At 41.3% G+C, this 68,380-nt stretch overlaps 4 protein-coding genes across 7 annotated transcripts in view; 2 read left to right on the top strand and 2 right to left on the bottom strand.

Moving 5' to 3' along the window:
• uroc1.L (urocanate hydratase 1 L homeolog) overlaps positions 1–10,530 on the bottom strand; it is a 35,902-nt gene extending 25,372 nt beyond the window's left edge. The window contains 8 exon segments of the mRNA NM_001096185.1: positions 1,003–1,146; positions 1,262–1,328; positions 2,586–2,647; positions 2,779–2,907; positions 4,159–4,218; positions 5,112–5,205; positions 7,646–7,776; positions 10,403–10,530. Coding sequence (NP_001089654.1) covers positions 1,003–1,146; positions 1,262–1,328; positions 2,586–2,647; positions 2,779–2,907; positions 4,159–4,218; positions 5,112–5,205; positions 7,646–7,776; positions 10,403–10,528 — 813 coding nt within the window. The 5' untranslated portion in view covers positions 10,529–10,530.
• A 4,523-nt stretch (positions 10,531–15,053) lies between these two features.
• LOC108714653 (netrin-4) lies at positions 15,054–37,835 on the top strand. Of its 3 annotated transcripts, XM_018259065.2 has the most exons (11): positions 15,054–15,537; positions 21,695–22,236; positions 23,818–24,084; positions 28,875–29,001; positions 29,084–29,272; positions 31,615–31,828; positions 32,353–32,480; positions 32,596–32,664; positions 34,411–34,581; positions 35,666–35,724; positions 37,458–37,835. In XM_018259065.2, exons 1-11 carry the CDS (start codon positions 15,471–15,473, stop codon positions 37,548–37,550), a joined length of 1,926 nt encoding a protein of 641 aa, XP_018114554.1. In that variant the 5' UTR covers positions 15,054–15,470; the 3' UTR covers positions 37,551–37,835. The 3 variants fall into 3 exon arrangements, with proteins under 3 accessions (XP_018114554.1, XP_018114555.1, XP_018114553.1); XM_018259066.2 differs by lacking the exon at positions 37,458–37,835 and having other exon boundaries at positions 15,054–15,192; positions 35,666–36,122; XM_018259064.2 differs by lacking the exon at positions 37,458–37,835 and having other exon boundaries at positions 35,666–36,122.
• A 651-nt stretch (positions 37,836–38,486) lies between these two features.
• On the bottom strand, positions 38,487–46,835 carry chchd4.L (coiled-coil-helix-coiled-coil-helix domain containing 4 L homeolog). The gene is given in 3 exon segments (NM_001091201.1): positions 38,487–39,421; positions 45,081–45,179; positions 46,731–46,835. Coding segments are annotated over 3 exon segments (420 nt in total). The 5' UTR covers positions 46,753–46,835; the 3' UTR covers positions 38,487–39,122.
• A 170-nt stretch (positions 46,836–47,005) lies between these two features.
• LOC108714654 (transmembrane protein 43) lies at positions 47,006–65,855 on the top strand. 2 transcript variants are annotated; one of them, XM_041590830.1, is made up of 13 exons: positions 47,011–47,155; positions 49,166–49,215; positions 51,417–51,560; positions 52,896–53,030; positions 54,085–54,179; positions 55,522–55,571; positions 55,816–55,885; positions 56,730–56,800; positions 56,940–57,061; positions 57,938–58,012; positions 62,600–62,701; positions 63,134–63,251; positions 65,447–65,855. In XM_041590830.1, exons 3-13 carry the CDS (start codon positions 51,429–51,431, stop codon positions 65,647–65,649), a joined length of 1,173 nt encoding a protein of 390 aa, XP_041446764.1. In that variant the 5' UTR covers positions 47,011–47,155; positions 49,166–49,215; positions 51,417–51,428; the 3' UTR covers positions 65,650–65,855. The 2 variants fall into 2 exon arrangements, with proteins under 2 accessions (XP_018114556.1, XP_041446764.1); XM_018259067.2 differs by lacking the exon at positions 49,166–49,215 and having other exon boundaries at positions 47,006–47,155.
• The last annotated feature ends 2,525 nt before the right edge of the window (positions 65,856–68,380 follow it).

The raw sequence follows: 68,380 nt of genomic DNA, 5'->3' as shown, positions 1-68,380 counted from the left end.
TACAAATAACTTTAAAAGCACTGAAATTTTCAATTAAAGGAGAAGGAAAGCTACGGAGGCATTTTATTGCCAATAGATTAGCTGCAATAGTACAAGTTAGAATGCTATATTTATTCTGTAGAATGTTTTACCATACCTGAGTAAAAAGCTCTAGAAACTCTCTGTTTGTTTAGAATAGGAGCTGCAGTATTAACGTGGGGTGACATCACTTCCTGCCTGAGTCTCTCCCTGCTCTGGGCTCAGATTACAGTAGAGAAGGGAGGGGGGAAGCAAACTGAGCATGCTCTTGCCCAGGGCAATGAGGTTTAAGCTGAAGGCAGGAAGTCTGATACAGAAGCCCATGTATACACAATAGAAGGAAATAAATGCAGTGTTTCTTTTGACAGGGGACTCAGAGCAGCACTACTTTGGGGGTTTACTGGTATATTTAGATGGATCATTCTGATAAGGCTTACTTAGTTTTAACCTTTCCTTCTCCTTTAAGTGTATATTGGAAAGTTGCTTAGAATTAGGGTTTCTTTTATTAGGCAAATTTTTATTTTTTAAAAGAGCACGTAATGGAATGCCTCTAAAACTTAAGAGAATTGTTCGTCAGGAGTTGGGCATTTGCACTGTTCACTCCCGTACTGGTGTAAGTGGGGCAATGAAGGCATTTTGTCTGGATGCTTAGTATCAGAGGACCCTCATGATCATTAAATGAGGCAGTGAAAGTCAAAGAAAAAAATTCTTTATTTAAAATCTAGATGATGTTCAACCTGCAGCCCTTCAGCTGTGTCTGGTGGGATTTGAAGCTGATTAAGAGTAAAAGGGATTCTTGGCACTTCTAAATTGGCAAGGGCCCAGTTCACCTCTAATTCTAGACTTGAGTGTATGTGTAGATTTCCTACACTGTAAAGAAGTAGATAACAGAAGTATAAGGAGTGGGATATTATGTGCCTTTATACCATTTATATGTGCTAAACCCTTTCTTTTCAATGACTAAGTCCCTTTCAGGAAACTTACTTCAGCAATGACCCCCACACAGCCAACTATTGCAGCTGCTTTTGCTTGTGCTCCACTCATGCCTCCAAGACCTGATGTCACAAACACCTTTCCAGAGAGGTCGTCCAACCCCAGGTATCGCCGTCCGGCATTCAGCACTGTCAACTGAAGAGCAAGAAAGAAGGGCATGATTAACTCATATTCCATAAAAATAAAAGACCAGTTGCACATTGCCTTGCAATGCAAATATCTACATCAAACTAAACATTATAGAACTCACCACTGTGCCATGCACTATGCCCTGGGGTCCAATATAACAGTAGCTCCCTGCGGTCATCTGTCCATACCTGTCAAAGAGAAAGACGTCTCACAACCAGAAAATGGGAAGCTTACTCACCATGCTCATAGGATCATTTAGGGTGTATTTGAAACACAGACTGTGGGTGAACATTACTGTCCCGCATGGACAACTCCTATTATCCACACTGTAGAGTAGCACAAGAGTTTACCCAGCCTAGGAAGATATATTGCTGCTACAAGAGCCTTGTCAGTAGAATAGGCAGGATTTTATATGGAAAATGTGAGCAATGTGAAGTGCAATATCAGAGGAACTTCCATGCTAGTCTCGTAACTCCCAAGGATTGGGTAACTGAGAAATTCTAGTCCCAAAACAAATTCTCTGTTCATTTAAAAAACCTGGGGATAACTAGGTAGTATTGTGGATGCTGGGGCAATAGCAAGAAATACGTATAGGACTAAAAGAAATTGGTTTTGAGCAACCAAATCCTAATGCTTATTGCAAAAAAGGTGTGAATCAAGCATGCATATTTGTTCTGACCAGTGGTTTAACTACAGAGGATGCAGACCCTGTGGCTGCAGGGGGCCCATTGATCTGCTTCTTCTTCCCCATGGGTGATGCACACAACTTTTTTGCGAGTTGCAGGTTACCCATAATTGTTTGCAGGCCTCGGTCACCTGTATTTTCTGCTGGAGGGCTGTGACCCGTTAGTTAGGCCACTGGTTCTGACCCATAGATTCACTGCTTCTGACGGGCGAATTCATAACCATAGCATTTGCAAAGGGACAAATTGCATCCTAGGCCTATAGATATTGCTTAGTCTTTACACTGATGTTGTCCAGCTCCAATATATATATATATATATATATATATATATATATATATATATATATATATATATATATATATATATATATATATATATATATATATATATATATATATATATATATATATATATATTTATTAGGGATTCGTCAAATCCAGTATTTGGTTTGATATCCAGCCTTCTTCAGCAGGATTCGGCCGAATCCAAGAGAGAGAGAGACACTATAGTGGTGCACTCGCAATACGAGCAACTGCCTGGGTGCTGGTTATAGCATAGTATAATAATCCAAAAAATATAAAACCGCACTCCAAGGTCTTGAAATCGTGAAAACAGTGGAAAGTTTATCTGAACGTTTCGGCACACTGACCTGAGTCACTGTGCCGAAACGTTGAAATAAACTTTCCACTGTTTTCACGATTTCAAGACCTTGGAGTGCGGTTTTATTTATTAGATATAGATATATATACTTAGTCTTACATTGTGACTCCAAGGGCAAACATCTTCTCATAATCTTTCCTCGATGAATAGTTGGGAATAACCTGAAAATGGAAAATGAGATAGTATGATACTAAATTATAACATAATAAAGAAAAAAAATCAGTATGAAAGGACATAAACAACATTTTTGAGATGAAAAAGCAAAAGAGGACCAGAATCAACCAATACCTACCATGCCATTGGTGATTACAACTCGAGGGGCACCAGAATGACTTGGGAAGAGACCAAGCGGGTGTCCACTGTACATCACTAGGGTTTGTTCTTCTGTCATCTCAGACAGATAGTTCATCACCAGCCAGAACTGTGGGTACACAAAAACTTTTTATATCGGGACTCATAACAATATATGACCCACCCCTAACGGTAAAAAGTAACACAGTGGGCTGTTTGAAATTTGTACACTTTCTAGATCAGTAGAGAAATGAGAAGTCACTCTATTGATGGAATGGAACCACTAATATTTGGGACAGGATTAAGGACATTAATGCAGCCCATAAGGGATTCCTGAACTCTTCAGTCCAACAAAGCTTCAGTAATTGGTTACTTTAATAACTGCACACTCATCCTCCCACCGAGCTATGCCAGGAATCTGAAGGCAACACATTTTACTTTATAAATGTAGAGAACAGCTGATCTGACCCAACAGCTCTTTAGATGCAGGGAGTGAAGGGAGAAGGAACAACCCTTTAGAGAAACACTGACCAAAGTTCTTAGCTGGTATTTTTCTATTAAATTCCTGACCCAGGAGAGTTCATAGAGCAGTATATATTGGCACTCCATTCAATATGGAATGAAACTAAACAAATGTTTTGCTAAACCAGAAGTCTCTCTAGCAAACTAATTTTGAGGTTGGCATCTGCATGAGAAGTCCAAGAAAGTATTTGGGAAATATTAAACAATTTATTGTCTTAGTCTATGCCAACATTTATATGTCAGCACTATATCTGGGAAGATTTTCAGCTGAAAAGGATAATCATCTGGGATGGCAACTCATTTTCTATAATCTTTATAGCATCTAGGCCCACCTAATAATGTCCTCTAGTGATGAGCAAATCTGTCCCGTTTGGCTGGATAATTCTTGAAACCGAGAAAAAAAAATTCATAGAAAGTTTTTTCTTGTGGCAACTTTTTTGTCTCTGCAACTTTTTCATCCTTTTGCATTAAAGTCAAAGGGTGTTTTTACCTATGAAGACTTTTTTTTGTCTCTGCAACATTTTTGTAGCCAAATTTTTGCCTCAGTTTCACAAGAAAAGTCGCAGATTGCAAAATGCAGAATTTCGCAACAAATCCATGACTGACGGAAAAAAAACCCCAAAAGCGCTCATCTCTAATGCCTTCAATCTACTGTCACTCTCCCACTCTTGATGTCTGTTTGTATACCACCCCAGTTATGGACAATGGGCAACAAGTCCTGCGTTCAACTCAATGGAACTAACAGGTCACAACACTGTCACATGACTATGAGATTGCTTGAAGAAGTCCAATTCAAAGAAAGGATGAATGTGGTTTCTTCTGAAATGCAGCCCATAAGAGGAGGACATACCCAACGTACCTGAGCCCAGTTACTGAACACTTGTCCATTTCCTCCGTAGGTCACCAGTTCTTGGGGAAACTGAGGAGTAATGGTTATATAGACAAAAGGTTAATATGGGGGTAATTCACATAAAGCACAGGGATGATTGTTTATGATTTCCACTCTAATAACTCTAGGTTTGGACAAGGGCACACAAAGCTACTGGGGGAGATTAGTCACGCTGCGACAAATTGCTTTTTCTTCAGGTGACTAATCTCCCCAAACTGCCTCCCCGCCAGCTCATTCTGAAACCATGTAACAGGCTGCTGGTTTTGCTGGCTTCTGCTACATTGTTTCAAGTGCAGAGAATTTAAGCAGCCACACAGATAAATGCTTTCAGTAACAATTTATGTAAATGTAACAGAAGACACGAAGGGCAGGGGCACACAAAGCTACTGGGAGATTAGTTGCCCAGCGACAAATTGCTTCTTCTTCAGGCAACTAATTTCCCCAAACTGCCTCCCTGCCGGCGTGATGGCACTCAGAGCACTTAATTTTCCGAAGTCGCCTGAAGTGCCATCCCGCTGGAGATTTAGATTGTAGCCGGCGGGATGGTACTTCAGACGACTTCGGAAAATTAAGCACTCTGAGTGCCATCACGCCGGCGATTTAGAAAAAGAAGAAGCAATTTGTCGCTGGGTGACTGATCTTCTCCACCAGTAGCTTTGTGTGCACCCTAACAACCAGCAAACTGTAAATTGGAGAGCTGCTGAATAAAAAGCCAAGTAACTGAAAAACCTCAAATAATAAAAAATGAAAACCTGCTGCAAATGGTCTCATTATATCACTTTCTACATCATACTATAATTTAAAGGTGAACAACCGCTTTAAATATACAAATACATGAAAAACTACTGAAAACGTGTAATGCATATTGGAATTGTTTAGGAGAATATGGTTCCGATATGGAAATCTTTTGTCCAGTACATTACCTGAGCTACAGCTGGGTCCAGATTGTTCATGATCATATGCATGATGGCAGCAGCTTGCTGTGTTTTGCAGGGATACTGAGTAATGGGGTATGCCCTGAAACAACATCCAGATATCGTCAATGTATACAGTAGGATAGACAATGGGATAAAATATAAGTACAGTAGAAACACTATTTTACATTTTTCAGGGGGCCAGGAAAAAATTGAGTAAAATCAAACATCAGGGAAATGTGTTAAATCAACTTATTCTTCAAGTACTTAAAGGATATAAGTTTTACTCTGAAATATTTGAAAAGGGTTAAAAGGAGAACTAAAGCAATAGCTAGAAATGTTGTGCATTATGTTTTGGGATTCTGTACCAGCCCAAGGAAACCACAGCCTTTTAGCAGTAAAGATCTGTGTCTCCAAAGATGCCCCAGTAGCTCCCCATCTTCTTTTCTGCTGATTCACTGCACATGCTCTGTGCTGCTGTCACTTACTGAGCTTATCGACCCACTCACACTATACAATACACATAGAATAGAAATGTCACAATATAAGGCTGATTAGTAATTAATACAGATAATTACTACATGGCAGCTCAGAAAGAGCAATTGGCATTCGAATTTAATAATCAGCCCTGTAGCATCAGCTTATATTACAGACCAACCTCATATTCTGCTTGATAATTTGTGACGCCTGAGCATGTGAGTGTCACAGACACTTTCCAAGATGGTGACCCCTTGTGACAAGTTTGAAGTCCTGGATCATTGCTGCTATTGACAAGCTGAAACTTTAGGCTGGTGCAATAAGTTCAGTATTTAAAACATGGCATTTTAAGACATTTTTAGGGTTTAGATGCCTTTTAAGAATTAATATTACACTATTGGTCACAACTTAAAGCAATACGTGATTTGTGCACGATATATGGCAAAATATGCAACCGATTAATATTTTAAACCTCTAAATTTTGTTATCTGTTATTCTGAAACTGGCCAGCGGGACACCAGGAGAAAACCCGGTAGGCCCCGGTCCACATGGCCCCTGCCGACCCAGGTTCGCTGCTGGAAACCTCTGCCTACAGGAGCTGGTCGTGGCACTCCGCTCCCCCCCAATAATCCTATTGGGTTTAATTGATTTTTAAATAATTCTTTAGTATACTTAAGTAATGAAGATCCCTTATGTGGAAAACCCCAGGTCCCAAGCATTCTGAATAACAGGTCCCATACCTCTAATAACATTCACAGAGACAAACAGATGTTTTTGGGAACATCAATGCAATATTTTGGTGTAAAATACAGGAAATGCACCCACTACAATGCATTTAAATTGGTGGGACCACAGAAAACACTGAAATATGTGAAAACAAAATTAGGGGATGTAAAATTTAGGTTTCACTATTCAGAACTGAAGCCAGTCAATTTTACTGATCAGAAATAAAACATGTGCTACCAGACCACTTAATATTCACACTTTGTATTAAATGGGTGGTTCACCTTTAAGTTAACTTTTAGTATGTTATAGAATGACTAATTCTAAGCCACTTTATAATTATTTGCCTTCTTCTGCTGACCCCATCTAAAAAACAAATGTTCTGTAAGGCTACACATTTATTGTTATTGCTACTTTATATTACTCATCTTTCTATTCAGGCCTCTCCCATTCATATTCCAGTCTCTCATTCAAATCAATGCACTGCTGCTAGAGTAATGTGGACCCTAGCAATCACATGGCTGAAACTGCAAACTAGAGAGCTGCTCAATAAAAAGCTAAATAACTAAAAAAAAACACAAATAATAAAAAAAATTAAATATCAATTGCAATTTTTCCTCAAATATCACTCTCTACATCATACTAAAAGTTAGTTTAAAGTTGAATCAACCCTTTAACTATACACTTACAGATCAATAAGAACCAACATGCATTTTTTTTATTACACATTGAATAAATGAATTCAATGCATTTTCACACTGGTGATTTGGTAGCACAAAACAGAATACTAAAAAATGTGTCATTTAAATAATTTGCGGACACAGCTAAAGCAATATTTCTACTTCTAAACACTGGTCGGTTGCTATGGGGTGTAGGTTAGTGGCAAATTTAGCCCATGTTTCTTCATAACTCAAAGCTTCCTTGACAAAGCTTCATCTGCTCTGAGCAGTCCTTTCTATTCTCTAGAGCAGGGATCCCCAACCTTTAGAATCAGTGAGCAACATTCAGAAATAAAAGGAGTTGGGGAGCAACACAAGCATGAAAAATGTTCTTGGGGTGCCAAATAAGGGCTGTGATTGGCCATTTAGTAGACCCTATGTGGATTGTCAACCTTCTACAAACACCGTTTGGCAGTAGACCTGGTTTTTATGCCTGGAATTCAAAAATAAGCATTTGCTTTGAGGTCACTGGGAGCAACATCCAAGGCATTGGAGAGCAACATGTTGCTTGTTGGGGATCACTGCTCCAGAGGTGAACTTGAGATATAGCCAATGGGCTGGTGTGATGGGCTATATATTGGCTCATTCTAATCATACTGCCGTTTCAGATTCCATTGGACTCACTTCATCTGCAGGTTGGGGTAGAACCTGTACATGTAGATATGTCCATAATGTCTCAGCTCATCTGCAAACTCAGGAGCCAATGTCTTGTGCAACTCAGGGGGGAAATAACGCAGAGAGTTTTCCAAAGCAAGCTGTCATGAGAGACACAGAGCACAGATACATTATCATCATATACCATAGATACATTATCATCATATACCATAGATACATTATCATCATATACCATAGATACATTATCATCATATACCATAGATACATTATCATCATATAACATAGATACATTATCATCATATAACATAGATAGGGATGGGCGAATTTTTTTGCCTTGTTTCGCGGCGTAAATGGCGCCCATAGACTTGTATGGCGTTGTGCGTCCAAAAAATGTTTTGACGCTGTTAGATTTTAATGACAAATCGCCGACAGCAAAAAAAAAAAAAACTAAACGGGTCAAATTCGCCCAGCCCTAAACATAGATACATTATCATCATAACCTATAACATACAAGCTAATGGTAAGAAGCACAATAAGTCAAGTTGCAGGACGGAGCAAAGTCCATGAGCCCCTATCCTCAGAGAAGGCATAAAGGAATATATTAAGCATGCAACATATCCATCATCTTTATATTCAGCTAAATACAGAGGAATCAGTGCAAAATCCAATGATACATTTGTGAATGTTTCGTGTTGCAGCCACTGTGCCCCTACTCCCTGTTCCCCTATAATTCATGAGCCCATGTTTACATATTTCTACAAAAACATTGGGTACAACATGTCCCAGAACCGGGTAATTTATTTACAGAACTGGTTGAAAACACCATTAGGGTGCACCAGTTGGGTCAGTGTATCTCTCCCGGGACGACTGGGGGGCTGGGAACCCTCCTGTGCTTGTCTTGAGATTAGTCAACAGGACAACAGGTTGCACAAACCTCCTAATGATTAACCTGTTTGTGAGGATAACCTTGTAGCAATGTCTCTCCTTATCGTAAACATTTGACCACAGCCTGCAATTCCCTATGACTTGTTTAAAAAGTATAGCTTATGTTACATTCATTTTACCTAAAAGAGTAGTTCACCTTTAACTTAATATTCTTAGCAATTTCAGCTAACGGGGGTCACTGACCCCGGCAACAAAAAACACGATTGCTTTGTGAGCTACAATGTAATTTCTTTTTATCTATTATCTTTTTATTAAGCCCATTTATTCATATTCAGTCTTTCATTCACACAGTTGCCTGGTGCTAGGGTAAATTGGACCCTAGCAACCAGATAGCTGCTGAACTCTGGTTTTATATGTGCTCAGTATTAAAGGCAACCTTGACATATTCTAACCTGAAAAACTCAACTTATATGTCACTTATATAACGAAGAGCCCCAGTGATGTAATCAAACCATTGCTGCCATACTGGATGTGTTTTAAAAATTTAAGTGAGGTCTGGATTGCCTACCCTAGAGCCATATTATATCCTACACGGATACTTTCTCTCAGAGCTACAAACCAGCATAGTTAAGGTATATAACAAGTACTCAGCCCATTTTAAGGCAAATACAGACTTCTACAGACGTCACGTCATTTTAGCATTTGTTTTTACCCTTTAATACGTTTTGCCTTATAAAATGTATTTATGTAGGAATGTTCGCCTTTGAGTTAAATTTAAGTATGATGTATAGAGTGATATTCTGAGACAATTTGCGATTGGTTTTCATATTTGTGGTTTTTTAATTATTTATCTTTTTATTCAGCAGCTCTCCAGTTTGCAATTTCAGCAATCTGATTGCTAAGGCCCAAATTACCCTAGCAACCATGTACTGATTTGAATAAGAGACTGAAATATGAATAGAAGAGGACTGAATAGAAAGAGGAGTGATAAATGTAGCAATGACAACTCATCTGTAGCCTTACAGAAAAAATTAAGGCGAATTGAAAAGTTGCTTAGAATTAGCCAGTCTATAACATACTAAGTTAACTAAAGGTGGCTATACACAGGGAGATCCACTCCAAATGAACAGATCTCTCCCCAATATAGCCACATTGAGGTGGGTGATATCAGGCTGATCCGATTGTGGGCCCTAGATCCCAACGATCAGAACAGAATGGTGGGCCTACAGGTGGTTGGATCGTGGGACCGCATCAAAGAAAAGATGCAGCCACGATTCAAGGTTTTTTTTTACCCTGCCAGATCGGCATCTGGCTGACTTTCGGCCAGATATCGATCGGGGACGCCCAGGCCCGGATTTGTGGGAAGGCCACCTAGGCCCGGGCCTAGGGTGGCAGGATTTTAGGGGGGCAGCATGCTGCCCAACTACACCCACATTGGTTCAAAAACACTGGGGATGCGCAGGAGATAAAATCTCCATGAAAATTTGCACAAATAAAGGGGAGGGGACAGGGGCGACAAATGGCAGTGGGCCTAGGGGCGTCCACTATGTAAATCCGGCCCCGGGGACGCCATCGGATGGCCCCACACACTGGCCAATAAACTGCTGACTCGGTCTGTTGGCAGCTTTTATCGGTCCATGTATGGGGGCCTTTAAAGGCGAACCACCCCTTTAAAACATTAACATACATTATAGGCCCCTTGTTTAACACTAAATGAGACAAGTATTTCGCATGGCTAATTAGCATTTGCTTTAATTCACTCTGCAGTCCATACTGCTTTCAGTGTAGCCATGTAGTATGCACGAGGATTAGACATTATTGATATAAAATGCACTATACTTCTAATCCCATTAAAGCAAATGATTTATCAAACAGACTTACCCTCTGCTCCTCTGCAGACAATTGGGGAGTTCGGTTCGGAGCGTGTGGTACCCCATTATTTCTTCCTTTGTTCTGGGGCAGAGGACTGAGAGGAAGCCCAGCACACAACTCCTGCAGGCTGATCATGGTGAGTACTGGGGGCAGACAGGTCAGCAAACCTCACATGCACAATCAGACAGTGAGATTAAAAAAAGACACACCCATTACTTACAAACATTCCTATTGGCCACCATGATTCCACCCTTCCTTTAATGTGTTACCTGGTCCCTAAAGACACACACAGCTAAAATGTGTTTCTATCTACAGGAAAGTGTCGCACAGCCAAAGGCAGCTACGGAGTTAAATAATAATGTTGGTTTCTGGTTTCCTTATGTTCAGGTCATTTCTGGACTGGGAGTTAAAGGAATAGTAATAAGTGAATGTATCAGATTCTGTATAAATAATTACAAATAATTACCGACCTATCTATACATATTGTAAGTGCATGAGTGTGTATAGCAGAATTTGGCATCAGAAATCCATTTGGCCCTCTGGGGCCCAGTGCACATTAGACTTTTAGAGTCCCCTATGACTAAGAGGCAGTGTTGTTTTTAGGACAGTGGCACATAACTGACGTATAATCAAGACAGGCGCAGATATTGTGTATGTTGAAAATAGAGCAGAGACTGTAGTTTTAGATGGTGGGGCCAAGGCAATCATGGGATCACAAGGTACAGGTGGAGTCCAACTTATAAGGAGGGTCCGTTGAAGAAGAATCTGCTGCTGTCATTGCTGAAGAAGTCGCCAGAAGAGGACGAAGATAGCGACTGGAGAAAAACAAAGAAAGCTGTTGCAGGGGTGCCGGAGGAGAGCCAACCAAACTTTAGAGGTTCAAGTTCCACTGAATGTCAATGTTTCTTTTTTCCCCTGGCCACCAATGTCTTCACCTTTCAGTAGGAGCCTATCCACCAATGATATATTTTTTAATTGTAGGAGGTCCTGCTTAACAACCAATGATCCTTACTAACTTGGGGACCCTGGACACCAATGCTTTATTTCTTAGGAATCTGCTTGCCACCAATTGTGCCATTTGATGGAGTGGTAGGCTTAAAGGAGAAGGAAAGTCATTTTCCACTTGGGGTGCCAAATTTTAGGCACCCCCAAGTGATTGTATTGACTTCCCTGACACTGGGCGATGCTCCTATCAGCAGAAAACTGCACCGGCCCGGGGTTATTCCAGTGAGTACCATGGAATGACCCTCTTCTGGCTTCTTCTTTTTTTCTCGTGGCTGCGCATGCACAGTAGAGCGAAAAGCTATACTTTTAACAAATAAGTTGGTTATTTCATTCTACTGCGCATGTGTCTGCTTCGAAGCCGGAAGAGGATCTCTCCATGGTTCTCGATGGAAGGACCCCGGGCTGGTGCTGTTTTCTGCTGATAGGAGCACCGGCCCGGGGTTTCAGGTAATTAAATACAATCACTTGGGTGCGCCTAATATTTGGCACCCCAAGTGGAAAATGATTTTCCTTCTCCTTTAATAATCCTCTGTCCAAAAATGTTTTAATTACTGTTTTAGCGCTCATGTCTGTGTGGCTTTTGTACAATAGGGGACCCAGGGCACAATACTCTTAGTGGACACAAGTATTTATTTAACCCATTTGCAGTTCTCCAGCTGTTATTGGACTACAACTCCCATCTTCATTTCCCTACAGCCACAGGCATGAGTTGCTGGCTGCTTAAAGGGCAGACTTCAGGCATATATGAATTATATGCAAACCATGAAAACAAATTCATGTAAAATTGCTCTTCTAATCATTTTTGCAATTTACATTATTGTTTATATCCCAATTACTGTTACCATTGTTGTTATCTTTCTAGTTTTCAAGATTTTATCAGTTTAAATGACTAATAAAGTGATTATGAAACTATAACAGCGCCACCTGCTGTTTATTTCAGCCAAGTGGTCTGAGTCGGTAGAAAATTGAGTTAGTGAGAAGAGGAAAAATTTGCGATGTTGCTCTGCTTTGAACTGATCAGAGAACCCTAAAATGATTCTGAAACTTAATTTTTGAAGCACAACAACATCACAGGACTTTTTAGGAGTTGCTGATATTTAAAAAAAAAAATAGATGGGCACTGGGAGCAATTTCGAGGGTTTAGATTTTATTTAAAGTAGCTAATAGGAAATGCAGAGCACCTCCATGCTTCACACCATAAATTTTAATGGAACATAAAATTGCTATTGAAAGCACTGTCTGTCCCTATGCACCCCTGTTGTTCTGAGTTTTGAAGCCAGTGCATTAACAGACCTTTGAAAAGTCATGCAGGTCCAGAGTAGGGTTGCCACCTGTTGGCCTGTAAAAATGATGGTTGATCCCAATGTATTTAATAGGGGAAAAAAGATATATATATAGGAAGGCTGGTATTTTTTTCTAGAACAGGTAACAACCCTAGTCCAGAGTCAGACAGGGGACCAGGGGCCCACTGGGGCTGCTGCCTCCAGGCTGCACCCCCCTGGCCCCCCATCTCAAATTCAAAGCCCCCTCCACCCCCCCTGCTGAGCCTACCTTCTTCCTACTTTGGACTCTCTGGGGGCCCGGGATGGAGGTCGGAAGCTGAGGAAAAGGCTTCACACAAGGAGGGGGTCTGGCCTGACTATGAAATATGTTGACAGTCAGATGTAGATGCATGAACAAACCATACCATCCCACTTTATCTGATCTGACTTTACATTCTAGCTCTATGGGGGATCATATTTTGTAGAATCCTACAAATCTTACCCTGTTGCACGGCAAGATCAGATAAAATCTGACCCACAAAATCTGATCAAAATCTCCTGTGTAGTTCTACCCTAAGGGCTAAACTCCACGAGCACTCTTGACAGATGTGTCAACCAAAACACAGATCAACAAAACGCATCCAACAAGTTGGATATTGTCGCATGGGTTAAAATATAATGGGATTGATACAAATATCTGATGAGTAAACTATATGGAAAGTTTTCCATCCAATGCAGCACGAGTCTGTCAGATGGGAATGCTGCATGCTGTGTCTTCATCCAACAAGATAAAAGGCAGAGACACATACTGCTAATTCGGGAGATTAGCCGTCCTGCGACAAATCGCTTCTTCTTCAGGCGACTAATCTTCCCGAACTGCCTTCCTGCTGGCGATGGCACTCGGATCACTTCGGCTTTCCGAAGTTGTCTGAAGTTTCCACGTGAGGCATTTGGGGCGATTTCGGAAAACAAAGCGGTCCGAGTGCCATCCCGTTGCTATTTACTTTCTAGCCGGTGGGGAGGCAGTTTGGGGAGATTAGTTGCCAAAGAAAGAAGTGATTTGTCGATGAACGACTAATCTCCCAAAACAGCAGCGTGTGTCTCTGCCCAAAACAGGTGGTGTTTGATATTGATCATCAGATGTAAAAGCATGAATAAAAGATTCCATCTGACTTTATCCAGGGTCAGACTGGGCAAATGGGACACACACCGGGAAAAAACCAAATGGGCCCCAGTCTTAGTGGGCCCTGCCAGCCCAGACCCGAACCCCACAGCTGGCAGTTCCTATGCTCCATCCTGACCTCCCCCCAGCCGATCATAAAAAGAAATTATTTGCAAAAAGAAGATACAATTTGGCAGGGGGGTAAGGGGGGCAGAGGGAGATTTGCGACTGGGGCAGGACCCCAGGGGCCAGTGTGGGGAGGAGCAGGGGCCCTGATGTGGCAGCCCCAGTGGGCCCTGAGCCCACCCAGTCCAACACTGACTTTATCTAATCTGACTTTACATTACAGCTGTGGGGGATCAGATTTCATAGCATCCTACAAAGTCGTGCTGTTGCATGGTGTCGCCAGTAGGGATGTAGCGAACTGTTCGCCGGCGAACTTGTTCGCGCAAACTTCGACCGTTCGCGTCCGCCGAATGTTCGCGAACGTCGCGCGACGTTCGCATTTTGCGTTCGCGTTCGATACGAATACAAATCGTTCGACCATTCGACCATTCGAATTCCTTCGACCGCTAAAAATCGAATGATTTCCATTCGTTCGAACGATTGTAAGCATTCGATCGAATGAAAAGCATTTGATTGAATGCTTCGATCGTTCGATTCGAATTAAAATCCTTCGATCGTTCGAATCGAACGATTTTAGCAGGTGTTCGAAGTTCGCGAACTGTTCGCGAACGTTCGCATTTTTTGCCGGTGTTCGCGAACGGCGTTCGCGAACACCAAATTGGCAGTTCGCTACATCCCTAGTCGCCAGATCAGATCAGATAAAATCTGACCCACAAAATCTGATCAAAAGTGCTGGCGGGTTTTACCCTTGTACTTCTTTTTTCTTTCTTTAGGCAAAGTTATTTTTTTGGATTTACATCTCCTTTAGCTAACAAAGTGTTTTTACTCCCTGACTGGCTGTCAGTTTATAAATATCCCCAATTCCACCATCACTTGGAAACCCTTTCTGGCCATTTCTCACTCAGCAAATACATAAAAAATATCCCTGCGCTGAAGTAACACAGACCATTTTAGCCAAGCAGTCTTTTTCCCAGCCAGCTCCTTTGGTTGAAAGAATCCCAAGCATCCAGCAGGGGGCGCTGTCCGGTCACATTCCATTGCTACTGGGCTGGTATTTAATTTAAAGGAGATCAGAGAGCAGAGTGAGAACCAATCAGCAGCCGGATTGAGAGGATCAAGCATCCCACAGGGGCAGGAGCATCATTACTGGAGTCCCAGTACACATGGCTGATGCAGTTATTGGGGCTGCTGAGTCGCTCACGACTGTTGCTTGTTGTACAATGTAGAGCTAATGGGAAGATAAGGTAACTATGGACTGGAGCTGTACTGCCCCAAAGTGACTGCTTTCTGTATCTGTGCGATGAAGTGACAGAGGGAAAAAGCTCAGTGACAACTGTAGAAGTTCTGAAGCTCAAACGACTCACACACACACAGTGCGATCCAGGGATGCGATCTTGGCACCTGCACAATGAATGAGAGGCTTCTGACTGACGCCTGCTGCTGAGTGATATAATAAGATCTGCACAAATACCATCACCTTCCCCCCATTCTCCCACTTTTGGGATTTTAACTGCAGAGGGATATGAAGCACCAGGGATTCACCTTCATTGTGTTCCTAAAGTGGCTCATTCATGTACCTACCTGGGCAGGTAAGTCATCCCACTCCAAGGACAGTGGAACCCACCCCAAAACTATACTTGATACAGGGGATATATGAACCCAAACATTTTGCACAATACACATTGACTTCAGTCATTGATTTTGAAGTTGTCAATGTAATTGCAGCTGAGAGCAGTTATTTTTCCCTTTCTCTTGTTCTAACTCTTGAAACAATGTAGCAGAAGTCAGTTCTCCAGGTGTAACAATTAGCTGCCTTCTGCTACATTGAATCAGGAGTCCAAAGCGACAGTGTAGGGAATATAAACAGGCAGGCAGATAATGATTTCTGTAGCATTTACGTTTACAATTAGCTTTACATCCATTGCAAATGTGACTTGGTACAATTTAGATCCACTCGCAATAACCACTTTCAAAACTCTTAATTAAAACCAGGGTCTGATAAGCGTCAGTGCCAATAAAATTTGTATATCAAGGATTGAAAAAAAAAACCCTTATTAACTAATTAGTTAAATTATAAATCCCTTGTTAGGGTTAAAGTGCACATTTATTGATGCTGTACTATTAAAGCTCTCAATTACAAATTGTATCTACGGTATATATTAATTGGTTGCTTGTTGTGGGGACATATCAATATATACAGTAGATACAATTTATAATTGAGAGTTTTAATAATACAGCATCAATAAATGTGCACTTTAACCCTAACTAATGATTTATAATTTAACTAATTGGTTAATAAGGGGTTCTTGTTCTATCCTTGATATACAAATCCATTTCAAATGTATAATTTTTGTATGTTGTGTACGCTTAGAATTAAAATTATTTTCATTATGCAAAAATAGGTTTTGGATACCAGTGGTCTCTCGTGTCTCCTCTTAAATGCCAAGGGTGAAGTGAATGTATCTGTTTGCCACTGTCAGCTGCAGGTAGTAGTAGTCACATAGTACTTATGCTTTTAGGCACTTAAATCAGTACAGGGGACACTAAAAGCTGGGGATACATGCAGTGGGTGAGGGAGATGGGGAAGCAGATTTTAGATTGTGCAGGATTAATGCCAGCAGAGGTCTGTGTTCTGCATTGGTGATGCATAGCGCCAAAACGCAAGCCGCTCCAATTTGCCTCAGAAGGGGGAAAATGCCTTCCTAGCTCCAAAAGATCAATCGGACCAGCTCCTGGATCAGCTTTGTAGTAAGAGTTCATTCCAGTAATCCTGTATTTCTCACCTGCTGAACCTTTGCATGCAACCTCTTCTTGAGTTTATCTAGTATATCTGCTGGTACAACCACTTGGAGAGAATAACCCCATATGTAAATAAAAAAAAACCTGCCAAACCTCCTTCCTTCTAATGTCAGGGGATGCCCTTGCACCCTCTACAAGGATCTACTGCATACCTCCCAACATTCTGGATACGGAAAGTGGAACCGAAAAGTTTGCCACGCAGAGTGCGGCAATTTTTTTAACCACGCCCTTTTCTCCCACACCCCCTAATTACCATGCCCATTTTACAAAATTTGCCCCGTTATGAAAGTTTCAGCACATTTCTGTAGTTTTTATGTTTTATTACAGTTTTACTAATGAAGGTGCGCTTTAAGCTGGGAGTCTAACTACTCCCAAGAGACAAAACTGGTACAAATGTATCTTAAGTTTCTATTCTGGGATCTCTGCCAAGAGCCAATTTAGTTAGAAACATTGTATCTTTTTTGGCTGTTCAATGCAGAGAAATCTGGACTTTCCAGTACAAAAGCAGGACTGCTGGTTGAACTAACTGTTGAGGCATTGTCCCGCTCAAAAGGGAACAGTGGGGAGGTATGCTACTGGTGAATAAAGTATTAGAGAGTTTATTGTATGATCCCACTATACACTGATACATAGTTACCATATCCTTTTGTTGCTCTTCTCTAGACTTTCTTTATTTCAGTTAATTTATTTATTGGGCTGTAGTTTGAAAGTTCATTTGGTGATTGCCCTTGGATTATGAAAAACGAGTCTTCAGATCTCTTTATGCAATGATGATGTCCCTGTGTATTTATAGCTTTATGCACCCACTTGTCAGGGCTCTAAACCTCCGATTCTCTCATCATTGTCAAATATAGTGATGGACAAATTCCAAATTAAAATTTCATAGGAAATTTGCAAATTCGCCCATCACTAGTCAAATATGATAACATTCTAGTATTTGTATGTATATATGTATATTTTTATTTGTAAAGCGCTCCTTGAGGGCAATGCACTGTACAACAAAACAATAAATTAGTAGTAACAAACAAGGGGTCATTGGAATAAAAAGTAACAATAAGTGCATTATTAGAATACAATTCTACAATACAATATATACAATATAATTACAATGCAGATTAAGTGCTCAGTGTCAAGGAAACAAAAGGCTAGAGGACCCTACCCCGTAGGGCTTACAGTCTAAATGGGAGGGTAACATACAGACACAATTCAGAGGGGTATTAAGGTGTTGTTGGTTACAGTTTGTTACACTGTTATATAAGTGCCAGTTCAGGTGTTATCCAGGTGCTCCCAGAGGTAGTCTTTGAGTTTTGTTTTGAAAACATTGAGGGAGGATTCTCTACTGAGAGATTCAGGAATGGCATTCCAAATATAAGGAGTCGCAAGAGAGAAGGGTTTGATACGGGAAACAGCAGTAGTAGTGGGGGGTACAACCAAGCGGTTGCTCTGAGAGGAGCGGAGGTTTCGGGCAGGAACATATAGAGAGACAAGAGATGAGATGTAGTTAGGTGCAGAGGAATGAAGGGCTTTGAAGGTTATGAGGAGGAGTTTATAAGTTATTCTTTGTTTTATGGGAAGCCATGATAAGGACTTCATCAGCGGAGGGGCCTGTACCCTTTTGGATGAGAGGAGGATAATTCTTGCAGCAGTGTTTAATACAGACTGTAGAGGGGAGAGATGGGAGTTAGGGAGGCCAGTTAGTAGAAGGTTACAGTAATCTAGTCTGGATAGGATGAGAGCATGCATGAGCGTCTTGGATGTATCAGGTGAAAGGAAGGGACGGATTTTGGCAATATTGCGTAAGAAGAAGTGACAGGTTTTGATGGTGGTGTTAATATGATCAGAGAAGGAGAGCGAGGAGTCAAAGATTATCCCCAGACAGCGAGCTGAGTTGACAGGATTAATGAGCCATCAATAGAGATAGTAAATAGGGGAGTAGGACCAGGCTTAGGTGGAAAGATGATAAGTTCAGTTTTTGTTAGGTTGAGTTTGAGGTGGCGCTGGTTCATCCAATTTGAGATAGCCAGGAGGCAGTTAGAGATCTGAGCCTCTGTTTCAGCTGTTAATGAAGGGGTGGATAAATATATTTGGGTATCATCAGCATACAGATGATAATTAAAACCAAATGAATGGATGAGATCTCCCAAAGACAGAGTGTACAGGGAGAACAACAGCGGACCAAGTACGGAGCCTTGCGGCACCCCCACATTAAGTGGAACTGGAGATGAGGTTTTGTTATCATAGGAGACAGTGAATGATCGGTTAGAGAGGTAAGAAGAGAGCCAAGAGGCAGCCTGATTACGGATGCCAAGCGAATAGAGAATCTGCATCAGGAGAGAGAGTGATCAACTGTATCAAATGCAGATGATAGGTCAAGGAGGTGAAGGATGGAGAAGTGGGCTTTGGCAACCTGAAGATCATTTGTAACTCTGCACAAAGCAGTCTCAGTAGAGTGACGAGGCCGGAAACCAGATTGCAGAGGGTCCAACAGATCATGGGTTTGTAGAAAGTTAGTAATACGGGAGAACACAATACGCTCTAGGAGTTTAAAGGCAAGTGGTAAAAGGGAGACAGGACAGTAATTTGATAGACAGGATGGGTCAAGGGTGGCCTTTTTAAGAATAGGCTTTACACAGGCCTGTTTGAAAGGAGAAGGGACGGTTCCAGAAGCTAGAGAAGAATTGAAGATGTGAGTAGTGGGGTAAGCTCTGCAACACAGTGTTTGAGCAGAGAAGAAGGCATAGGGTCAAGGGGGCAAGTTGTGAGTGGGGAGGACAAAAGAAGCTTGGAGACTTCAGACATTGTTACCGGAGGAAAGGAATTAAGACATGCAGAAGGGGGCTTAGGAAGGAGGAACTGGTTTACATTAGTAGAGGTAGGGATCTGATTGTAGATGGACTCTACTTTGTCTTTAAAGAAATCAGCAAAGTCCTGAGGAGAGTGTGTCTGGTTGACTGATACTGTGGATGAGGGATGGAGAAGAGTATTGAATAGAGAAAACAGGCGTCGTGGGTTGGATTTGTGATTGTTTATAAGGGTACTGTAGTACTCTTGTTTGGCTTTTGACAATGCAGAATTGAGGCAGGACAATAGAAATTTATAGTGAATAAAGTCTGCTTGCATACGGGATTTTTTCCACATACATTCAGCAGATCTCGTGCAGGATCGTAAGTATCTGGTTTGTGAATTCAGCCAGGGTCATGGGTTCAGAGCACGTGAACGCTTAGCCTGTAAAGGGGCAAATGAGCCAATGGTTGAGGATAGTATGTGATTATACTCATTTACCAGGATATCAGGATCAGACGTTTCGTTAAGGGAAATGAGACTGGACCTGAAAGACTGAGCTATGGCTGGAAGGTCAATGTCACGTGTATCCCGGACTAAGACAGTGGGGGAAGAAGCAGGTGGGCATGGAGAGTGAGAGATGGAAAATGTAACCAAATTGTGATCGGAAAGGGGGAAGGGTTCACTGTTAAAAGCAGAGAGAGAGAGTTTTTTAATAAACACTAGATCCAGAAAGTGGCCATCCTTATGAGTAGGGGTGTTTGTCCACTGCTGGAGCTCAAAGGAGGAGGTTAGGCGGAGAAAACGAGAGGGCCAGGGTTGTGAAGCATCATCAATGTGGAAGTTGAAATCCCCAAGAATGATTGCAGGGCTGTCAGTGCAAAGGAAGAAAGAAAGCCAGGTGTCAAAGTCAGAAAGGAATGCAGCAGAGGAGGATGCTGATGGGGGTCTGAAAATGACAGCTACACGCACAGAGAGAGGGTGGAAGATGTTAATGGCATGCACCTCAAAAGAGTTAAATGAGAAGGCTGGAGGAATAGGAATAGGTTTGGACCGACAGCGAGAGGAGAGGAGAATTCCGACTCCCCCACCATGTCCAATGGTTCGGGGGGTGTGAGAGAAAGATAGAGCGCCATGAGAGAGTGCAGCCTCAATGGCGGTATCATTCTGTGAGAGCCAGGTTTCTGTTAATGCAAGAAGACTAAGTGAATTAGAGCAAAAATGATCATGAATTAATGTGGATTTGTTAGTTAAAGAGCGGGTGTTAAGAAGCGCACAAGAAAAGGGAAGACAGGAAGAAGGAAGAGTCGGAATCTGGATAAGGTTAGAGAAAGTAGAGGAACGAGAAGATTTGTGCAAGTTTGCAGGAAAGCGAGGTCGAATATATGTTGGTATGGAGCAGGGTCCAGGGTTTGGAGAGATATCCCCTGCAGCTAGCAAAAGTAGGTAAAAGAGGGAAAAGATGTGGGAAGAGGATTTGAAGTGACGACATATCCGGGTCTTGTTAGTAACTGGAGGACAAAGGTGTTGCAAGTAGTTGTAAAGTGTATAGGAGCTGGAGTATGTGGAAGGGAGTAGAGAAGACGATATGTAAATAGAATACTGACAGACAATAGGACAGACAATAGACCTTAGGGAGCACCATGCATGCAAACACAGCAAAAATAATTAACTTTGCCATTGCAGTTTCTAGCCGGTAGCAGTGTTATGGCCTTAACATAGCCCTCTGTGTTGTCTCTCCTTGTAGCTTTCCTTGTTGAACTCCTTGTTAAACTCTTCCAGATCACTTGTAAATGAATCACTTCGAAATGAAGCACCCTTGCAAATGCTCACCCCAGCAAATGCTCTCCCCTAAAGAGGTCTTAATAAATAGGGAGAGTAAAAGCTGGGAGCTGCTGCACACAAAACAGTTGTGGTCAGGGCCCCCATACAAGTTTTTACAAAAAACAGGGGCAAGGACCCCTGTATAAGTTAAAAAAAAAAAACATTGGCATCAGGGCCAAGATTTTGTTTTTTTTCAAAAAAAAAAAGTTTTTTTTTTTTTTTAAAACATTGGTGTCCAGGGTGACCATTGGTGGCCAGGGTTTAAAATCTTTTAAAAAGACCATTGGTGTTCAGTGGACTACACTAAAATCAGGTCACTTTACTATATTTTTTTCTTTACAGACTCAGCTAAGTTGTACCCCCTGAGATGTGAGGGTCATTCCTGCAACCCTCCTATTGTAAACCTCGCCTCAGGCAGAACCCCCCTCACACTCAGCACATGTGGGAAGAATATCACAGAACTGTTCTGCTCCTTCCTAGAGCAGCCCCTATTTGAGCAGGTCCCACCCTCCTGCGGGCAGCCCCAGTGCACTAAATGCAGCGTTAACCAGCTGAAGAATTCCCACCCACCTTCTTACATGACAGACGATGTCTTTTTAAAACCAGCAACCTGGTGGCAGTCGGCACAAGGCATCCAGAGAGAGGAAATCAGGCTGGATTTTGGGACAGTGGTTTATTTAACGCACGTTATAATGGTCTTTAAGTCCCCTCGCCCAGCAGCAATGGTTCTGGAGAGGTCTCACAATAACGGGAAGGACTGGAGAACCTATAAATACTTTGCCACCAATTGCACAGCCACATTTGGCCTTCAGGATGATTTAACGGCGGAAGGATCTCTCTGCACTTCTAGGTACTCTAGTGCCTGGCCTTGTACCCGGGGGGAGGTAAGAAGTGGTAAGACTTGACTTGTTTCCAATAAAATCTTTGTTTTAATTTTAAACATTCTGTATTGCACCATCCCATTATTACACCTCACCCTTCATTCACCCACCCTCTTGTGTTCCTATCCATTTGCGATTTTATCTGTGTCCCATTGAGGTGAGTTAGAAATATTATTATTATTATTATTATTATTATTATTATTATTACATACCTCCCAACATTTTGGAAATAAAAAGAGACAAAAAACCCAATTGTTTTGACCACGCCCATTTTTGTGTTCACACCCCCTAATTACCATGTTCATTTCACAAAATTTGTCAGGTTATGAAAGTTTGAACATATTTCTGTGGGTTTTTTTCAGTTATTACAGTTTTGCTAATGAAGGTGAATTGCCCTTTAAGCTGTGAGTCTAACTTCTCCCAAGAGACCTGTTATCTTATATTGTTACAATTACTTATTTGCTTATCTCAAAATTGTTACAAAAGTATCTTATCTGCTGCTGTGGCTGTTCTGGGCTCTCTGCCAAAAGCCAATTAAGTTAGAAACTTTGTTTCTTTTTCTGGCTGTTCAGTGCAATGAAAATCGTGATTTTCCAGTACAAACAAGGGACTGTGGGTTGAGCTGTCCAAAACTCTAACGGGACAGTTGGGAGGTATGTTATAAAGAATGAACACTGTAGGGACACATGCTTGTCTCTTATTACATCGCAACTCAAACCCTTTTAGAGAGTGATAGCTTGAGGCACTTTGTAATTGGTTTTAATTTTTTATTATTTGTGGGGTTTTTTATAGTTATTTAGCTTTTTATTCAGCAGTTCTCCAGTTTGCAAAAATAGCTTCTGTGGGGCCCCATTTATAAGTCAACCTGCAGCTCAGCAAGTGTTATTCAGCAACAACTACCAACAGGCCATTGCAGCCACTCTGAATCCTTCCACATCAAAGCTTAGATGTTGTCTCTCTCCAACTGGGTACAATAACTATAACTCAGCCTTCAGGTGTCACTTAAAAATAGGGATGCACTGAATCCAGGATTCTGCCTTTTTCAGCAGGATTCGGCCGAATCCTTCTGCCCAGCCGAACCGAATCCGCATATGCAAATTAGGGACGGGGAGGGAAATTGCATGTCTTTTTGTCACAAAACAAGGAAGTAAAAAAGGTTCCCACCCCTATTTTGCATATGCAAATCAGGATTTGGATTCGGTACGGTATTCAGCCGAATCTTTTGCGAAGGGTTCGGCCGAATCCAGTGGATTCGTTGCATCCCTACTTAAAAAGCACCCAGGGTCGGACTGGGATGGCGGGACACCGGAGAAAAAAACCTGGTGGGCCTTGATCCATCCAAAAAGCAGTTTTTGGATGGAGTTCTCCCTTAAAATCTTAAAAGTGTAAATCATTGACTATCTGTCTTGTAATAACATATCAAACAAAATCCTTGACTTTTCAAATCACTCCATAAAAATCAGTTTTGGCTGAAAAAGATCCGAGTAAGCAAAATTACACCCCCTTCGACTCATTTTGGTAAAGTTATAGAAATGGAACATGACTCATTAATGAAATCCTACATCTGGACCCTCTTGTTTGTAGGTGATATTTCGGGCACTAAATCCAGCCAATAGGATTGAAGACCCATACAGCCCCCAGGCACAGGACCTCCTGAAAATCACCAACCTTCGGCTACTTCTCTTAAAGAGACAGGAATGTCCCTGCCTGGTAGTGCCTGAAAACCGAGAGAAGCCAAACTGGTTTGCCTACTATGCCATCTATGATTTGATTGTGCGAGGCAGCTGCTTCTGTAATGGGCACGCAGAGTATTGTCAGCAGGTCACACATACTCATGGCACGGAAACTGTGGTGAGTAACATGGCAACAGCAGGTAATTTCCCTTTAAATTAACTCTTTAACAGTGGGAGTGATTAATTAACCCTTTATTCAAATGAGTTTTTTCCTTCTGTTACTCTATGCAACTCCACAATTCATTGGGTTAATGTCCGTGCAGCAATAACTTTGTAGTCTTAAAGGAATCCTGTCATCAGAAAACATGTTTTTTTCAAAACGAATCAGTTAATAGTGCTACTCCAGCAGATTTCTGCACTGAAATCCATTTCTCAAAAGAGCAAACAAATTTTTTTGTATTCAATTTTGAAATCTGACATGGGGCTAGACATTTTGTCAATTTCCCAGCTGCCCCTGGTCATGTGTCTTGTGCCTGCACTTTAGGAGAGAAATGCTTTCTGGCAGGCTGCTGTTTTTCCTTCTCAATGTAACTGAATGTGTCTCAGTGAGACATGGGTTTTTACTATTGAGTGTTGATTTAGATCTACCAGGCAGCTGTTATCTTGTGTTAGAGAGCTGCTATCTGGTTACCTTCCCATTGTTCTGTTGTTTGGCTGCTGGGGGGGGGAGGGAGGGGGGTGATATCACTCTAACTTGCAGTACAGCAGTAAAGAGTGATTGAAGTTTATCAGAGCACAAGTCACATGACTTGGGGCAGCTGGGAAATTGACAATATGTCTAGCCCCATGTCAGATTTCAAAATTGAATATAAAAAAAATCTGTTTGCTCTTTTGAGAAATGGATTTCAGCGCAGAATTCTGCTGGAGCAGCACTATTAACGGATTCATTTTGGAAATTTTTTTTTTTCCCATGACAGTATCCCTTTAAAAAGTATTTATTTTTAGATGGGGCCAGTGAACCCCATGTGAAAGCTGGAAAGAGTCAGAAGAAAAAGGCAAATAATTCAAAAACTATATAAAATACAAAATGAAGACCAACTAAAAAGTTGTTTTTTTAAAAAAAAATTCGTTGGTATAACACATTAAAAAAACACCATGACAAATGAAACTTTAAAATTGCACAGTCTTTATTAAGAAATAACTTGCCAAAACTCTGCTTGCGCTCCTCTTCAGAAAAGGCGATCCATGGTGCGGCGCTCAATTTCTCCTCCCTGGCTTCTTCATAAGAGATAGCCAGGGAGGAGAAAACAAGTGCCGAACGATGGATCGTCACTGTGCTGCCTTTTCTGAAGAGAAGCGCAAGCAGAGTTTGGGTCAGTTATCTCTTAATAAAGGCTGTGCGATTTTAACATTTAATTAGTCTTGGTTTTTTTTTTGTGGTATACTAAAAAAAAAAAATTGATGTTACTGTTCCTTTGACTCTGCCATGGCATAGATATTTCTGGTACTAATTCTGCAGGGAACTTTAGAGCTTAATTGCCCTTTAAAATCACTATAGAGTCTTGTACTTCTCAAGCCTTACAGAGCTGGGCTTTGTTGGATCAGTACTTTGCAGCTGGAGTTGCCTCCTGACTGGCCTGTCTGATACTTGAAGGCAATGTTATTGATATACAGTAGAGCAAAGAGTTGGAGAGCAACACCAGCATGAAAAAGTCCTTTGGGGTGCCAAATAAGTGCTGTGATTGGCTATTTGGTAGCCCCTATGTGGGCTGGAAGCCTGCAAGAGGCTCTACGAGCTACTGTTGGGGATCCCTGATATAGAGGGTGCCTTTATGGCACATTGTGTGATTGGCCCTTGGGCACCTAAGGTAAAGCATATTCTTGATCACATTCCTGCTTTAACCCTCTCCTGTCCAAACAGTGTGTGCCTTTCTCATGCTAATCCCCAGCAGAACGTTCCAGTCCATCTGATGGAAGTCGTGCCAAGCTTGGTGACCGCCAGGCACATTGTTGTTAGGTCGGCAATTCAAAGAGCAGCTGGAGGAAGGGAAAAAATCCTTCTGTGCCGGCAGATGAAAGTTCCCCAGACAGAGGCACATGTGTCTGTAATACCCTGCCCCGAGGGCGGCTGCTCTGACTTCTTTGTGCCTTTCCTACTTTACTTTACAAGCAGCCGCCATAAAACCACAAAGGCAGAATATGTCGAGTACACCAAGAGGGTTCACTGGGCACACGCCGAGAGGTCAGTTTCTGGATTTCCTTTCAATAACCACAGTCCACCTTCTTGGTTTACTATCTTCTAGCTATAACAAATCTGAAATCTGGGTGGCTTTTATTTGATTTTGAAACATATTAAGTTATTATTCTTAGAATTATATAATTTAAACATTTGGGGGGTATGTAATAAATGGCTCTAAGTCTGCCCAGGAGCAGTAACCCATAGCAACCAATCAGCAGGTAGAAATTACTGGTCATCTGTTTAAAGGCAAACATCTTGTTGGTTACTATAGGGTTACTGCTCCTAGGCAAACGTGGTGCCTTTTATTACATATGGGGTAAGATTAATTAGTAATTAATATTTAATGATCTATAATTCTGTGTGAGGGTTCTGAATTGAGGATCAAATTGTTGGGACAATTTAATAATGGGTACACACACACACTATAGTTTGGGGTGGCTTCTACCAGCGATGCAGGCACGCGTGCTCTTGAACGGGCAGGAGGGGAGAGCAAGGAAGCTGTTCCCTGCATTTGGCAGGGGGCTCCTTCAAAGATTTTGTCGCCCACGGGTGGGCGTCCATGAGTTGTTAGCAGGAGGGAGGGGAGAGTCAGGGAAGCTGCTCCCTGCAGTTTGGCCCCCTCAAATATTTTTAGTGGAGGGGGGTTAGTGGTCTGTTGTTGAGGGGAGGGCCGGGGAAGCTGATCCCTGCAGTCAGCACCAGCCCCTTAAAGAATTTTTGCAGGGGTGCACAGCCTGGAGTTGTTACACAGGTATGGTAATCTTAGTGTCGGCCCAAGGCAATCATCCAACCCTGAGCACCTCCTTCCCCTGATTGTCATTGGCAATCCCCACCCGCTTAGCAACCCCTACTCACTACTCTATCTCTCCTCCCTTCACTAATGCACCACCGCTCCTGTCCATCTGAGTTACAGAAAGGCCAGAACCAAGGGTTGAAAGGAAGGTAGAAGAGGTAAATACCTCACCCCCCACCAGTGCGACCTAGGCAGGTGCCAAACCCTAGTCTGGCAGCCAGGGCCGAATTTAACGAAGCGGCGCCCCAAGGCCGCACGATCCATACCCTTGCTGCTTCCGGTTGCGCTGCCCTGTGTCCGCAGGGTCCCAGCGCCGGCTTTGGCGCTCGCTGAGGCAGAAGCGCTGGGGAGCGTTAAGTCCCCAGTGCTGCAAAGATGCGGCTGGGCAGCGTGCCGCCCCAAAAATTGCGCCGCCCTAGGCCCAGGCCTATGTGGTCTCACCACAAATCCGGGCTGCTGGCAGCTCAGTAATTCAGGTGCAGATTCTAAACTGTTAAAATTTGCTCCATTAGTTGATACATTTCTCAGCTGCATCTGTGAAATATATTAGCAACTATTGTATCAATTCTAACAGCTGCCTTTAATGAAACTCAAGGATTCTGCTCAGCAGGGACAAAGATAAGAAATGTATCAATCATACATTTGCAAACATATGAAACATAAATTTTACAGTGGGCATTAGAATAACTCTATTGTCTTTATTAAGGTTCCCTGGACATGTGTTTTAAAAAGTGTAATAAGTAAGTATATGAACCAACATTTAACATAGACTTCCATACAACTTTAAAATTACTCCCCCCCCCCATGCAAATTGACCTGAGAGCAAGATCCCTATCAAAGTTTCGCTAGGCAGAAATGAACGCTAGCGCATCATCACTATCAAATGCTCGCACTGCCGACGTAATGCTAGTGAAAAGTTGCCAGGGTTTGGCACCCACGACGAATCTCTGAATTTCAGTGAATTAGCGTAGTCTGAGCACATTTGCGCCTAGCGACGGGTTGCGATGGGTGCGAATCGGTCGCTGGCGACAATTCACCCTTTAGTAAATCTGCGCCGATAGGTGAAACTTTACACTTCAATGTTAGAAAAACAGTCACACATAGAAAATAGAAAGTCATTTCTAAAAAGTCTTTATTTCTCGTGAACTATCTGAAACCAACTGAACTCAAAAAAGTGTTGGAAGGTGAATAAGCCCTTTTTTGAACTACATTTTTTTTTTCAACAGTTGTAAAAAATCAATAGAAGAAAAAAAAACTCACAAATGAACACAGTTGTTCCATTCAGAATTTTTTTGTAGCAAAGCAATTGACAAAAAAATCTTGTTCACTAAAAAAAAAACGCTTTCTTTCAAATGGATTTGAAATGAAAACTGAATAAATCTGCCCTCACAGATTTTGACCATTTAAGACCGACATTCTCATTAAAACAAAAAAACAGAATGGCTAATTCTAACCAACTTTTCCATTGGTCTTAATTATTTCTTTTTTTTTAATTGTTTTTGAATTATTTGCCTTTATCTTCTGTCTTTTTCCAGCTTTCAAATGGGTGTCGCTGACCCCATTAAAAAAAACAAATGCAATGTAAGGTTACAAATGTATTATTATTGCTACTTTTTATTAATCATCTTTCTATTCAGACCTCTCCTATTCATATTCCAGTCTCTTATTAGGCATTGTTGTTGGAGTAAGTTGGACCCTAGCGACCAGACTTGAAATTGCAAACTGGAGAGCTGCTGAATAAAAAGCTAAATAACTCAAAAACCACAAATAATAATAAATGAAAACCAATTGCAAATTGACCCAGAATATCACTCTCATATTAAATCATATTAAAAATAATTTAAAGGTGAACAACCTCTTTAATAAGATGATGAGTTCTTGCAAGAAGAGGCTTGTAGAGAAACACTGATATGAATGTTCCTTTGTGTCTACATAGGTCCATGGTAAGTGTGTATGCCAACACAACACAGCGGGAGATCACTGTGAGAGGTGTGCCCCCCTCTACAACGACCAACCATGGAGACCAGGAGATGGGAAGACAGGGGCACCCAATGAATGCAAACGTAAGTGGCACAGAAGGAAAAGAGGCAGTGAGACAAGAGCAGATGATCAAGGGGAGTAAATTCAAGCTTCTCTACTTTGCAGGTTGTCGCTGCCACAATCACGCACTCAGCTGCCACTTAGACTTTAGAGTGTGGTTGTCATCGGGCAGGAGAAGTGGGGGAGTCTGCGAAAACTGCCAGCACCACACTGAGGGAAACCACTGCCAGAGGTGCAAGCCTGGATACTATAGAGATCACAATGAGCCCATGGCATCGCCAGCAGCCTGCAAAGGTAATAGTAGGGTATAGTGTTAATCAATATACACAGTGCTGTACACTAGTGATGGGCGAATTTCTCCCATTTTGCTTTGCCGAAAAACTAGCGAATTTCCCGCAAAATTTGCGAAACGGCGAAAAATGTTATAAAAATCGTGAAATCAGAAAGTTTACGGAAAAATCTTAAAATTTGAACGTTTTCACGAAAAATCCTGCAACTGGAACGTTTTCACTAAAAACTCGAGCAATTCGAACGTTTTCACGGAAAAATCGAGCAATTCAGATGTTTTCACGAAAAAACTAGCAATTCAAATATTTTCACGAAAAAATCATGAAAATTGGAAATCTACGAATTTTCACGTGATTTTTCGCGGGGGATTCGCAAATTTATTAGCCGGCGGCGAAACGCAGAAATTGCCCGCAAATTCGTGCCAGGCGAATTTATTCGCCCATCACTACTGTACACAAAATATTTCAGCACAACAACTGAGCCAGTAGGATGGAAACCCATGAATGGTACCTGAGCTACAACCTAGCAAGTCTTTTTGCCTCTGCTGTTCCTGGGTATTGAGGATAAGGCAATGATAGGTGAGCAGTGGCTGATAGGTTTCACTGGAGGAGGAGGAATCGGCAGAATATAGGATAGGAATCCCAAGTGATGGAGATGCTTTTGGTTATATAAGGAGCACCTCCTGTTTAGCTTTCATTGAATCAGTAATGGCTGTATTTTTATCCATTAGGATTCTAAGAGGAGATGTGTTAGCAGTGTGCAGACTCCTAGATCACAGGGGTATGAAACAGCAACCCCTAGAATACAACCATTGCCCTCCACTGCCCCACCTGCTGCCCAGCCATGTCACAATGGGAGATTCCTGATCTTTTAGATTGTAAGCTCTTTTGGACAGGGCCCTCCTCACCAGAGGCATAACTACAGAGGAATGGGGGGGCCATGAGGCTATATATATATATATATAAAAAAAATGTAAATAAATATTGATATTTTTGATAAATATTGACGCGTCAGGCATTATCCTTTTACATTAAATTTTTGGCTCTTGGATTCTACTTTTGTTGGACGTTCCGGATTGGTGCCTGCCTAATGCTGTTTTTCTCAGTAATATCTAGTTACAGCACTGCTCATCACCTTTTGTATCAGTTACTGGTTACCATGTATGTAATTCTATATGTTTTTTGTATTAACACATTTATTTTACCATGATGCAGAATATTTTGGCTCTCTTAAAATACATGTTAAAAATAATAATTATAATTTTGAAATGATGTGATTCAAATGGATCTCTGCTGTGCAAAGCTAGTGGCACATTACTGCTCATGGGCATGTGATGCCAACCCATTGTTCCCTAAAGCCCCTCTCTCCTTCAGCAGTACATCTGGGCCATTGGGAATGCTCATTCAGTTAAATCTTGCCTTTGTGGTATATTAATCCCCTATGCCTGGCTGTGCAGGAAACGACTGTGAGATCAAGTAGGCGCTGGTTTTGTTTCTGCCACTTCTTTCTGCTAAATGTCAGGCCATAGTGACCTTTTCTTACAACTGAAAGGCAACACCAAGGCACAACACATGATACTATTTAAAACTATATTCAGTATAAAATGCATTCAATTATATTTTGAAGTGAGATTTAGTAAAGGGCAACTGATGCACTGAATCAGATACAGGTATTACGGAAAAGCTGTCTCCCCTAGACTCTATTTTATTTTTATCCAAATAATCCATGTTTTTACAAATGATTTCCTTTTTACTCTGTAATAATAAAACAATAGCTTGTACTTGATCCAAACTAAGATACAATTAATCCTTATTAGAAGCAGCCTATTGATATTATTTAATGTTTACATGATTTTCTAGTAGACTTAAGAAATATGGTCCCATACCTGTATAATGTGGAGGACTGATTTACAAAGTTCTATGTACAGCAGCCTTCTGCATTAAAATATATCCAGGTGCTGAGCGTATGTTTCACACTAGTGATGTTCAGGCTGTGGGACCTGCGGGTCGGGCAGGTTCGGCCAACCTCGCATGCTTCTTCAGGGTGGCGGATGGGTCCGGGTTGAGCTCTTCTCCTGCTCACCCCACCCGCCACTGTCAAATGCCGGCTTCCGACTTCCAGGTTCATCTTTTATAGATGCTGCACCTGTTTGCCCCGCCCCTTTTGTGACATCATCAGCGGGGCAGTTTGGCACAGGTCTATGAAAGCAACCCAGAAGCGTGGATGGGGGTGGGTGAGGGTTAGGGTCGGGAAAATTCTGACCCACATAACACTATTTCACACATAACTGGGCCTTTAGTTACTTTTAGAAAGTACTAATATCCCATTCCCATCTTATTGTTGCACAGAATGTTCCTGCCATCCAACTGGTTCTGCCCTTCTTACACCGAATGGAAGCTGGAAGTGCCATCCCAAAACAGGATTCTGTTACTGCAAACCTGGAGTAGCGGGGCCCTATTGTGACGTCTGTAGCAAAGGATTCTGGGGATTCAGCGAGAGGGGCTGCCGCCCTTGTGACTGTGCCAACCATTGTGACCCACACACAGGAAAATGCCCAGACAGGTATGTTGGCACCTATGTTAGATAATAAAAGTGGTGGGGAATGTAAAGCAACAATTCCATATAAATCAATCAACATTTAGCTTTAACTTACTAGTGCCGTTGCAATTGGTTGTTATGGGATATTGAATTGTACATTTTGAGAAGGGATGTAAAGCAGGGTCATATTTATATATAGGCACCCATGGACCTGTGCCTTGGGTGGCAGCTTTATGGGTGCCTATATATTCTAAAATCGGGTGCAGGAGCTGAGGAGGATTATTAACAAATACCAGTGCCCCTAATGGTCACAAACGCAATAGCTTTGTCTTTATTTAATTTATCATTCTGGGTTTTCTACAAAGCATTTACAGTTTTCCAAAAGGGGTTTAAGGTGGATCCTTTACCTGCTTAACTGCACAAATGCTGCAGGAAAACAAAAAGTCTTAAATAATGCACATTGTTTCTGAGTGAATATTAAATGAACTGCCCATCGCTTAGGTTTCAGGAACTGTAACAGTATCATTTGTCTCCTACTAATGCTGCAGTCATGAGCACCTGCTGGACATTCCCATTGGTGGAAGAATATATGATGTCCTTGAAGCTCCAGCCAATGAAAGTGAGGGAGAGTGGAAATGGAACGGCGAACAAGGCTTTTCAGCCATGAGATATCCAGGTACTAATTCATTCCTAGCGAATCCAATGTGATTGGGTATATTGCCTATTTCTCACCAAATCTCTGCTTAGACTTATGTACATGCCTTCCTTTTTATTTCTCACCCACCCTATAGAGAAGTGCATCTGCAAGGAGCAGACCTTTGGGCCCATTACAGAGTTTTGCAAGATGAAGTTTGCATACGGTGAGTGCGGGAGCTTGGCAGGTTCTAGTTTAGAGCGAGTAAGTGGAGTTTAGAAGCTGGTATGTCTCAGAATTTATGAGTTTGAATAAAATTAGTCCAAATGGACCAACCTGCTGTGACTTGAATTACATCTACAAACGGTGTTGTGTCTAAGTGTCTAAGTTTAAATATCACCCCCTTGTACGCAGCATTTATAGGTATACTATTGTGCACCACATGGATGGCCGTAGAGCATAGTTCTGTTTGTTTTACTGATGGTTCATATAAGCAGAGCTGAATGGAAGTGACGTCACTTGCATTATTTTTGGTCTCTAAACCATGCAGATAGAAGAGACAGCAACAGATAAAGTCTTCTATGTTAATGTGGCCATACATGAGCAGATTAAATTGCAGATTTGGCCCATTCAGGCCGAGTCTGCAGCTTGTTTTGACCGTGTATGGGCCACTCCAATGGCAGACCAATAACTAGGCAAAAAATCGGGCAGATGTGGATTGGGCAGGTTTAAAAGTCCCATTAGAGTGAAGACCACAACTACTTGTTAATATGGTCCTCACCTCGATGGCCTGTTTACTGTACTGCCCTGGAGGTGAAACAATCGAATCCGACCAGTATCACCAAGGTGGGAATATCATCAAAAGATCTGCTCGTTTGGGGACCTTCCCAAATGAACAGTTCTTTACATGTATGGCCAGCTTAAAGGGCACGTGTCACCTGAATGTGTTTGTTCTGTGTTCTTCTGTCTGAGGAAATAGTTTTTTTTTTTATAAAAAAAAAAAGCCCCCACCAGGCGGAGCTCTCAGTGTGGGGGGCCGTGTTGTATAGAGTTCATGCACATAAGCAAATCTCACCCATTGCTCATTATGTGCATGCACCTGACGTAGGCGCCATGGCTGCACATCACAAAGTTATAGGAGAAGAAAAGGCTTGTAGCACTTGGGGTGCCAAATGTTAGGCACCCCAAGTGATTGTAGTTACCGGAAACCCTGGGCCGGTGCACCTATTAGCATAAAACTGCACCGGCCCGGGGTTATACCAGTGAACACCACAGAGCGATCTTCTTTCTCCTTCTTTGCGCGGCTGCGCATGCGCAGTAGAAAAAAAAGCCAAAATAAACAGTCAGCTATTTCGTTCAACTGTGCATGCATTTGCCCTTGGAAATTTGAGGACAGAAGAAGATGGAAGTAGATTGTTCCGTGGTGCTCACTGGTATAACCCCGGGCCAGTGCAGTTTTCTGCTGATAGGAGCACCGGCCCGGGGTTTTAGGTAAGTAAATACATTTACTTAGGGGTGCCTAACATTTGGCACCCCCCAAGTGCTGAAAGCCTTTCCTTCTTCTTTAAGTGACGCACACGCATAATGAGTGAGTTTTTTTGGCACTCGCTCTTATATGCCTGTGTGTGCCCCAACGTGGCCACCCACACTAGGAGCTCCCTCCCAGTGCAGGCAGCCTAGTGCTGCTGGGGGCTACATTTTATTTTTAAACAAACTATTGTTTCCCTCAACTGGAGTGAAGGCTCTATAAGTCTGCACCTCAGGTGGGCGGGGGAAAACAATTTTAGGTGACAGGTGCCCTTTAAGACTGTGTGACGATAGTCTCTTGAAACTGCTCTCTGCAGTCGTTACACATAAACTGACACAAAACAAAAAAGGATGTTAAAATCCCCAGCTAAATATTTCACTCTATGGTCTGTTTTAGTATTTGCACAATGTGAAATGTCCCTCAAGATTTTCTTTGCATTGTTAGTAATAAAAGCCAGGATCCTTTCAGCCCATGACAAGGGCACGCACGCTGAAGTTGTGGTGAAAGTGAGAAAGGTGCTGAAATCTGGAAAAGTCTCCATTACCCGAAGCAACATGAATATCTACCCGGAATCCTGGACCAACCGAGGCTGCACTTGCCCAGTTCTGAACCCTGGTATGTAACAAGGGAAGTGCCTATATGTTGTCCATTCTTCTCCATTCTTCCAGGCAGCACTGGAAAACAACAAGTTGTATATCCCTTTGTCTATCAACTCCAATCACAAACGCACCCTTTGTTCATCCACTATTGCGTGTGTACATACGTGATAATCTCCCATAAATCCAGGACTGTTGGACAGTGCAAGGGTTAAATCAGTAGAATTATTACTATAGTCCATGAATATAATTTTTTTTGTTTATTCTCTACAATCTGCTGATAGACACAGTGCCGTTTGTGTTCCAGCAGGTCTCTCGCTTGTCTCTTGTCCAAAAGTCTCATTCCACAAGTTGGCCAGAATGAATCGGTCCCTTCATGTGGCGTCAGCTGGCAATTAATCTCTGGAGTGGCCCGAACGCTGGCACATGATTCCGAAATCTTGCCATTCTGTTCCCCAGCTTTGTGATTTGCAGGGCTGCATTAAATGAACCTGCTAATCGTTCCAAAGTTTTACATGACTTTGAAGATTTGTATTCAGTTTGGCTTAAAACTAATGATTTGGACTAAGTCCTGCAAACAGTGCTTTGATTCGGCCAAATCCAGAAACAAATACTGATGCATATTAAATAACTGGTAAGTCAGTTTAAAGGGGCTGCTCACCTTTAAATTGAATATGATGTAGAGAGTGATATTCTGAGACCATTTGCAATTGGTTTTCTTTTTTTATTATTTGCGGCTTTTTATTCAGCAGCTCAGCAGTTTGCAATTTCAGCAATCGGATTGCTAGCGTCCACATTACCCTAGCAACCATGCATTAGTTTGAATAAGGGACTGGAATATGAATAGGAGAGGATCTAAATAGAAAGATTAACAATACATTTGTAGCCTTACAGGGCATTTGTTTTTTAGATGGGGTCTGTGACCCCCATTTGAAAGCTGGACAGAGTCAGAAGAACGCAAATTATTCAAAAGCAATTAAAAAGAAATATGAAGAACAAGTTGCTTAGCAAGAGACATTCTATAACATACGAATAGTTAACATTAAGATTAATTCTCAGCAAGGTAAGCATGAAAATTAATCTGATTTCCCCCTCTATTTTAGGTATGGACTATCTCATAGCCGGGTCGGAGGACAGGCGCAGCAATAAGTTGTTGGTCAACATGAACAGCCTGGTCAAGCCCTGGAAAGCAAATTGGGCAAAGAAGGCAATGGACATAATCCAATCTGGTTGCAAGCAGGCTAGTAAGGCATAATGCAGCGAAGGAAGCCATTGTCTTTATCCATCATCGTTCTGTCTCATCCCCCGTAACAAACAAATTCTCCATTATTCCTCTATTGTTAGTTGGCTTATAGGACACCCTCACCTCATGTGTGCAAGGACTATACATGGTGGGTAAATTTTTCTTTCCAAAGAAACTGTTCTTGGTCATAAAGACTTTTTTGTTTAATAAAATGCCCAGCTTATTGCTTGCGCCAGTCACTACTGCTGAATAGGGCCAGTAATAGGCCTACAGCATTCACTTCAGACACATATTACAATAAAGAACATGTAATGGTTTCTTGCCTTTGTGTATAAATAAAAAAAAATGCCAATGAAGGTCACCATAGCCAATCACCTTCAATATATAATCATTTGGGCTGGATTCGATTGATGACTCTGTGGTGCCCGATCCCCCTATTATTTTGCACTTAACGGATATAGCACATATTGCATGGAATTTATTCAAAAGCCTGTTGTAAAAACTTCTGTTGCAGGATTGTATACAGATTTGTTAGAGGGTTTACAACTGATAACAATCCTGGGGTTATTGTTCCTTTTAGACTTCAGGATCAGAATAAAATTGACTGTTTATTCTAAAAATTGCAAGAAATAGTTTGCCTATTCTTGTGTGCACCTCCGCCGTGGATGCAAAAAATTGTATCCAAAAAAAATAAGTATACAAGAAGATGGCACTCCAGGACAGATTAACTGCTCAAAAAGTGTTTCGAGCTTGTGAGGCTCTTTGACACTTGACAAAGCTTGATGGCAATAAACACTTTTTGAGCAGTTAATCTCTGCTGGAGTGCCATCTTCTTGTATACTTATTATTTTATTGGATCCTTTTAGACTTCAGTTGACAGCAGGGCAGTAGTAGGACATTTCAAATGTAACAGCCTCTAGACGCCTCCTATAGCCTTTGAGTGTTTGGATTCTGGATGGAGGTATTTTTGACCATTGGTAAACACAAACTCTCTACAGTTCATTTAAATTTGATGGCTGCCGAGCATGGACAGTCTGCTTCAAATCATCCCATAGATTTTCCATGAAACAGTTGAGGGACTGTGACGGCCATTCCAGAATATTGTACTTCTCCCTCTGCATAAATGCCTTTGTAGATTTCCAAGTGTGTTTAGGGTCATTGTCTTGTTGGAATATCCAACCCCTGTGTAACTTCAACTTTGTGACTGATGCTTGAACATTATCCTGAAGAATTTGTTGATATTGGGTAGAATTCATCCGACCCTCGACTTTAACAAGGGCCCCAGTCCCTGAACTAGCCCCACAGCATGATGGAACCTCCACCAAATTTGACAGTAGGTAGCAGGTGTTTTTCTTGGAATGCCGTGTTCTTCTTCCGCCATGCAAATTGCTTTTTGTTATGACCAAATAACTAAATTTTTGTCTCATCAGTCCAAAGCACTTTGTTCCAAAATGACTGTGGTTTGTCTAAATGAGCTTTTGCATACAACAAGCGACTCTTGTTTGTGGACATTTCTGCATTAGACTCTTATCCAGGGATCCACACCTTTTATATCTGTGAGCAACATTCAAATGTAAAAAGAGTTGGGGAGCAACACAGACTTGAAAAAAATGTTCTTTGGAGGTGCCAAGTAAGGGCTGTGATTGGTCAACATGAACAGCCTGGTCAAGCCCTGGAAAGCAAATTGGGCAAAGAAGGCAATGGACATAATCCAATCTGGTTGCAAGCAGGCTAGTAAGGCATAATGCAGCGAAGAAAGCCATTGTCTTTATCCATCATCGTTCTGTCTCATCCCTCGTAACAAACAAATTCTAGTGTTATATTTGGGATTAGGTTGAGCTCTCCATCGTGCACTGGTTGGGGGATCAATGACCTGGGGCAAGCTGCAACATACTAAAAGTTAGATCAAAGGTAAACTACTCCTTTAACACTGTATGAGCCTTTCAGGGATTCCATTACTCAGATTCCCCATAAAATCAACTGAGCGAACAAATCTCGTAGGAGGACATGGGTAAATGTAAACTTTGCTGCTTTTTAATCAGAACTATATCTTCTGAATCTACACATAGAAAGTAAAAAACATGTTAAGTCAATCTGATGCTTAAACTCAGCGTGGATATGACTTCCAACAAGGAGAACGAAAAGAGAGTTGGATTGATATCATTGTATTTCTAAATGAGCCTTTATCTGCCCAATCTCTAGCTCTGGCCTACAGGTAGAATGGAAACTGGCAGAATAGGGGATGGCCCAAGTAACAAGCAAGTGTCACCGGATGGGGTATATGAAATAGAACGCTAGAGCATTAACAATGCCAAAATGGTACAGGTATAGGATCCGTTATCCGGAAACTCGTTATCCAGAATACTCCAAATTGCAGGGTGGCCATCTTCCATAGACTCCATTTTATCCAATTAATCAACTTTTACAAAGTTATTTCCTCTCTCTCTGTAATAATAAAATAGTACCTTGTCCTTGATCCAAACTAAGATACAATTAATCCTTATTGGAAGCAAACCCAGCCTATTGTATTTACTTAATCTTTACATGATTTTCTAGTAGACAAGGTATGAAGATCCAAATTACGTAAAGATCCGTTATTCTGGATAACAGGTCCCGTACCTGTATTCTGTAATAATGGTCAGTGTACTGAACAGAATGAAAGCTGCAGAATGAGAATGTCATAAGGTAAAAATGTCTTTAATATTCTCTGATCACCAACATCCGCTCTGCACGTAACACCAGAGAAGGACAAGCTCAGTGCACATGTGCAAGTATGAGGTGACGCCACAAGGGCTGAGGCATAACAGAAGGTGAGGAACTCTCGGATTTGCCTTCTTCTGGGTCAGGTAACCAATCATATCTCTCACAGTTGTCATTGGTATTCCATGCATAGCCGCTCTCATTCAATCTAAAGAGAATAATCAGGCACAGACTGGAAACTTTGTACAATATCAGGGTTGCTTCTAATCTTAATTACAGATGTTTTTCTTTTTACTGTTGTTCCCTTTTTACATTGACAGAAATAAAATAAAAAAAAAAAAAGAAATGGTAACAAAAAGGGGCAATTGAATTGGAATCGTTGCTGCTTATGCAGAGACGGCTTTTATAAATACATGATTATCATAGGACAGTCTTTTGCTAGTTGGGCTGAGACTGGGTGTTTAACTGGATTGGATGCTGCTATAGGTCCCTCACAAAGACAGATTTACCTTGTGATTAGATCTTGCTACAGTGTAAAGACACCTCTTTGCATATTATGGTCCATGGAGCAACAGAAAATAGAAGATAAAGGGAGGCTATTTGCCTCCTTTCCTCTATTAGCTGGAACTCTCTTCTTTGGTATCAGAGGACAGTGTGACAGAAGGCTCTGCTTCTTTATTCTGCTTCTCTTTCTCTGCCTCTTCCTCATCATCCTCCTGTGGATATAAGTCGGGGTATTTCTGCATGCATTCCTGCATCCCCCGGAACTGATCTAGGCAGTCAGAGCCCTTTATCTCCTCCTGACTGTAGTGAAAGCAAGAGAAAGCCGACTTAAACTGCTCCCCACAAGGCCCACTGGCCATGCCTCCAAGGCACGGGCAGTTCCAGTTGATGTCTCCATTTGGCAAGATCAGCCCTAAAAAATAAACAGAGTATATAGTTTGTTAAGATGGTGCACACTGAGGACATAGGGCAAGATAATATACTGAAGGTGCAGCTACACAGGCAGATTCCAGCCATAAACTCATCTTGTGAATTGAAGACTAATGGCTACCTGGAACTGCCTGCATGAGGAACAACATTTGGAATTCACAGCCACAAGCGATTCATGGAAATGTACCCCAGGATGGTCTTTAGTGCACAGAGCAACATACTCGCACCCCATCAGTGAGTGCTGCATTTCTTGTCTTTTAACTTATCCTTTTAAGGGGTTGTGAACTTCAAGTATGGTACAGAATATCCTATTCTTAGCAACTTTTCAATTGGTCATTTTTTGTTTTAGAGGTTTTACATTCTTTCCCTTCCTCTTCTGCCTCTTTTCAGCATTCAATTGGGGGTGACTCATCCCTGCAGCCATAAAATATTGCTCTGTGAGGCTATAATGTTATTGTTACTTATCTTTTTATTCAAGCCCTTCACTATTTATATTCCAGGCTCTCATTAAAACTACCTGGTTCCTAGGGTAGAGTCCTGCATGGGTCCGGTTGGGCAGACCCGAGCACAACCTGGACCTGTTTACTCACAATCTGACAAGAACTGCTGACCCGCTAAACCCCCTATCCCTTCCCTAATACCCAACTCTAATTTTGCTTAATGTGCCATCAACCCAACCTGAAGAACCCTTGGAACTGGAAGTGACATAATTCTGGAGGCAGATCAACCAGGTCAGGGGAAAAAATAACTTTTAATTCAGATGGGGGGTAATGAGAGCCTGCAGTTAACTTGGGTACCCGCGGACTGCCCACTTGATCAGGGACATTCTACTTGAAATCTGACCACTTTGCAGGTATTCCACATGTAACGGACCCAATGCAGGACTCTATCCTAGACTAAACTGGACCCATAGCAACCAAACAGCTTTCTAAACAGGAGAACTGCTTAAATAAAAAAAACAAAAAAAAAAACAAACAACTATAGAACGTTAAACCACAAAAAAAATAAGCCCAACTGAACATTATCTCAGAATATCACTGTCTACATCATACTAAAAGTTAATTCAAAGGTAAACGGTAAACTATGCCTTTAGGTAAAGGACTATAAAATAGTAGCCAATAACTAACAAATGTTTGGTGCAAGACATCTCATTATTGGCTTCTGATTTAACAAATGGCTGACATTTTGCATATACCCTCTTGGCCGCACCTCAGGCTAAGCTGCTGAAACGACAGACGTCAGACTCTAAGCCTTCGCTGGACAAGTGCTATTTTGTCTTGGAATTTTATTTTTGATCTTAAGGGCAGAACGCTCATTCATTATTCAAATAAAAAGGAGATCCAATTATATTATGCATTAGCCTGATTAATGCCAGGAGCTTAATAAAAGCCACTGTAGTCCAGCCTTTAGATCAAAGGAAGAAAGCGTGGAATGTTACATAATGAGAAGCCTGCACAAAACAGAGGCTAAATGAGAAAAATGTGTCGGCACCAGGCTGAATTCCTGACCAGCCCCATATTCTTGTTGTTAGTGTATGGGGGTGGGTGGGGGTTCCCAACTTCCAAAACCTGTTCTTTGCTATATCTTTAGACTAGATCTGGCCAATACAGTGTATCATAAAAATTATCTGCACCAGAATGATTAAGAAATTGTGCTTTTCACTTGATACATCATTAGAGTAAGCTAGAGATCGACCTGCTGGTCATTGTTCTGCAACCTTGTGGGCTGTGAAAAGTCCAATCGGACGAAGATAATGTTTCATCAGAACTCCTGATGTGAAGGGTAAATAGATACGTTGTGCAAAAAAAAAAAAAAAGTTTCTAATATAGTTAGTTAGCCAAAAATGTAATGTATAAAGGCTGGAGTGACTGGATGTCTAACATAATAGCCAGAACACTACTTCCTGCTTTTCAACTCTCTAGGCTTCCACTGATTGGTTACCAGGCAGTAACCAATTAGTGACTTGCGGGGGGGGGGCACATGGATCATAACTGTTGCTTTTGAATCTGAGTCGAATGCTGAGGATCAATTGCAAACTCACTGAGCAGTTATGTCCCATGTAGGCCCCCTACAAGTCGCTGACTAACTCAGAGTTAGAGAGCTGAAAACCAGGAAATAGTGTTCTAGCTATTATGTTAGACATCCAGTCACTCCAGCGTTTATTAGAGCACAAGTCACGTGACTGGGGGCAGCTGGGAAACAGACAATATGTCTAGCCCCATGTCAGGTTTCAAAATGAAATATAAAAAAAATCTGTTTGCTCTTTTGAGAAACGGATTTCAATGCAGAAGTCTGCTGGAGCAACACTATTAACTAATGCGTTTTTACACTGCCGGCTTCCAACTCCTGTTTTTATAGCGGCACGCCTGCTTGCCCCGCCCCTTTTGTGACGTCATCGGTGGGGCTGCACGGGTCTATAAAAGGAAAAACCCAACCCGCATATCACTATCAGGGACCCTTTCCTAATGTTCTGCAAGCAAGGTGTTGGGAGAGCCCATTAAGACAATTATTAGAATGGCCAAGTCTAAGCAACTTTTTAGTTGGCATCATTACATATTTAATATAGTTTTTTAATTATTTGTCTTCTTTTCCTCTTTTTGACTCTTTCCAACTTTCAAATAGGGGTCACCATCTTTTGATCTTGTTTAGGTGGGGAGTTTCATTAAAGGAGAAGGAAAGGTTAAAACTAAGTAAGCTTTATCAGAACGGTCTATATAAATACACTAGTAAACCCTCAAAGTAATGCTGCTCTGAGTCCTCCGTCAAAAGAAACACCACATTTCTTTCCTTCTATTGTGATGGGCTTTTGTATCAGACTTCCTGTTTTCAGCTTAAGCCTCCAGGGCTTGGTCTTGAGCATGCTCAGTTTGTACCACTCTCCCTCCTGTAATCTGAGCCCAGAGCTATGAGTGAGCATGGAAAGACAGGCAGGAAGTGATGTCACACCTAGCTAATATGGCAGCTGCTATACTAAACAAACAGATACTGGGTCTAAAGCGGTTTACTCAGGTATGAAAAAGCATTCTAAAGAATAAAAATGGAGTTCTAGCTTGCACTGTTGTGGCTAATCTATATTGGCTATAAACTGCCTTGGTAGCTTTCCCTCTCCTTTAACCTCTAAACCAGTTATCCTCCTCTTCTTTTACGATGAGGTACGATGGGTATATGTGGACATCAGGGTGGTATTCTATGCATGTGCTAAGCCCAAGCAAAAGTGGAGGTGAGCAGCATAGGAGGATCCTGTTCAGAGGGAACTAAACATGACATGGGTATACGGCTTCTAGATATGAGAAACGGTACATGCCTATGCCATTAGAGTATGAAAACAAGCCCATATTGTGTGTGTCTTACTTGCTATTTAAACTTGACATATCATCACCATACCACTATTCTCATGAGAAAAACTATTTCACACAAAGGAGCAAAATAATATGTAGCCCATTGCATGGATTTAGGCTCCTATATAAAATACTATAACAGCTTATATTTGTTGTACAGTTTACCTTGAAGCCACTTATATTTTGTATATATTTATTATGCAATTTGTCTTCCCTGTGTGTGTGTGTGTGTGTGTATATATATATATATATATATTATATATATTGTACTTTTATGCACTGTACAGCGCTGCGGCTCCTTAACATCACTTTACAAATACAGTTATACATACATACTTTGCTCCTAACAGAATGATAACCTGGATTTCCATTTAATTCTACAACAGAACGAAACATAGTGTGTGTCTTGCTGCCCACTCCATCATAGATGAAGGGATAATCTGACAGTACAGGCTTTCAAAACTGGAACACGCTTAGAGATATTCGCTGACTCTGCATGCTCAGTTAATCTAGTTTGGAAAGACAGTCCTTCCACACGTTTGCATAACAGAATACACATATACTGAGTGCTGTATTAAGGACCTTATAAAAAGGCTGGGGGTGAAGGGGGGGGGGAGGTACTTTTTTGGAAGTTGTGGTCCATACAGTAGCTGCATATACAGTAGCTCTTTACAGGGTCTCAATGATTCTCAGTTAAGATTTTTCCACTGCTGTCCCCTGTAGACATAGAACAGAATTGCAGTGAACATGGTGTAGACTTAGTAACAGAGGGAATGAAAAGTAACAGCCAATTCCTGGAAATATGGTCTCTTTGGGACCTGCGGAATGTAAATTAGTTGTAGGGTCACTTGTTCATTACTGAAAACCAAACCAGGCGAGGGAGTCCTGGTCTATAGCCCCAGCCCTGTTTTGTACATTTTCTTAACTGGTCTGCTTTTTCAATTTGGTCCATTTACCCGTCATGTTGGCTACCCTTTTGTACTTCATGTGTAAACACCGACTGGCATGCTTATATATACTTATGTATGTATGTATTTCATATGTCTTTTCGTATGGTTTTTATATATTGCCGAACCCACTAATTTTCTTTTCTTCTTTTTGTTTTTTTTTTTCTTTGAATGCCTTTTTTTTGTTTTCTGATGAAAAATTTCAATAAAACTATAAGTTACAGAAAAGTAACAGCCAATTGCTAACTTTCTAATAAAATAGCAGCTGATCTGTGTGTATTGGCCCCTTCTGCAATGTTGGAGGATCAAAATGCAATGGGAGGACAGTAGTATTTATTGCCTAAAAGGGAAAATCTGGTTGGCCAATGATCTCTGTTAGTGCAGGTAGCATGAAAAATCAGTATGTGATTTTACCTTCATTATTAAAAGTAGATGCACGTGTAGATTTCAAGGTGATTACCAACTAAGACTTAATTAACAGATGAATTTATCACTTTTTACGGTCTTCTTTGATCCTTAGTTGGTCATCCTAATTTACATGTTTACCTTACTGAATCAGTCAGTTTAAGCATTACTGCTTCAAAGGGATTATCCTTAGGATAAAAACTATAATTTAATATAAGATTCATTTTATGATAAGAATTTTCTAAATATGATCAATTAAAAATCTGATACTGTTTGTGAATAATCAAGTTAATCTTCACTATCCCCCGCTTGGACTCTACATGCAGCTTTGTGTCAGAGCTGGTTATTCTAGTTCGCTTTATACATTATTAAGACAAAGGGAACACACACCAAAGTATCTGACCTGCCCGTGAAAATCTCTTCCATGATTACACATAGATTGCTGATAGGGGGAGAGTGAACAGTGACTATTATTTTCAGAATAAGTACTGCATTTTGAATATATGTGGAAAGTTCCTTATTTCCGTGCAGCGAAGATCATATTATATTTGAATTGTGTTGTGATAGTTCACCAGCATGCGGTACAGTGTGCAGTGATTATTTACCTTGTTATTCACATGCTGTTTGCTTTTTAAATGCTGTAATTCACTTTCTGGCCAGTTGAGGGAGCTTCCACTGCTCCACCACATTAACTTCATACACTGAAAAAAGTGGGCGATAGCAACCCAGAAGCTACATTGCAGCACTTTACAAGTGATTAAGATATAATAACTTTTTAGCGCACTAGTATATGACATGTTTATAAGGCTGGTGCTAGAAGCCTTCACTCAGGACCAGCTGGAGGAGAGAATACTTTTCATTCTGATGCAATGTGCAGGCAATGCACTGTTTTCTATCTGCACATTGAGCTTCAGTATGATCACACACAGCCCACACGCCCGCTCTTACTGACCTTGGTCCTCATAAGGGTCATTTGGATCATCTGCAATCAGCTCTGCGCTACTTGGAGTTTCATGGTCCTCCTTGGTTACAAAAATGATTTTGTCCTTTCCTGAAGGGTACATGAGAAACAATTAGGATTCAGAATTACCAGGATGCATTCTATCTGGGAACAGTTCCTATGACAATTGAATGCGGTTTGGCATTAGAAAATTACAATTGCCTTTAGTTTCTTTGTTAGTGGCTGCAGCAAGGCTACCAGTTTGTGTTTTTGTACCAAAGCATTTATGAATGGATTAGCACAACTGTAACCTATTATTTTACATTTTAACAACAATTTAGAAGATCATGCCACTTTGTATGTTACACATTGGCATGCCTGCAACATGGTATTGACAAACACAGAGCAAAATAAATAATGATGATCCTTTATAACTCTTCCCTGCTTTTAGAAGCAAAAACTCAAAATACTTAAAACATGCCTGTGCGCTACAAGCAATATAACGGGGGATCTATATCCATACTAAAAAATAATGCAAATTACATTCTTCTTTTTTTTTTTTAGTAGCAGTTGCAAGTGTGTCAGAGTGCCTGCAGAGTCCAGTTGCCTAGTCAAGGCCCCAGGCTTTCTGACACTGACTACTACCAGCAATTATGGGAAATTATTTGCAATTGCAGAAGAGCTCAGAAGAGCACTCTGAGTAGGTTCACAGTCATTCATGTTCTTGGGTTGAGATCCCCTTTAAAGGAGAACTCAAATTTAACCAAAGAAGTAGCTAGAAATGTTGTACATTCTATTTTGGGTTTCTGTACCAGCCCAAGGCAACCACAGCCCTTTAGCAGTGAAGATCCGTGTCTCCAAAGATGCCCCAGTAGCTCCCCATCTTCTTTTCTGCTGATTCACTGCACATGCTCTGTGCTGCTGTCACTTACTGAGCTTAGGGACCCACTCACAATATACAGTACACATAGAATAGAAATGTCACAATATAAGGCTGATTAGTAATTAATACAGATAATTACTACATGGCAGCACAGAAACCAGTGCAAATAGCATCAGAATTTAATAATCAGCCCTGTAGCATCAGCTTATATTACAGACCAACCTCATTTTCTGCTGGATAATTAGTGACGAGCCCTAAGCTTAGCTTCTCAACAGCTGCTCAGAGCCCACTGAGCATGTGAGTGTCACAGACACTGTCCAAGATGGTGACCCCCTGTGACAAGTCTGAAGTCCTGGATCATTGCTGCTATTGATAAACTGAAACTTTCGGCTGGTGCAATAAGCTCAGTAAATAAAACATGGCATTTTTAGCCATATTCATTTTTAGGGTTTAGTTCTCCTTTAAGTGGCACCAGCAGACACAATTCCAGCATGACCTTGCTAAAAGTGAAACAAATGAATGTGAGTATTCACGTGCAGGACTGTCCTTTTGAGAAAACATACCCAAAGCCACATTCGTCCCTTACATAATGCTGAGAGTCGGTTTCATTTCCCAGCCCTCATGTCCATATGCCCTCTGTCAACTTGTGAGGCCTGTCTCCCTTGTAGGACTCCTCACTATCACACTGCCAGTCCTACGGCTTTTCTAAGGCCCAGGTGTCCCTCTGCACTAGGCAGCTTGGCTTCCTCCCCTCCTACCCCGGGCACAGTCCCACTCACCTTCCTGCCTACAGTAGGACATGGCTACAGCTTCAGAACACTGTGCCCGGCACAACACCGCCTGCGCGCACCAATTACGTCACACACTGCGCGACTTGCAGAAAGAGGACCCCGCACGTAGGCCTGCCCTTGCAACTGCCTGACATAACCCTAACCCACATCTCTACAGATTGCAGCTTGATTGATCCCCATTCGTAATATCGCCCACTGGACATATGAAGGTGAAAAGCGACACTGAATGGAACTAGGTTGGCGTTAAAAACTACATTTCCCATGATGCCCCGCGTGGGAGGTCAGCTACGCATGCGCAGAATCGACTTACGTGTCAGGGAGGCAACTTTGTAGCTAGAAGTTCTGGTAGGAAACGAAGTAGAAATCGTCTCCTGCAAGTTGAAGATTTTAGGGCAGCCAGGATGAAGGGACATGTAAGTGACTTCTATTTTCTCATATATCTTATAATATTAATACATGTGCTGGTAATAATAACACCAGGGTGCCACCATAGGCTTTACATCGTGAAACATATGGAATAATAATTGTAGGGCTTAATAAACTGCATTTCCTAGTGCCTATGAGGTGCCTCATTTAACAGACTCTATAGTGAAAGCAGCTTTTCTTGTAGCTAAGGAACAAGATCCCTCCATGACTTAAAGGTCTTGTTCAACTTTAATTTTTAGTATGATGTAGAAAGTGATATTCTGATACAATTTGCAAATGCTTTTCATATTTTATTATGACATGCGTTTTTTTACTTATTTAGATTTGTATTCATCAGCTCTTCAGTTTGCCATTTCAGTAGTCTGGTTGCTAGGGTCCAAATTACCCTAGTGACCATGCATTGCGTTGAATAAGAGACTGGAATGTGAATAGGAGAAGCCTGAATAAAAAGATGAGTGATAACAATAAACGTGTAGCCTCACATAGCATTTGTTTTTAGATGGGGTCAGTGACCCCCAGGGGCATAGCTGCAGACCTTGAGGCTGCAGGAGGGGGTGCCAAGAGGTACAGGGCCCTAATTAATGTGCAATTCATTATATATATTTGTAAAATAGGGTAATCTCTGGATGTTTTGGGGGCCCTAAAATTAATTTGCTGTGGGATCCATTAACATCTAGTTACGCCACAGGTGACACCCATTTGAAAACTGCAAATCATCATCAGAAGAAGAAGGCAAATAATACAAAATCAATAAAAGAAAAAATGAAGACCACATTGAGTAGAATCCCTGCATATAAACAGGGTGTGTTGGGTTGAAAGCTGTGCTATTTCCAAAAAGCATCATGGTAATAAAATGCCTTTTATTAATCACAGGGCTTTAGGCAACAGGTACTGTATAATTATCTCTCTGCTTCATTGGTAGATAATTATGTCCAAGTGTATTGAGCTTTATAATAGTCAGACCTGGATTTGCCAGCCGTGCATCCCAAAGCTTAGTCCCCCTCCCTCTTGTAGGGCCTCTCCGCCCACATGCTCCCGCTCAGTTTGCTCCCCCCCCCACTCTGGTTATGGGACAGGGCGGAGGAGATTTAAATCTCCCAAGTGCCCAATTCTACAATATTGGTAAAAAAAATGTGGCATGCTGACCCTTAATTTGTGTCGCCTAGTAATGATGAGCTGGCCAGCCCTGAAACCCACGTGACCCACGGGTCAGGAGATTCGGACCGACTCCTGCACAAAATTTTCGGGCCGCGGGCGGGTCCGAGTCAAGCTAGCACTTCACTGCAGGGCGGGTGCGGGTCTATAAATAGAGCGGCAGGAGCAGGCCGGTGCGGGTTAGGGTGGGGGTGTAGGTCGAGAAATTCTCGACCCACACATCAATACCGCCCAGGCCTTTGTGGCCTTTCCAGAAATCTGGGCCTAATTAAAAGTTTTGATAAAGGGCACCAATTCTGCATTTACACATTTTGTTCTTTTTCGTATTTTACCAATTTCAGGAAGGATTTATTGGCCACAATAATCAAAACTGATGTGTAATAGCAGAGAAATTAAAATGATCTGAAACTATGACTAAAGTTCAAGCAATTCTTCAGAATCAGAATTCTTAGGCAGCCTTGATAATCACTTTTTGGTGATCCAGAGTTCAATGCTGACTGGGAGTTTTAGATCCTTATATAAAAACTGTGCTTTACGGCCTTGTGTTTTTATATGGTCAAGAAACTCCTTGGTAACTTATAATATCCTTATAATTTACAAGAGGGGGTACTTTATTCACTATATATATATATATATATATATATATATATATACGACAAAAAAGCTGAAGCACACCAGGATTTTCTTCAAGAAATATAAAAGTATTTATTCCATCAACGTTTCGGCCCTCGAGTGGAGCCTTTATCAAGATAGAAATTACACCAAAGTGAAAACAATTTAAAGACTCACCCAACTCACTCCCACCTCCCAGTGACGCCCCCCTTTTTTTTTTTTTTTTTCAGGTGTGAGGGATAATTAGAGAATTCATTAATGTGACTGGTTCTTCCAACAGGTACATTCTGTAGAAGCAAATACACATAAAACACAGAATGTGAAATCTAGTGTATAACGTGCTATAAATTAGTAATAAATATTAGACATCAAAAAAGATTTTTTTTATGTAAAAACACTTAAAAATCCGCAAAAGGATTACCAGTATCAAAACCTAAAAACAAACTGTTTGCAGAGATCGCTAGATCCTATTTGGCAATCATCTTACTGAATCTACCGCTTCTATCTTTTGTCCAAAAAAGGAGAAAAAGAGCAATATTCATTGAGGCCGCGAGGGGCTACGGTGTCCAAAGTTTTATATATATATATATAGACAAATACAAGATTCCTCTGCACTCAACCCATTATCAATATATTTAAGACAGAGACATTTTGTGCATACTGCTACTGAAAAATGCCTTACCCTTTAAACAAAACAGGGATTGTTTGTCCATATATTGCAATATATTTAAGCTGGCCAACTACGTCAAAGTCATCCCATATCTGGCCAGTCCTATGCTCAATTTTCATCTGATTCATTAAGAATTCTATGGTTTAATTATACATTTTATAAAAGGGACGAATACGTTTTACCTGCAACTTACTAGCTGCTTTCAAAGTAAAACTCCCAAACTTGGCTGCCCTTTTATTAGACACCAGTGGGATCACCTGACTATAGTTGGAGGGGGTGGGAGCTACAACATGGAGCTGGTCACTGCTCCTGTATATGTATATGTTTTTGTGGTCACACCCTCATTGCACCCCCGCCTAATGATTTTTAAAAACTAGTGGTGAGCACAACTTTCCCCTGTTTGTTATATATATATATATATATATATATATATATATATATATATATATATATATATATATATATATAATCAGTCCAGTGAAAGCACTCAAGGCATTGACTCCTCAAATATATATCAAAGGATTTTTATTAGTGCATGGTGCATCAACGCGTTTCGACTCACAGGGAGCCGTCGTCAGGATGTAAAAACAGGAAGTGAGACAAAACATTAAATCAACCACATATCCAATCTGCTTGTCAGTATTTAAAACACCACACATGTGAATTAAAATGTAACCGCCTCTGGCATATATTAAATGTTAAAAATCTATTAAGACCCTAATATCAAAAAGTGACCATAAAAACCATTATGTTATGAAGCCGTACATAGGCCATATACTACATAGAATATAAAAAAATGTGTGTATCTTATTCAAGTGTATATACCTGTCAGTGCGACCTTTCAGTAAACATATATCATTTTGGTGTATCAAATGTGACATCTAAAAGCAGTTAAAAACAATATGACTAGGAAACAATGTATCTAGGAGGTAACAATTCAAAATAAACATCATTGTAGCAACTTAACCTATTTCCTCATTATTTATATTAGAAGCAGCTGTATCACCTACTGTATATCTCAGAGATAGCTAGCTAAAGAATACATTTTGTTTAATCCCCTGGGTGCTACTGTATCAAGGGTCCTCATCCACCTTGATACAGTAGCACCCAGGGGATTAAACGAAATGTATTCTTTAAATTTTTAAACTCTATGTAGGATATGGCCTATGTACGGCTTCATAACATAATGGTTTTTATGGTCACTTTTTGATATTAGGGTCTTAATAGATTTTTAACATTTAATATATGCCAGAGGCGGTTACATTTTAATTCACATTTGTGGTGTTTTAAATACTGACAAGCAGATTGGATATGTGGTTGATTTAATGTTTTGTCTCACTTCCTGTTTTTACATCCTGCCGACGGCTCCCTGTGAGTCAAAACGCGTTGATGCACCATGCACTAATAGAAATCCTTTGATATATATTTGAGGAGTCAATGCTGTGAGTGCTTTCGCTGGACTGACATCTACGAATTTGGTTAGCACCCGGCCCTTAACTATATGAATGGTGAGTGCCGATTTACTCGAGAAAAAAAATAATAAATAAATAAATATATATATATATATATATATATATATATATATATATATATATATATATATATATATATATATATATATATATATATATAATGCCACAGACCACATACAAGCTAGATTTCCTACTTGTGTAATGTGTATTACAGATCTATTCCTGGTGGGTCATTTTCATCAAATGAACCGTCAAAGTGGCCAACATTCCCTTAGCCTGGCCAGCCCCGGTATACATTATTTTTCAGAATTTGTCTAATGATTGTTTTCTCATTTGCAGCCCAGGGACAATATGAAGGAGCACACTACAGTAAGGAGTGAACAGAAGCCTGGCTTTCTGGAGCGTCTCAGTGACACCGCAGGGGGGATGCTAGTCGGGCTCCTTGCTTTTTCACTTTCCTTTTACCTTCTGTTTACGAATGAGGTGAGTATGTTGAGTCCAGTTAGCCTGGTAGCACCAGTTATAGCTCGCAGTGCTGATGACTACTGAGCACCAGCTAATAGGAGATTCATTGGTGTTTCTTTAACCATTGAGCATGTACATCTAATTACACTGATTGTACCTCTTAGAAAGTAGTAAAGAGTGCTGCTGGCCATCAGTATTAAGATAGATTGAGTGCCTTCTTATTTAAAGGGCTTTTCCAGTTTGTAGCGAGTGATATTCTTATACAATTTGTCATTGGTCTTCATTTTTTATTATTTGTGGTTTGTGAACAACTTAGCTTTTTGTTATTCAGCAGCTCCCCAGTTTGGAATTTCAGCAGCTATCTGGTTGCTAGGGTCCAAATGATCCTAGCAACCAGGCAGTAGTTTGAATGAGAGACTAGAAGATAAATAGGAGAGGCCTGAATACAAAGATAAGCAATAATTTGCAGCCACACAGAGCAATTTTTTTTTTTAAGATGCTGGGGTCAGTGACCCCCATTTTAATGCTTCAACAAATCAAAAAAACTACCTAAGACCAATTGAAAAGTTGCTAAAAACTAGCAGTTCTTTAACATACTAAAAGTTAACCTAAGCTGGCCATGTACGTGCAGACTTTACCTTTCTATCCATGAATGATAGGATGTCCCAATCTTCCGACCTACCACTAACCCTTCAGATTAAATAAAGTAGTAGAAGAATAAATCAGACGATATTCTGCCCTTGACAGCAATCGTAAGAAAGTTATTTCTGCCAAATTCTAGTGACAAGCTCCCGTTGATATTGTCAGATAGGCAATATATGCAGAGAATTTAACTTAACCACCGATCGGCATGATACAAAAAAATGTCTGGTTGATCCACACACTGTCCGAAAATCATACAAAATTTAGATTGGTGCAACTATATCTTTACGTCTATGGCCAGCTTTGAAGGTGAACTACCCCTTTAAGACTATGGAGGATCTATGAGAAGAATATCACAGTCTCCACTTACCTGAGTGTAATGTTTTGCCTCAAGGAATACCATATCTTATCCATAGGCAGAGCACATTGAGTCTGAATAGCTGGTGTACAGTCAATGATCTGATACTTTTTACGTACTGTGAAAATTGATGTTTCCCAATTAAATGCTGGATCTCTAACATGATCCAACGGACAGTTGATGGAATTGGAAAAAGAAAGTTGGGGCTCCTAAACCTCAAATCTTATATTGTTTTTACCCGTTGAAAATATGCACTGCTAGTAAAATGTTTACATGGCACTGCTCTACTGTATATTGTATTATCAGTCCCTTTTCTGTATCTGGTAATGTCACTCGCTTTCTTGCCTCCACAGGGCCGAGCTGTACAGACAGCAACTTCCCTTGATGAAGGGCTCTCCATTGTTGTTCCGCTGGGCAACATCCACTCAATAGACCATCAAAATGAAGCTAGCCTAGTGCATTTGTCAGGAGCACTTCGGACTTCTAAGGTATTTATTAGTATACAGGTATGGGACCTATTAGCCAGAATGTGTGTATAAGGGATCTCTCTGTAATTTGGATCTTCATTCCTTAAATCTACTAGAATATCATGTAAACATTAAATAAACCCAATAGGTTTATTTTAGGCCAAATGTTAGGCACCCCCAAGCAGGCCCGGACTGGCAATCTGCAGGTTCTGGCAAATGCCAGAGGGGCTGCTATAAGGTCCCATAGAAAGTCAGTATTTAGTGGGCTGGTGGGGGCTGTTTGGGCCTCTATGTGGGCTGATTGGGCCTCTGTGTACCTGAAATGCCAGGGCCCATTTTAATTCTCAGTCCGGACCTGCCCCCAAGTGTTTGTAGTGCAAAAAGCCTTTCCTTCTCCTTTAAGAACATTAGTTTTGAAGCGCAATGATAACCTTCAGAATGGTATTATATATGTGACATGCAGTGCTTCTACACACCACATGGGTCTGTATTGCATCTCACTAATTTGAATCAGGAAGTAGCCATTATCTCAAAAAGGGCTTTTTTTTAGTTTCTTATGCAGGCCCAGTCTGATGAGAGGTTTTGCATTATTGCTAACAGCTGCAGGGTGGGCACAACCATTTGCAACTATAAAACATTTCCCATTCAGTGCTGCCTGGGTAATCACTTATCTTTTGAAGATAGGCCCTCAAACAAGCTTACCAGTTATGGGTGAATTTGTCTCGTTTTGCCCAAAAATTTATGAATTTCCTGCAAAATTAGGTAAACGGCGAAAAGGGAATTTTGACGTCCGTGTCAATTCGCGTCAATTTTGACGCCCACTTTAGCGCCCAAATAACGTTGACCACATTTTTTTTGACGCCGGCTAATTTTTGCCGCAGTTTCACGGAGTTCTCCTCAAATTCGCCCCTGGCGACTTTATTCGCCCATCACTAAAGCTCACATGCATCGTTTCTGATGTCAATGCATTCTCACATCCCAGACAGCTTATGTAATGACTCATTTTGGTTTTAGAAATTGCTTTTACCTGCAGTACTGATATACCTGTGGTTTTATTTCCCCTTTCCCTATGCAGCCATTGTATGATCCAAACTATGGAGTTTCCATTCACTGTGTGAAGCTGAAGCGGCAGGTTGAAATGTACCAATGGATTGAACATGAAGAATCGAGGTAAGCGTCTGTCTGCAATACTTCTAGGGTATGGGGTTAATGTCCGGTTTCAAAATGACACGTCTACCGTGTTCAAACTTTTGTCCAGTTAAATTTTGCCCAACTTGTATATACATACATATACACTGATGAATAGGCACAACAAAGCTTTTATTCCTACACTGCCTACTGTGTCCTTAGTATTATTTAAAACCCATTAAACCCCTAGCAACAATGTGTATTATGTGTGACTGAGTGGTAGAACTGTGTTCACTCATCCGCTGTTGCAATCTGTGGCTACAAGTTTATTGTTATTATCACTTTTTATTACTCCCCTTTCTATTCAGGTCCTCTCCTATTCATAGCCCAGTCTCTTATTCAAATAAATGCATGGTTGCCAAGGTATTTTGGACCCTAGCAACCAGATAGCTGAAACTGCAAACTGAAGAGCTGGTGACATAAAATCTAAATAACTCAAAAACCGCAAATGATAAAAAATTAAAACTAATTTTTATCAGAACATCACTCTCTACATCATACTAAAAAGTAATTTAAAGGTGAACAACCCCTTTAAGTGGAGGTCAAATAGGGGTGACTGTCCAGTTCTATGCACATTGTGGGGCACCATAGAACAGTCATTAGTGGGGCAAAGCAGACATAGTCATGCAAGATGGCAGCATTGATACTTTATATCCGTGCTGCCCAACTTTTAAAAACAGATGAAAGACAAAGGTTTTATAGCCCTACTGATTAAATATAAAAAGCTTCAAAAATTCAGTTTTGCCCTGGGACCTGCCAACCCTCTTAGAGGAATAACCGTATTCTGTTATTCGCAGTTCTCCAGTAAGTTTACACTAATCCACCTCAATATTATTCCTTATAATATTCCTTTAATTAAAGGGTTTGCGCTCCTTATAACTTCTGATAAACATTCATTAAACAAAGGTGTGTGGTATTATTTATTTTGCATATATCACCACTAATATCATTATATAATACACAAAAGCCATGAATATCCTGTAAAATATATCCTTATAAACGGTAAGTTCTGATGTCATTAGTTATAAACGGTGAGTTCTGATGTCATTTCTGTCACATGACTCACTGAAATTTGTGTATTATATTAAATAAAGTACCCCCCGGTTGTAAAATATGAGGATATTAGAAGTTACCTCGGAGTTTCATGACCTGTATAAAAACACTCGGCCTTCGGCCTCGTGTTTTTATATGGTCATGAAACTCCTCGGTAACTTATAATATCCTTATATTTTACAAGAGGGGGTATTTTATTCACTATATATTTTTATCAATATGATTCATACTATGTTCAATGCACTTGACTTTGTGAAACTAATGTTTGCAGAGAGTATGACGAAAACGGAGAAAAGAAAACCGAGACAAGATACACCTATAGTGAGTAGCTTTCAAAATGAAAAGAAAAATAACAGTTCCTTTACCCAATATATGAGCTTATGCCATGCTTTGGTATTAGCTCATATATTACTATATAAAGCCTTATTTCTTCTGTTGCCTTTATACTCAAGTTAGTGGCAAGCTATATTCTGTAATGCTAAAAAGCCTAGAAAGAATACAAAGTGAATTCTTTGCCTGTCCCCCTACTTACGGTAAAATGACAATTAACTGTGTGACCTCCTAGATACTGAATGGCGATCGGAAATTGTGAGCAGCAGGCACTTTGATCGAGAGATTGCACATCACAATCCCAGGTGAGTCTCACATTGTCAGTGGAAAAGTCAAATCAACTTGCTACTCCGCAGAATGTATTTATATTTCATGAGTTCCATTGTCTGCTCTTGAGATATTCAGATCTCATTAGGGATGCACTGAATCCAGGATTCGGCTCGGGATTCAGCCAGGAATCGGCCTTTCTGAGCAGGATTCAGATTCGGCCGAATACTTCTGCCCGGCCGAACCAAATCCGAATCTTAATTTGCATGTTCAAATTTGGGGCGGGGAGGGAAATTGCGTGACTTTTTGTCGGAAAACAAGGAAGTAAAAAATGTTTTCCCCTCCCCACCCCTAATTTGCATATGCAAATTAGGGTTCGGTATTCGGTCGAATCTTTCGTGAAGGATTCGGGGGTTCGGCCGAATCCAAAAAAGTGGATTCGGTGCATCCCTAGATCTCGTACTGTATAGTGGGAGACTCTTTTGTGATCTTTATAACAACTGACCCTTTAAATAGTCCCAGAACTCCTCAACATTATCCTCTAACTCAGAGATCCCCAACCTTTTGAACCCGTGAGCAACATTCAGAAGTAAAAAGAGTTGGGGAGCAACACAAACATGAAAAATGTTCTTGGGGTGCCAAATAAGTGCTGTGATTGGCCATTTGGTAGCCCCTTTGTGGATTGTCAACCTACATTGAGGCTCTGTTTGGCAATGGACCTGGTTTTTATACAACCAAAACTTGCCTCCGAGCCTGGAATTCAAAAATAAGCTCCTGCTTTGAGGCCACTGGGAGCAACATCCAAGGGGTTAGAGAGCAACATGTTACTCATGAGCCACTGGTTGGGAATCACTGCTCTAACTAATCATCTGTCTCTTTTAGCGCCATGGCTGTGGAATCCTTTACAGCTGTATCTGCTGATGTGCAAGTTGGAAGTTACTACTTGTCAAAAGGTACAACGTGTTTGTATATATTTCCTGCTAGAATGCCAGCATTTTGGATAAGAAGTATTTTGCATCATGAAAAATGCACAGGCTCACACACAGAGCTCTATCCATGTATTTAAGTATTCACTCACCTCTTACATTACAGGACTTGTTGATAAAATCGATAATTTCAAGCAGATGAGCCTGTCTCAGTTGGGAAACCCACACGCTGATGTGATTGCAGATGGGGGCTATTTCTACCACAGTGGAAACCCCAAGAATCCGGAGGTATGTAGGGGTACATTTCCATAACAAGTAAGATGCTGATGCCCTTTAAGATATGGGCTCTCTTCTTCAGAAACCTTTTATCCAGAAGCTCAAAATTTTGGAAGGCCGTCTTCCATAGAGTCGTAGTTACCGCCATGCAACTTAGTAACCACTAAATTTCTTAGTGGTAACTAAGCTGCATGAATCCATTTTGGTACCAAATAATCCCATCGAGTTTATTTCATTTTAAATAGTTTTTAGAAAGTTTTAGAGGAATGTGAGTTCAGGTGGGCAATATCGGGCTGATCCAATTGTGGGCCCTAGGGCCCAATGATCGGACCACAACTAGGAGAAAATGGGCAGTAGGATTGAGGAGCGCATTAACGAACTGATGCAGTCCTTGTTCAGACCGGATTTTTAAGCTTGGCCGATCGACATTTGCCCAAAAGACGGAGGCCCCCCATACCCACGTGTATGGGGGACTAAACTGCATTATCTCAGAAGAGCAACATCACAAGGTTTTCCTTTTCTCACTACATTCATTTTCCACTTGCCGTGTCCAGTTGGCTTAAATGAACTGCAGGTGGAGCTATTGTTTCAGATTTCATTAAATTAGCTGAGTTATCCTGCTGATATCTTAAAAACTGGTGTAAATTGTAAAACTACTTAGAAGAGCACTCTTAATTAATTTAACATTAGTTTGTTTGGAGGATTTATAGTTACTTTAAGTTGTGATTAAGTTGTGTCTCCTGTTAATGCCCCCCAGGATCCCCTTGTGACTCTCTGTTCTATGGGGATAATATTTTACATATTGTTGTGTTCCTTGGATTAGTAATTCATCCTGATGCATTTCTGATAGTCTACAATAAACCTCAATCTTTTTCCTGTCATACACAGGTGGGGGACCTGCGCATTTCTTTCTGGTATGCTGGCGTGGCTTTGGGCGGTGCTCAATTTGGACCACCAGATATGGTAACTATTAGGGTTAGGGGCTAATGTCAAACCAACTAACATAATAATTTGCTTCTGCAAGGACTGGACACTTGAAAATGTGTAAACTATGAACAGAGTTAGTGAGATATTACCTGTTATATCAGTCATTGTCATGGTTTATACAGTTTATACAGTAACATCATTAATGAGATGGATCATTTACTCCTTTCCTTCAGGTTTAAGCTTTACCGAGAAGTCAGTGTTTTTGCCTAATCTAATGGAAGAGAAGTTTTCCTGCGAGTGTATTTCATGTTTTTCAGGGTTTTTTTTTTCCCTGAAAGTGTTAGCTCGTATGAACATTATGTCCTTTAGGTATTCTAAGAAGTTTTCTCATTCTATACAAATATCAATTCAGATTAGCTTGCTGAAAATGTTTCCACACAAGAGTACGTTGTTTGTGTCTGTCTGTATGAAAGTCTTAATTGCACATGCAGTATTAGTAAATTGTGACACGGGAACCATGGGGTTAAATCCCCTCCAATCAGAATGCAAGACACAGTAGAAATCAACCAATATGGGGGGGTTTGTGAATGCACACCTAAGGCCAATTTCAAAAAGTATAATTTCAAAAAGTATAAAGCCCTGTCTAAGTAATTCAAGTAAATATGCCAGTGCATGTAATTTTGAAACAGGGTTTTTTTGTTACAAAGTTATGATCATAATATTGATAAGCCACCATACCACGTCAAGGTAAAACCCCACATGGTGGTCCCTAACTTATTTATCTTTAGTCATAGTAAACAAGGTACATTACCTCTCCGTAGTAACAATTCTTTGTGTAAACATCTCCTGTGCCTTGGTTTCAACTCTGTGCTAGATCCTCCCCCGCCAACTGCTGAGCGGCTTTTAAGAGGGAGAGACTGCCTTAACCAACGCCCATTTTAGAAAAGTAGAAGTCAGGTGTTGTAATTAAAATCAAGGTAGAGTGATATGTGCAGTTGCACAATAGTGTGTATTGTGCAACTGCACATATCACTCTACCTTGATTTTAATTACAACACCTGACTTCTACTTTTCTAAAATGGGCGTTGGTTAAGGCAGTCTCTCCCTCTTAAAAGCCGCTCAGCAGTTGGCGGGGGAGGATCTAGCACAGAGTTGAAACCAAGGCACAGGAGATGTTTACACAAAGAATTGTTACTACGGAGAGGTAATGTACCTTGTTTACTATGACTAAAGATAAATAAGTTAGGGACCACCATGTGGGGTTTTACCTTGACGTGGTATGGTGGCTTATCAATATTATGATCATAACTTTCTAACAAAAAAACCCTGTTTCAAAATTACATGCACTGGCATATTTACTTGAATTACTTAGACAGGGCTTTATACTTTTTGAAATTATACTTTTTGAAATTGGCCTTAGGTGTGCATCCACAAACCCCCCCCATACAGTAGAAATCAAGTCGACCCTCTATATAACTACCCACTACTACTAATCAGTTTTTAATGTGTCCTCGCAAAGTCAGGAGGTTTGGACAAGTCCCCCAAGGGGCCCATTGCAAAGATACTTCACCCATGGGATTAGCTCAGGCACCAGGAGCAGTACCTAAGACAGCTTCTGTCTGTACTCGTTGAGTCAACCCCCGTCACGGGACCCTCACCTGGAGAGCAGCCTCCAGATCCAGTCACAAGCTGGTGGAACACATGGTGCTGCAGAACAGGGGCACAGAGTGAGCGTGAGGTCTGATTTCAGACAGGCTCGATGGCTGAATCACCTGACTGCTCCAAGGACCTGTCAAACAGATCCAGTGACCACGTAGCATGCGATCTCACAAACTCCCTGTGGTGACCCCCTTCCCCCATGTTTCAGTTCATGACAGATTGGGAAGGGAGAGGCCACCTGGATTGAACCGGAACTGCGGGGCAGGACTTGTGCCTTCTTGCTGTTATTCCGCATCCACTCTGCTCCTTCCTGGAGCCATACAGAGCACATCCTCCCCCCGTGCTCAGGCGAGGAATTCTGAATCTGAGGGGGATGAATCTACCCAGACCATTCTGCAAAGATTGATGATCTTATCATGGCGGTAATTGAGGTGCTTAAGATTAATTCTCCGTCCCCGGATAAGAAGCCTAGGGGCTTCTTTTGCAGACATTCAGAATGTTCAGTGGTTTTTCCCAACCATGATCAATTGCAGGCCATTGTCCAAGACGAGTGGGATAACCCTGATCACAAATTTCAGGTTACCAAAAAATTAGCAAAACTGTACCCTCTCCCCAAGTAAGCATTGGAGATGTGAAGACAACTGCAATACCGGTTCCTGATGCATCAGCCTTTAAAGATGCCGCTGACAAGAAACTAGAAGGTTTCCGTAAGGCAATTTTCTCTTCAGCTGGGACAGCCATTCAAACTTTTTTGGCCTCTGCCTGAGTCAGTAGGGCACTGGAATCCTGGATATGATCATTTGAGGACTTGTCTACAGCGGAAAATAAAAGCAAGAGGCAAGCTCCTTTTCTTTGTGATGCCTTGTGAATGCCCTGAATAGTGTAGTTTGGACTGTTTGTCTGTAACTGCTATATGGCTTATGGCTTTGACTGTGGTTGTGGCCCGCTGACCTGAGCTCTAAGAAACATCTTACCAGCTTGCCGTTCAAGGGTTAATAATTGTTTGGTAAAGAGCTGGAGAAAATTATCTCCCAGGCCACCGGGAGCACACTCCTGCCCCAGACCAAGCCTAGGGGATCTTCACAGAAACATTCAAGACCATATAGTGGCTGGAGGTTTCGACCCTCAAGAGGCTCCTCCCCATCCGGACAGCTTTCCTCTAGGGGGCACTACTCTTCCAAGGGAAAATCCACTTGACATCCCAGAAAGGGGAACCCCAAGTCCAGGAACGACAAGCAGTCTTCCATATGACTGGCTGACCAGTCCTAGGCGAACTCCCAATGTGTACAAAATTGAGACATTTTGCAGCAAAATGGGCGCAAGATGTAGACGATCAATGAGTGGATGAATCTGTCCCAACTTGCGCCCATCTCGAGTTCCAACAGCTACCCCACCCCCAAGATTCTTCCTATCCAGGGTCCTTTGAGACCCACCAAAGGGATTGGCCTTTCATTACATTATAGATGATTTGGCATGTTTAGAGTTGGTTATACCCCATCCCTTCATCTCAAAGGTTCAAAGGGTTCTACTTGAACCTGCTTGTGGTACCCAAGAAGAACAGATCTTAACGACCAGTACTCGATTTAATACGCCTAAACAGGTGGATCAAGTACTGCCGCTTCAAAATGGAGTCAGTGGTGTAAGTCATATGGGCCATGGAACCAGGGGAATTCCTAGCATACATGATGTCAAGAACACATATCTGCATGTCCCAATTTTCTCTCCACACCAACAATTCCTCTGATTCACCTTTCAGGAATCTTCCAGTTTGTGGCACAGCCGTTGGGTCTATCATCGGCCCCCTGAATTTTCACCAAGATAATAGCCTCCATAGCCACCATCCTCTGAGTCAAAGGAGTGTCTATTACTCCATACTTGAGCGACTTTCTGTTCAAGACTGTCGAGTCAACAAACGGAGAGGTCTCTGCAGCTCTTGGTCAGCACTCTTCAACAATTTGGCTGTATTATCAACAAATCATGTCTGATACCTCCACAGCAATTGTCCCTTCTAGGACTTGTCTTTGACAAGGCCCAGGGGAAAGTATTTCTCCCCGAGGAGAAGATTCTAAAGTTAGTATCAGTGGTACGCAAACTTCACTCAAAGACCATCGATTTGGTTCTGCATGAGAGTCCTGGGTGGTGATGGTGTCATTGACTGAAGCTATACCCTTTACTCAATTTTATCTCAGGCCTTTGCAGAAGTGCATCCTTTTGGTTTGACAGAACAAGAGGTGTCTCAACCAGATGATGTCCCTCTCAGTCTCTGCCAGAATTCCCTACATTGGTGGATGGACCAGACACATCTGTCTTAGGGATTGAGTGTTCTCTCTGGCCTACGTGTTCTCAAAAGAATAAAAAGGAACACCTTCATCGTGAGGTGGTTGTGGTTCACGGTTCTGATGGGGCTCTTGATCAAACAGCCAATGGCTCTTCCACTCAGAGCAGACCTCTTGCATCAGGGTCCCATTCTTCATCACAACCCAGAAATGTTCAATTTGATGACATGGCTCTTGAGAACTCGAACCTAGTCCAAAAAAGGTTTTTCTGAGGAGTTGTTTCAGATGATGCTTAAGGTTTGAAAATGAATGTCTTCCAAAGCTTACCACAGGATTTGTAAGATTTTCATTTCATGGTGTTTGGATAATGGGTAACCAGCCCTTTCAGTACTATTCCAGAGGTGTTTCGCCTTACAGAAAAATGTTTATGGTAATCCTGACTGCAAGGAGTCAACCATAGGAAGAAACCAACACTCCTAGGCTTTGAAAACTATTTTTATTATTATGTTCGGGTTTAAACCAAGACCTTTACCAAGATGAAGGTATGCCGATTTCACTGTAACATTTTTTATATAAAAAATAGCTTACAAATTATTTCCCCTTTCTTAATAACTTCTAAAAGATCTTTCCCATTGCATCGGGCTGCGGGTGCATTCTCAGTGATCTCTCTCTCTCTTTTGATTTTCAGGTCAGTGTGATTGCTCGGCAGAGAGGCGGGGAGCTGGGTTCCTATAAAACGAAATCCGGAGATGTGCTGGAGCTGATACACATGGGGACTTACAGCGCTCAAGTGAGTGGACTCTTCTCCTTCCTGCTCATAATGACAATAGAACTCTCAGTGGTACAGTTAGCAGAGTACTAGCCAATAGAATCATTTGGAGAGATCTCTAGTTTCCAGATACATACAGGCAGGTTAATTGGTTCCTGAAAAAAAAAACAACTGGTGTCTGTATGAATGTAGTACTGACCTTCGATTGTAAGCTCCACTGGATCAGAGAATGATGTATAATCTCTGCTGTAGGATATCTCTGTGCTATAAATAAAGCATATTAATTGCAACGCATGTTACTGGAATGGGGCATATTGCGCACATCTCTACCACTCTTACATTCCTTTGGATCATTGCATCATACAGTAATATGGCAATCAATCTTGTCATCTCATCAATTGATAACATAAAAATCTAAAGGACAACATAACCCAACCATCTTGTGTTTTTCAGGAAATGTTTGAAGCAGAACACAAAAGTAATAACCTAAAGACCTGGGCCCTGCGTGGGGCTGGCTGGCTAATGATGTTTGTTGGCATAAGCTTGATGACCAAAATATTATACACCCTGGGTAAGCTGATTTCAAGTATACATGATGCACGTATAAGCCAGCACCTAGCAGAGAAATATATTTATTATATTTTGACGAACTCACAGTAGGTCATTTTCTTATCACTAGGGGAATACAATTGACCTATAGAAGCTGGGTATGTTAGCCTGCAGTCTGTACTGAGCACTTTAGTAGTTTTCTCACCCCTCTGCAACTACCACAGCACCAATCCAGTGTGTGAAATAGTGGCCATACAAGGTCAGATTTAAAGGAATTCTTCAGTGTAAAAATAAAAACTGGGTAAAAAGGCTGTGCAAAATAAAAAATGTTTCTAAAATAGTTAGTTAGACAAAAATGTAATGTATAAAGGCTGGAGTGACTGGATGTCTAACATGTCAGTCAGACACTACTTCCTGCTTTTCAGCTCTCTTGGTTTACACTGATTGGTTACCAGTCAGTAACCAATCAGAGACTTGAGGGGGGCCACATGGGTCATATCTGTTGCTGAATGCTGAGGATCAATTACAAACTCACTGAACAGAAATGTCCCATGTGGCCCCCCTTCAAGTCGCTGACTAACTCAGAGTTATAGAACTGAAAAGCAGGAAGTTGGATTCTGGCTGTTTTATTAGATATCTGTTCACTTCAGTCTTTATATATTACATTTTTGGCTAACTAACTATATTAGAAACATTTTTTATTTTGCACAGCCTATCCATTTACCCAGTTTTTATTTCCACACTGAACTATTCCTTTAAGATGTCCATATCATCCCTTTAGACTGATTCAGGTGCTTATCTGCCGTGTATGGGGGAATCCAATGGGCCTCACCGATCGATATCTGGCCAAAAATTGGGCATATATCGATTGTGCAGGTTTTATCTTCTCTTGTGATCAAGGACTGCGTCGGCTAGTTGATCCGGTCCTCGTCCTGACGGCCCCCATTGCCATTGTTCTAATACGATCTTTTGGCCCTAGGGCCGAACAATCGGATTAGCCCGATATCCCCCTGCCTTTGGTGGGCATATTTTGCCAACCTTAGTGGTAACTAAGCTGCATGAATCCATTTTGGTGCCAATACTTTTGGGTTTATTTCATGTTTAAATAATTTTTAGAAAGTTTTAGAGGAATGTGATGTTTCTCTGCTGACCAGAACTGACTAGAGAAATCCCAGATGAATCTTCCCTGCTCACTAAAGCTGGCCATACATATGGACCATATGCAAACCAGTGGATCTCTCTTCAGGTGGGGGATGATATCGGGCTGATCCAATCATGGGCCCTAGAGCCCAATGATCAGACCACAACTAGAAGTAAACGGGAATGTAGATTGAGGACTGCATCAACAAACCAATGCAGTCCTTATTCAGACAGGATTTTTAAGCGTGGCTAATCGACATCTGCCCGAAATTCGGACGGCCCCATACACTGGACAATAATCTGTAGGCCGCTTATATCTGCCCGTATATGAGGTCCTAACTCCATTATCTGAGAAGAGCAACATCACAAGGTTTTCCTTTTCTCACTACATTAGTTTTCCACTTGCCATGTCCAGTTGGCCAAAATGAACTGCAGGTGGGGCTATTGTTTCAGATTCATTAAATTAGCCGTGTTAACCTGCTGATATCTTAGAAACTACAAAAACATAATAAGTGTAAATTGTAAAAGTACTCAGAAGAGATTAATTTAACATTCATTTGTTTGGAGAGTTTACATTTACTTTTGTTTGTCTCCTGTTGACGCCCCCCTCATTTTGGCAACCTCGTCAAATTAGCAGATTTTATAGTGAATGGCCACCTTTAGTCTGGATCGTTGAGCTTAGTGTGTGTGAATTGTCTCTTGGCCATTGTAAAAGCTGTGTGTCTTAAACTGTTCACGCACTTAGTGACCCCTTCAAATTCATTCTTCATAAGTAGACAATGGATGTATTTAGGGGGCACCCCAAAATTTTATTTTGGATGGCTACACCATAGTTTTTTGGCTTTAAAAAAAAGACAAGCATGTTTGCACTTAATTTAGCCCAAGAAGGGGTCATCAGCCAATCCTGGAGAAGAGGGCCCCACTTCTGCATAGTGATTGAATGTGTCACACTGTGAAATAAGTGCCAGCAGAAATAAACATTGATGTGGTTAAATATTTACACATCATCAGCATATGGTATAATGTAAGGGTCCTATTTGTGCAGTGGACTAACCTTGTGCTGTAACTTTTCTACAGTTGACTGGCTTCCTCTGGTGCGGGACCTGGTAAGTCTCGGCCTGAAGATCTGTGCCTTGTGCGTGGCCTCATCTCTTTCCCTGCTGACCATCGCAGCTGGCTGGATTTTCTATAGGCCGCTGCTGGCGTTGTTGCTGAGCGCCGTTGCAATAGGCATCATCGTACTTGCAAGGTCCCGCGTGCCTCCCAAAAAGTATCAATAGGAACATGTTGCACTTCTCCAAAGAAAATTTCTGATATTATGCTGGACTTTAATAATGCCACTGATTGGGAGAGGACACTGTAAATTAGGGATGCACCGAATCCAGGATTTGGTTCGGTATTCGGCCAGGATTTGGCCTTTTTCAGCAAATCCTTCTGCCCGCCCAAACCGAATCTAAATCCTAATTTGCATATGCAAATTAGGCGTGGGGAGGGAAATGGCATGACTTTGTCACAAAACGAGGAAGTAAAAAATGTTTTCCCCTTCCCACCCCTAATTTGCATATGCAAATTGATTTGGTTGGGTATTTTGCCGAATCCAAAATAGTGGATTCGGTGCATCCCTATTGTAAATATATCATACAGTTGTGCTATTTAGTGCATTAGATATTCTGGGCATGGTTTGCTAGGTGGAACGGAATACTCTTTCCATTCTCCTTCATCTATAATGGTGTAAAGTCACGCTATAAAGGCCAGACACTAAAACTTATTGTACCTGGCATTAGGGCAATCGCTGTTGCTCATTTATAAACAGTGGGCAGATTTGCACCTGGGCAGTAACCCATAGCAACCAGCGAGTGGCTTTTTTCAGCCAGCTGCAGGTTGAGCAATGAAAGCAGAGCTCTGATTCTTTGCCATGGGTTACTGGGACCAGGTGCAAATGTGCCCAGTGTTTATTAATGACCCCATTGTATACAAGTCATGAAATCAGCAGTTAGGGAGTAATATTAATATCCTATCATTTACCAAATTTGAAAGTTTACAGGTTCTATCTGATGGCAAACAAGGTCGGCACACACAAAGGGTGGGAGGATACCAATTCCAGTATTCTCTTCTATAGAATATTGGCTACTTTCTGTCTAAAATGAAAAACAATTTATCTGCTGCAATCTAGGAGGCCTTTCAAAAGGGCCACAATAGCCCCCAGTTCACAGGGCGCATATATCAAACACAAAAAGATTTGAAAGCATTCTAGAAAAATCTCCCACCGAGAAGGTGAGCCAAGTGCCCGGGTTAACCATTTAACTGTTTAGAAGTCCTATGCTGCCTTCCACTTTGTCTGTTGTGACTGCACATATCATTGTTAAAGGAACAGTTCAGTGTAAAAATAAAAACTGGGTAAATAGATAGGCTGTGCAAAATATATAAGTAGCCAAAAATGTAATGTATAAAGCAGGGATCCCCAACCAGTGGCTTGTGAGCAACATGTTACTCACCAACCTCTTGTAGGCTGCCAGTCCATATAAGAGAATACTAAATATCCAATTATATCCCTCATTTGGCACCCCCAGGAACTTTTTCATGTTTTGTGTTGCTTCCCAACTATGTTTACAATTGAATGTTGCTCACGGGTAAAAAAAAAAAAAATGGTTGGGGATCCCTGGTATAAAGGCTGGAGTGAATGTGTAACATAATAGCCAGAACACTACTACATGCTTTGCAGCTCCCTTGGTTTCCACTCTTGGTTTTCTACCTGGCAGTAACCAATCAGTGACTTAAAGGAGAATTCAACCCTAAAGTTAAAAAACCATTACCCTACATAGACCTCCCCTCCCCCCCAGCCTAAGTGTTACCCCGGGCAAATGCCCCTAACGTTTTACTTACAGCTCCATCATCAGCCGCTTCGGTAACCTTCAGAATGAGACCGGCGCTGCTTCAATTTTCGTTAGTTTCAGCGCAGTTGTTGTGAAACAGAAAATTGCTCCAACTGCGCATGCGCCGCCACGCCCGTCTCATTCCGAAGAGAAGAAGATGGCGCCCAAGAACTCTGATGCCTGAATCTGCAAGTAAAACATTTGGGGCATTTGCCTGGGGTAAAACTTAGGCTGGGGGGAGAAGTGAGGGGGGTCAATTTAGGGTAGGGTTTTTTTTAACTTTAGGGTTGAATTCTCCTTTAATGGGGGCAATGTGCCCCATAACGGTTTGTTTTTGAATCTGAGCTGAATGCTGAGGATCAATTGCAAACTCAACAGTTTTGTCCCATGTGGTCCCCCTTCAAGTCGCTGACTAACTCAGAGTTAGAGAGCTGAAAAGCAGGAAGTAGTGTTCTGGCTATTATGTTACACATCCAGTCACTCCAGCCTTTATACATTACATTTTTGCCTTACAAACTATATTAGATACACGTTTTATTTTGCACAGCCTGTCTATTTACCTAGTTTTTTATTTTTATACTGAACTGTTACTTTAAAGCACAGGACACATCATTTGCACTGGAGTGAAATCCTCCCCTGCTCAATTAATGCAAACATTATATACAGTGGTGTGAAAAACTATTTGCCCCCTTCCTGATTTCTTATTCTTTTGCATGTTTGTCACACAAAATGTTTCTGATCATCAAACACATTTAACTATTAGTCAAAGATAACACAAGTAAACACAAAATGCAGTTTTTAAATGAGGGTTTTTATTATTTAGGGAGATAAGAACTCCAAACCTGTGTGAAAAAGTAACTGCCCCCTGAACCTAATAACTGGTTGGGCCACCCTTAGCAGCAATAACTGCAATCAAGCGTTTGCGATAACTTGCAACGAGTCTTTTACAGCACTCTGGAGGAATTTTGGCCCACTCATCTTTGCAGAATTGTTGTAATTCAGCTTTATTTGAGGGTTTTCTAGCATGAACCGCCTTTTTAAGGTCATGCCACAACATCTCAATAGGATTCAGGTCAGGACTTTGACTAGGCCACTCCAAAGTCTTCATTTTGTTTTTCTTCAGCCATTCAGAGGTGGA

Source organism: Xenopus laevis, chromosome 4L (genome assembly GCF_017654675.1).
Source record: "Xenopus laevis strain J_2021 chromosome 4L, Xenopus_laevis_v10.1, whole genome shotgun sequence".
In the NCBI taxonomy this organism is placed as follows: domain Eukaryota; kingdom Metazoa; phylum Chordata; class Amphibia; order Anura; family Pipidae; genus Xenopus; species Xenopus laevis.
The sequence above is the reverse complement of the archived record's forward strand: the minus strand, read 5'-3'. Positions and strand labels throughout refer to the sequence as shown.

What these genes read in the sequence shown, in the direction of transcription:
- LOC108714654 (XM_018259067.2), top strand. An exon ending in ATTGAACATGAAGAATCGAG is followed by an intron (nt 54,180 to 55,521) that starts GTAAGCGTCTGT and finishes TAATGTTTGCAG; the next exon opens with AGAGTATGACGAAAACGGAG. An exon ending in AAGTTACTACTTGTCAAAAG is followed by an intron (nt 56,801 to 56,939) that starts GTACAACGTGTT and finishes CTTACATTACAG; the next exon opens with GACTTGTTGATAAAATCGAT.
- LOC108714653 (XM_018259065.2), top strand. Translation starts at nt 15,471, where the DNA reads ATGAAGCACCAGGGATTCACCTTCATTGTGTTCCTAAAGTGGCTCATT. An exon ending in GGCCTTGTACCCGGGGGGAG is followed by an intron (nt 22,237 to 23,817) that starts GTAAGAAGTGGT and finishes TCTTGTTTGTAG; the next exon opens with GTGATATTTCGGGCACTAAA. An exon ending in ATCGCCAGCAGCCTGCAAAG is followed by an intron (nt 29,273 to 31,614) that starts GTAATAGTAGGG and finishes ATTGTTGCACAG; the next exon opens with AATGTTCCTGCCATCCAACT.